Source organism: Macrobrachium nipponense, chromosome 31, assembly GCF_015104395.2.
Source record: "Macrobrachium nipponense isolate FS-2020 chromosome 31, ASM1510439v2, whole genome shotgun sequence".
Classification (NCBI taxonomy): Eukaryota; Metazoa; Arthropoda; class Malacostraca; order Decapoda; family Palaemonidae; genus Macrobrachium; species Macrobrachium nipponense.
The window spans coordinates 42,540,470-42,612,558 of NC_061093.1; the positions used below are offsets into that span (position 1 = coordinate 42,540,470).

At 39.0% G+C, this 72,089-nt stretch overlaps 2 protein-coding genes across 5 annotated transcripts; one reads left to right on the top strand and one right to left on the bottom strand.

The window, feature by feature from the left end:
* Positions 1-8,804: 8,804 nt before the first annotated feature.
* LOC135206915 (GDP-fucose protein O-fucosyltransferase 1-like) lies at positions 8,805-39,343 on the bottom strand. 4 transcript variants are annotated; one of them, XM_064238404.1, is made up of 7 exons: positions 39,325-39,343; positions 28,848-28,963; positions 25,755-25,878; positions 24,328-24,519; positions 21,278-21,447; positions 18,635-18,868; positions 8,805-12,401 (listed from the first exon to the last, which is right to left on the bottom strand). In XM_064238404.1, the coding sequence occupies exons 1-7, from the start codon at positions 39,326-39,328 to the stop codon at positions 12,201-12,203; spliced, it is 1,041 nt and encodes a 346-aa protein (XP_064094474.1). In that variant the 5' UTR covers positions 39,329-39,343; the 3' UTR covers positions 8,805-12,200. The 4 variants fall into 4 exon arrangements, with proteins under 4 accessions (XP_064094474.1, XP_064094473.1, XP_064094475.1 ...); XM_064238403.1 differs by lacking the exon at positions 39,325-39,343 and adding an exon at positions 39,141-39,295; XM_064238405.1 differs by lacking the exons at positions 28,848-28,963; positions 39,325-39,343 and adding an exon at positions 39,141-39,279.
* Positions 39,344-54,285: 14,942 nt separating this feature from the next.
* On the top strand, positions 54,286-71,345 carry LOC135206916 (esterase SG1-like). Its single transcript, XM_064238407.1, has 8 exons — positions 54,286-54,477; positions 59,547-59,699; positions 59,860-59,868; positions 64,903-64,913; positions 68,441-68,568; positions 68,904-69,062; positions 69,404-69,612; positions 71,157-71,345. Exons 1-8 carry the CDS (start codon positions 54,286-54,288, stop codon positions 71,322-71,324), a joined length of 1,029 nt encoding a protein of 342 aa, XP_064094477.1. The 3' UTR covers positions 71,325-71,345.
* Positions 71,346-72,089: the final 744 nt, after the last annotated feature.

Genomic DNA, 72,089 nt, shown 5'->3' on the forward strand with positions numbered 1-72,089 from the left:
GCCTCTTTTTCCAGAAGAGCCCTCTCTTGTTGTCAGCCAACTGTCCACGCAATCTTTGTGGTGGAAAACGTTCCCTGAAGAGTGATCCATCCACTAGTGGTAACCCTCTCTCTCTCTCTCTGTTTTGGCTGGAAGTGTTAAAAGTATGTACTATGCATATATCTTTAAGGGTACTATATATGCCCAGTTATGGGCATATATAGAGGGGTTGTAAGTATTTATAGAGGGGTTCTAAGTATTTGTAGATTTAAGCGTATTTATAGGGGGTTCCGAGTATTCACAGATTTTAACTATTTTCGGGGAAGGGGGGTTTGGCGGGTTCTGTTGCACAGCTCCACAATTACAGGGTCTACACTATACAACGTAGAGCAAAAATCAAGGTCATGCAATATTGCATGGTCACAAATTCTTCCTTCCTTGGAGAGCATATCTTCAGCTGAGCTGAGATGTCCGGAAAACTGTGGAAGGCAAGCAGAGGTCTCTTATGATAATTACTAAACCACCACACTGTAGCAAGAGAACCCTCCTCCATCTCGATCTCTCTCAATCTCTATATTATCTGAAAGACTAAAACATAACAATTTGTCAAAAATTGTATTTTTCCTAACTATACAAACCTGAGGTCCTTTAACAATAGGAAGGCAACTTAGCAGCAGCTGAACCAGTTGTAAGCTTCGAACAAGGGGGTTCGGTAGTTAACTACTTGTCCGGCAGTTGGTGGTCAGCTCGACTGCGAGGAGAGGAGTCACTTTGCTTTAGGCCCAGGAAACGCAGAGTGAGGGGTGGCATGAGGTGGGACTATGTGTAAAGGACCTCAGGTTTGTATAGTTAGGAAAAAAACAATTTTCGACAAATTGTTATTTGTTCCGATACGTATACAAACCCTCGGTCCTTTAACAATAGGAAAACTCACTTATTGGTGGGTGGAATCTGAGTCTTATGAACAGACTGCTGTTCGTCCGACCTTGGTTCTCTCCGTTGTCGTAAGAGCAAAGGGAGGGATCCTAGCCTCTGCCCAGCTGATCGAGGTGTGCACCGCAGGATCAGTGGCCAGACTTCTGGACCAAATTTATAAGAGGGAGGCGAGCGTACTTCTTATAAATAGCAAATACACAAGAACTAGTTCCTACTTCAAGAGCCAATATGAAGTCATGGGTTTGTCTCTTGTTGGCTTCCACTCCCCCCCTTGTTAGGGAGTGGTGGATAAATACTCCTATCCCTACTGAAAGGGATAGGATGGAGCTCAGTCGTGTAGCTTACCTGCATCTGCTTCCTGTTCAGCGTAGTGACGACCGCGGCCCTCTGCCCACAGGTAGAGGAGGAAGAACGAAGGAGTAAGAGAAGCCAGTCACACTATTTCACTCGTCCATTCCCAAGGAAAAGGTGTCCAAGGACCTGTGGGTAACATCCCGAAGGTAGAAGGAAGTGAAGGGGGTTTGGTTGGCCCAAACCCCTGCCTTCAGAACCTGCGCCATGGAGAAGTTCTTGCGGAACGCAAGGGTTGGACCAATACCTCTGACTTTGTGAGCTCTCGGACGAAGGGTACGGGTGTCGTCACTACCATCCGCGTCATACTCCCTCCTTATCACCTCACGCAGCCAGAAAGAAAGTGTGTTCTTGAAAACCTCTTTCTTGGTAACCCCGGTGCTAACGAAAAGGTGTCGACATTCAGGCCTGAGGTGTCGAGTTCTCTTCAGATAGCGCCGTAGCACCCTCACAGGACAAAGCAGCATCTCATCCGCATCATTATCAGTGAAGTCCTTCAGGGAGGGGATCGTGAAAGACTCGAACCGGTCGTCAGGGACTGAAGAATTCTGAGTCTTTGCTACGAAGTTCGAGATGAAACAGAGCGTCACGGATCCCCATCCCCTGGAATGCTTAATGTCGAAGGAAAGACCATAAAGTTCCCCCACTCTTTTCGCCAATGCCAGGGCCAGCAGGAAGAGGGTCTTGAGGGTCAGATCCCTATCTGACGACTCTCGGAGTGGCTCGAAGGGTCTTCGAGTCAAACTCCTAAGGACGAGAGTCACATCCCACCCCGGGGGGCTGAGTTCCCTGGGTGGGCAAGACCTCTCGAAGCTCTTCATAAGGAGGGAAATCTCAAAGGAGGAGATATCCACTCCTTGCAGTTTAAGGACTAGGGCCAGGGCAGCTCTGTATCCTTTAACCACGGAGACGGAGAGGAGCTTCTCTCGGTGAAGGAAAACGAGGAAATCCACTACCTGCTGAATAGTGGCTCTGAGAGGAGAGAGACCCCGTCCACGACACCAACCACAGAAGACGGACCACTTTCCCTGGTATACAGCTGCAGAGGACTGTCTGAGGTACCCAGCCATCTCTGTTGCTGCGCTGTGAGAAAAGCCTCCCGCTCACAAGAGATGGTGGATAACAGCCAGCTGTGAAGACACGGGGACCCGACCGACCGGTGGTACCATTCTACGTGTGGCTGGCACAGGAGGTTGTGCCAGGGGGAAATCTCTCTTGGTGATTCGGCGAGCAGAGCCAGCAGGTCTGGGTACCAAACGGCCTGAGGCCATTTGGGCGCCACCAGGATCGTCCAAAGATTTGAGGTGACCAGCGCCCTGCTGATCACCTTGCGAATCAGACAGAACGGGGGAAAGGGCGTACACGAAGAGGCTGTCCCATGGATGTTGAAGAGCATCCTCTGCAGCTGCCCATGGGTCCGGCACAACAGTGTAGAAAACCTGGAGTTTTCTGTTGTGCCGGGTGGCGAACAGATCCACGACTGGACGCCCCCACAGGTTGAAGAGCCTTTCCGCCACGTCTGGGTGAAGGGACCACTCGGTTCCTATCATCTGATGCCGACGGCTGAGCTTGTCCGCTACCACATTCCTCTTGCCTGGAATGTAGTGGGCTGACAGCTCTACCAAGTGTGCCACGGCCCACTTGTGCACCCGCAACATCAACTGATGCAACGGGAGGGACACTAGGCCCCCCTGTTTGTTGACGTACGCCACTACCATGGTGTTGTCGCTCATCAACACCACTGAGTGTCCCACCAGACAATCTTGAAACTCTTGGAGAGCGAGAAACGCTGCCTTGAGCTCCAGGACATTGATGTGAAGGTGCTTGTCGTGATGGTTCCACACACCCGCAGCCAGCAACTCCTCCAGGTGTGCGCCCCATCCCTCAGTCAATGCGTCTGAAAACAGCAACCTCTTTGGGGGAGGAGTGCGAAGAGGCACTCCTCTTACGAGGTTCCCGTCGTCCAGCCACCAGGCTAGGTCCTGCCTCACCTCCTCCGTGAGGGACACAGGAAAGAAAGGTGGGTCTCTTGCCTGTGACCAACACTCCTTTAGTCTCCATTGAAGAGACTGCAGGTGAAAACGGCCGTGAGGGACTAACTGCTCAAGAGACAACAGGTGACCGATCACGACCTACCACTGCTGAGCTGGCTGCTCCTGTAGGGACAGGAACCGTCCTGCTGCCTCCCTGAACCTGCTGATCCACGAATCTGCGGGGAAGACTCGCCCTGCTACCGTATCGATCAGCATGCCTAGGTACTTCATCCTCTGCTTGGGCTCGAGATATGACTTCTAGTAATTCACTATGATCCCCAGTTTGCGGCAGAATTCGAGGAGTCGATCTCTGTCCTCTAGCAACTGTGAGCGGGAGCTCGCAAGGACTAACCAATCGTCGAGATACCTCAGAAGACGTATCCCTACCGAGTGGGCCCAAGCCGACACCAGCGTGAACACTTGCGTGAACACCTGTGGGGCGGTTGAGAGACTGAAACAAAGTGCCCTCAACAGGTCCAACGTCCCATTGAGGATGAAGCGGAGGTACTTCCTAGAGGATTGATGGATGGGTATCTGGAAATACACGTCCTTCAGATACACAGAAAGCATGAAGTTGTTCTCCTGATGGAATCGAGCACTGATCATGCTGTTTCCATCGTGAACCGAGTCGGGCGAACGAATCAATTCAAGGGAGAGAGATCTATCACCGGGCGCCAGCCCCCCCGAGGACTTTTCCACCAGGAAAAGTAGACTGTAGAAGCCCGGCAACTGATCCCATACGATCTCCACAGCTCGTTTGCTCAGCATGGCTTCTACTTCCTGCCGAAGCGCCACGTCCTTGGCCGAACCAAGAACGTATGTCTGATGATGGACCGGGTTGGAGGTGAGGGATGGCCGAGACTCGAAGGGTAGTAAATATCCCTCCCGAAGGACATTCACTATCCAGGTCTCCGCTCCGTAGCACTGCCATGTTTCCCAATGGATCGCCAGGCACCGCCCCCACTTCCAGCAGGAGATGAGGGGGAACGCCGTCCCTTGCGTTTCCCTCCTCTCTTTGACGTCTTCTTCCCGGTTCCTCCTCGAGAGAAGGAGGACTGGGAGGAGGGCTGGTTACGGTCGCTCCTTACAGTCGAAGTCGAAGGCAGAGTCTTTCCTCTCGGCTTCGACAAAGCGATCGTCTTAGCTGCGGAGGAAGCGCTAGCTAAACTCTTGGGCTTAGCTGCAGTCGTTCGTGGTTGCCCAGCCACCTTCGAGACTGCCTGGTGGACTAAACGGTCACTTTCATCAGTGCACCGTTGTTCCACCGTCTCTCTGGGGATGAGAGAGGAGGAACTCCGCACCGGTCCGTTGCAAAGACCCAAGGCCGCCTCTCGCCCAGCCGCCCTGGTTACTCAAGTGAGGACAGCGTCCCTACGTCAAAGACCCAGGTTGGCCCACAGGTTAGCCATCTGGTGGGCCAGGTAGGAGATAGCCCTACCTCCAGACTGGCAGTCTCACGAAAGCCCGGTCCCCTTCAACGTGATGTTTCCCGAGGAGGCCGCGGCCTTAGACACTGTGAAGGACCACAGGTCTATCCAGGAGACTGCTTGGAATGCTGCCATGGCGGTAGATTCCAAGGCAAGTGCCTCTTGCTGCGAGAACGAGAGGTTCTCCAACAGGAGCTGCTGCAGAGACACCCCCGGAGTTAGCCTAGCTAGCTCCGGGTTAACCTGTTTGGGTGGCAGAGGGTCCTCTGATGGCATGTAAAAGCGCCTCTGTCGCAGTAGAGATGGGGGAAGGAGCTTGGACGACCTGCCAGACCAAAGCGAACCCTCCTGTCCGGAGATGAGAGCGTCCACCTGGCTCAGCACACTGTCGGCCAAGGCTGATCGCGGCTGACCCACCATTGCCTTGGGTTCCTTTTTGGGTCCCCAGAACGACTCCAAACCTGATGTAGGCTCGGAAGGTGGGAGCGGCAATCCTTCCCCGAGGTCGTTGTGCTGACGAATCAGCGCAATAACCTCAGCGAATGACCTCTGGATCTCAGGAGTGACTGCGTCCTGCGGAGACGGACCGTCAAGCCCGTCCAGCGAGAACACCTCCTGAGACCCTCCTCCTTCCATAGGAACCACAACAGACCCCTCATGGTCTCCTCCTGCCACTTGCGCATACGATCTAGTCGGTCCTAGGACCATGCCAGGTTCGTAGGGGGCCGTGGCGGGATCGCGCCCCTCACGATCACTCCTGATCGCCTCGCTCTTCCTGGTGTAGCCCAAGGAAGTTGAAGGGATAGGAGAAGTAGACCTGACGCTCCCCCCCTCGCCCACCGGCAGAACAGGTGTAACTGGGGGGGGGGGGGGGGGGGGGGGGGGGGGGGGGGGGGGGGGGGGGGGGTGCAGGCGATCGAGCTGCAGGCCTGGTCGAGCGGCTGGACCGAGAACAGCGGCGACGGTCCCAAGCGTCAGAAGAGCTTCTACTGGTCCCCCTCTCCGCCCGGTCCCGGTAGGAGCGGCGGTCCGCTGTCACAGTGGGAGCGAGGCCTGTCCTCAGGGCGCGTCACACCACTCGGCTGGTCCAGGCGACCAAGGGGACCGCTTCCTCGCCTCAGCCCGCGGCCAGTCTAGGACCGTTGCGTCAACCCTGGGTACCAGCGGATTGCCACAAGAGCGATCGCTGGCCTATTGGGAGTCACCTGGGCAACTCCCGCCAGTCTTCCGCTCCATGCCTGGATCCTGGCGCCGAGCGGACTCGGTTGCCTGGGTCTTGGCTGCACGGTCACCCGCGGGCGACCGTACACTCGGTACCTCTCGCGAACGAGAGGCTGAGACGGTACCTGGCGTCGAGGCAGAACCTCTGGCGCCAGGCGAGGAAGTACCGGTGTTAGCCGGCGCTCTTCCAGTCCCCGTATTCTTCCTTGCGGGAGGAGAGACGGGCCCCGTTCCCGAAGGAACAGGAGGACCAGCGGAAGTCCCAACAGTCCCACCAGAGTGGGACGGACCCTTAGAAGTCTCAGAGCGAGCCTTCTTAGTGGGGGGGAGGAGGCTACTTTCTTCTTCTTCGGCTGTGGGGCCTTAGAAGTCGAAGGGGAAGCGGCGGCAGACGACGATGAAGACAACGATGACACCTTCCTCCTCTTCTCCTTCTTCGTCAGATTCCTCAGGACCACTGTCAGGTCTTCCATCCAGGATGGAGCTGGGGCAGTTGCCGAAGCAACAGGGCCCGACTGCACCTGTCCAGAAGGACCTGGGGTGGGGGCAGCAACACCACGGGCAGGAACAACAGTGGCAGGAACTGGTAATGAAGCGGCAGTAATCTCTGGAACAGGAGGCAGGGCAGGAACCAGCGGCATCCTCTGTACTGGAGGCAGGTCCAAAGGAGAGCTGCTGGAGCAAGAGCGGCAAAACCAGGCGGCGGTGTCAAAGTACATATACCTCTTCACCTCCGGCAGCGTCGCCTGAACAGCAGCTGTCGGGGTAACCATGGCAACGTGCTGGGTGTATACCAGGTGTGGCGGAGCAGCGTAGCCAGGCGTGGATACCGTCGTGGTTGTGGTGGTGGTTGGGCCATGAGTTACCGGCCTGGCCCCTCTCACCAGATGACTAAGCAGCCCCTGAACACTCAGTGTCCCCTTGAGCCCCAGCGAGTACCAGGCCCGCCCAGATTGTCCCCCATGGCAAGCAGATCTGAGGAAGGAAGCATATCGGGTTAGTAGGTGGGGGGTTTCCCCTCACCTGGGGGGGAACAGTTCCCACCCCAAGCGAACAGACGACCCCAAATACAACTGAACATCGGGGTACTTAGCCCCCTCCTCCAAGCGCGACTGATCGAGAGAGGAGAAGGAGCAAGATACCTCCCCCTCCCCCCGAAGGGGAAGGAGTCATATGAGGGAGCTGAGATGGAGGGAAGAAAGAAGGAGACATGTCCGTGACCAAGGGAGTAACCAGAGATCCCTCGGATGACTCCCTGGCCGGCTTACGCGGTTTCTTCCTCCCTCCATAGCGCTCCCCCTGCTCTTCCAACCAAAACAATGCAAACATCACGTGGCTTGGTGCGAGAGCATTCTCGCCCTCGGCACCAAGTGCAAAATTCATGAGGATCTACCTCTACAGAGGACCGAAAGGCCCCACACTTACATCCCTCCACACCAGGGCACAATCTGCGGCTGATGGGGGGGCGAGGGGGTCTCTCCGGCTCTTGGAATCGGGAATCCATAATAATTCACCAATCACTTCAGTATGAATACACAAAAACAGACACATACTTACGTAAGCTTTGCACATGCACACTAAGTAAGAGAAAAAGAGAAAAGCCTTCACGATGTGAAGAAAACCAAGCATACGACTTGAAAGCAGGCAGAGAGGCGAGCAGCACCTCTATCCACCAGCGCGGCCGAAAGCAGTGACTCCTCTCCTCAAATCGAGCTGACCGCCAACTGCCAGACAAGTAGTTAACTACTGAACCCCCTTGTTCGAAGCTTACGACCGGTTCAGCTGCCGCTAAGTTCCCTTCCTATTGTTAAAGGACCGAGGGTTTGTATAAGTATCAGAACAAATCCCATTCCAAGGGACTGTATAGTTGAAAGAAAAACTCAAGCTTGTTCAGAGTGAAAACTCTTCAGAACAAACAGAAGAAAGATGTAGAATATGGATGTTCGATTAAACGAGGTTTAGAAAATGCCTAAAAATAGAATGGTTGGTTGGCAAGAGATAGGCCTCGCTACTTTCGTGCATAATAGAAAAAAAAAAGATATAACAATAAAAGAACAAACACCATGGCTAAGATCAAGCTGGGTTTACATTCTATCAAAAAGGCAAAATCAAATTAGAAAGGGAAATAAAGAGAAAGATCACATGCTAAAATGTGTTGAAAACAGCTACATGGCATAACTGTGTAGGAATAACTACACAGCAAGAAAGAACGAAAATAAAATACGTATAACAGAATAAATGTTGCATTATTTCAAAATATAGGGAAAATATCTCAAAACAAAAATTATATTAAAAAAGGAAATGAATAATAAAGAATTAAGTTGAACATCAGGCAGCAGTGGAGACAGGTCAGTCTTAGGTGCGACTAAAAATTTAAAAGTGGTTGCGTAACATCTTGATGGGAGGGATCTCCCCCCTTCCATTAGTAGCCAACTACCTATAACCACCTTAAACAGCCGGCTCCCGCCTGTGCTGGAAGTTTATCCCCTATGTAAAGACCGACTTTGTACAGTATATGTGTAGGAACAATTCAGAAGTTAACATTTTTTACAAACACTTATTTGTTGGATAGGCTGACATGTTTTACTTCATAGTTAATTCATAATTTATCTGGGTTATTTTTCATTGTCATTTATTAATTTTGTTTTTCTTTACTTCTATAATTTATTCCATGCTTTTCAGTTTGTTTCCCTGTACTGAAAGAATTGAAAACTATCTCAAATATAGATATTTAATTTACTTTAAAACATAGGACAGCCAAGATTATAGTCCAGAGACCTGGACTGTGACATATGTCTCAATATGAAGTATGATTAAAAGAATCCCATTCAGTAAGATAGGACATTAAAAACTATAAGCCAAATAGTGGAAAATATTTCTAGTTTCTCATCCAAAACTTTATATCATTCATTGTAAAAGTGACAAATCATCATAAAAATTATAAAATGCTTTAACTTTTACGAAATATACATTTGGTACAATACAGAAAAGTATTTATCTACACTCGTGCAAAATTATGAAAGGACTTCTTAATGACTAAATACAATACTGAAAAGACAGACACAGTAGTTCTTGAAAAATATTACTTTAGCCAGGCTGTTTAATAACATGTGGTGGTTTGAGGAACCCTTTTTGGATATTTACGCCCCATGACCAAAGCAGAATGTGACAATTTGAAGAACATCATATGCATTGCTAAAAAAAAATTGCAAAACCTTTCCTTGTTGAACTATGCATCTCTGAATAGTTTTTTCATAAAAATTTCTTATTAAAAAGTTAAAATTATACAGAAATGTTTTACAGTTCTCTGAATAGATTTTTCATAGAAACTTCTTATTAAATAGTTTTAAAATTATATAGAAATGGTTTACAGGTATCTTACTTAAACAGCCAACATTATATACAGCATGAGATTAATTAAACAATAAACTGAATCATACTTGAAAATTAAATGCCCCTCATAAAATTTTACTTATGTATCCTCAATAAAATATAGGAATATAAGGCAGTGCGTTTGGTTGCAGAATCAAGACATGAATAGAGGTAAAGTTGCTAAAATTAAAAAAACAGACGAAAAAGTGGGAAATTCATTGCAGAAAACAAATGCTTATCATAGTACTCATTTGTGTCTAATTTAAAATAACTTAATACCATTAGTCACATAAATTACAAAAAGCTAGAGTTAACATGTTAAAAGGTATAACAGTAATGTACCTCATTATCATCTTTGTTTTTTGTATTTATTACCGACTTCATTGATGCCTGGACTTTTTCTCCTTTTCCTCTATTGATCACCAATATTTTTAATATACATACTATTATAATTTTCTCCACTTCACCATTCAGTAGACTAAATTTATGATAAAGGAGTAGCCACAAGACATGCCTTCTCTCTCTCTCTGTTAGTTTCTGATTCACATTCTCCTACGTTTTCTTTTCTGCCGCTTTTCCCTTTTTACAGAAAATTGCCAAGGACTGCCCCCAAATCCGAAATTTACCCGAAATCTGCCAGAGAGAAGAACCGAGGCAATAAAAGCAGGCAACGGAAGGAAATCTCTCACTGGCTCGTTCCCTGACTCAGTCACCAGCACACAGCCCTGACATGTGCCCTTACTCTCCATGCGCTGCCCCTGGACCATTGCTGCCCAAATTTGGACGAAGTTCCCGCCTCCATTGGCACACTAGAGAAGTGGAATTCAGCGATCAACTTACGGTAGTGTGGGTTAGCAGCAGTCACCTTGCATTTTTTTCTGTATTTCTTTATTTCCTTGTCTCTGTGCTTGTGCAATTGTTCATCGTTACTCGTCAATTCCCCCCACAGCTGTGCTCCCTTGTTCTATAAGCTACTCTGATCTAAGAGCTTTGGTACCCTTGAATGTGGTGTAATAGTGCTCATTGCTCGACTTTCCGGCAATAGCAAATGCTATGAAATTTACTAAGGGAAATAACAAAAATTGGGGTCTTTGTTTCACACCCTCCCATTCAATGCAATAATGTTCTAAGTAGTAATTCATTTGTTTCCTTACCCGCTGGGGAAATTCTGAGAATGTAAGATTTATATTAAGCATCTTAAATATTGGCAGCATCACTGCACGTCCAACCCTTTGCGTGTTGGGCACGTTTTTAGAACATCCTGTGTTACAGACATCCTACCACACCCATCATTGCAGTGTGATGTGGACCTCTCATTCCTTGTAAGAAGCTTTGGCTTATATTCGCACTGCAATCCCCAAACATGTCAGCCCCTTCTAACACGTGTTCCAGTGCTACAAGCAACTGTTTCCAGTACTAAGTCATACCTTGAGGGTCATTAGTGCCCTTGCTGGTGTCTTGCATACATAAGTTAACTAGAGTGTAAATATATCCTCTGTAAATCTGATCTTTAGAGCTTTCCTTACACTTTACCCTTAAATTTTCATCTTGGCCCTCAGTCGCGTGACTTCTATTTACAAATAGAGCTCGAAAGGGGTCTTTTGAGCAGCCGGACGAATTCTTATCCCTTGTGCAAGGCCCCCCAAGTCGCAAATTTGTAAAAATACACACCAGTAGAAACAATACATAAAGATTTTTATTTTAATATTTACTGAATTTAACCATGGTTTGTTTCATTCTTGTTAGAAAACATTTTTGAGAGAGAGAGGCGAAGGGACCTTTTTGACAATCAAGAGAAAGAAAGAGCACCCAAAGACAATTGTTCCCCAGATTTGCACAGATATTGTCAAGTTTATGCTACATACTTTTCTTTACTTTTCAAAATGTAATTTTTTCAGTCATATGCACAGCCAGTAGTAAGTAGGGGAGAGACTGGGGATAAGTTATGCTTTCTGATATGGTGAAAAGCACTTCATATTGCACTTTAGTACACTTGAAAAAATTTCATTAGCATTTCTAAAATACAACCACCTTCACTATCCACAGATTGATATCATCAATTTTCCCAGTTGTCAGACTTTTTATTTTTATTTCTATTTGTTATTTGAAGTTGAAGGATGTTTTCAGTTATAGGTTAGTTCTAACTCTATTTGTTTTCTTCACACATTTCCTTATGTTTGAATTTACACATAAGCAGAAATTATGTTCCCTATCTAAACTTAGGAGCAACTTTAATATCATAAATAACCACCATACACAATATCACTTAATATAAATTACAAAAAAGTGCTTTGTGAAACTTCTCGGTAATGCATCATTAAAAAGTAAGATTGTAAATGCACCTTTAATTGCATAAGTATATTTTGTACCCTCCACCCCTTTAATGAATACTAGAATGATTCATATCAAGTTTGCAAAGAAAACTTCTTAATGCATAAATTATACATTTCACAGCCGTTATAATGGTATTAAAAGTACTTACTTCATTACCCTGAAGACCTACTATACAGTTAGAAAAAATCTTGCACTACCAAACTACACAAATGTTTTATGACTTAATTAAACTTGAAACCATAACAGACATTCTTCAAGAAAATTTTGGTTTCATCATATAAAGCATTAAAAGATAAGATAGTCTAGCTAAACAAACCTTAATTTTTACTAAAATTCATATCCTCAAGACATTCCTTACAACTAACAAACATCCTGTTAAAGTTTGTGACTACATTGGAAGAACAATTCACCTGAATTTAATTTCATAACTCAAAATGCAAAAATAATATCTTATAAACAATGCACTTACACTACTGGCATATAAACTTGAGAGATTTGTGATACAGCAGAATACATGAGCACCAGATAAAATCTTAGACAAATGATTTCAAAGTTCATCTTTTTCTAATTTCTTCTTTTCTTTTTCTAAAGGAAATCCCCAAAATGATGAAGGAAACCCTAATGCATCTCTTTCTCTTTTAGCAAATGCAGAGAAAGAAGAAATACAGTTACAAATATAATGATTGGAGCGACCAAGTATTGCCAAGTCAACATGTGGATCAGAGGGTTCACGACGATGCACACTGACCTGAAAGTTACAGATTTTGAATTATATATGGTTCCACAGGAAAGTTCTGTAAGTGAAAAATGTTAGCTTGATCCTCTGATTAAAATACCACATTCAAAATAATTTGTATTTTTTATAGGATACAAACCCGTACTTTCAAAAATATAGTACTACTCAGTGCAAAGCATGCTGTAGGCTGTCTGGTGACTTAAATAAAAAAAAAATAAATGCCTAATGGGTAGGTGTATGAGGTTCACGCCCTGTGCTTATGACGATCCTTCTGCTGGTTGGTCTGTGATGAGCCATATGCTTCAAGTATTACCTCAGGGTTCTGACTGGGCAAAGAACAATCTCATCCTTATTTCCCCCTCATAGTCTTTTAATGATGGGATAGATAAGTGTTTGCATTCAGTCTGGCACTGCGGGATTCTGGGTCTTGGCCACAAAGTCTGGGACGAATTCTAGAGAGATGTAAGACTACCCCACAACATGCGTGATGTTGTATTACCAGACGTAGCTCTCCCACTCTCTTGGCCAATGCAAGGGGGAGGAGGAATATAGTCTTTAACATCAGATCCCTATCAAATGCTTTCTTGAGAGATTTGAATGGAGACCTACTTAGGAAGGAGAGGACTTGGGTAACATCCCACTCAGGAGACCTTAACTCTTTGTGGGGGGGGGGGCCACTTCACATAAGTGTTTGATGATGGCGGACAATTCCCAGGCATTCAAAGGGTCTCTCTCCCATGGCCTGAAGATATGGGCCAAGGCAGCTCTGCAGCCTTTCACTGCAGTGATGTAGTCTTCTGCAGATACACCAAGAAATCCACTACCTCCCTCACTGTGGTCTTTAGTGGATTGTAGTCCTTCTCAAGGCACCAATTGCAGAAGACTGGTACTCTGGCAGATAACCCTCTCACATGAGCTGCTGGATAGCCTCCAACCATGAAGCCAGAGGGAGCCTACTGCTTTTTGGTACCTCCTGTTGCACTCCTGAACCAGGTCTGGGGCTTCAAGAAGTTTTCTTGGGACGTATACTACGAGGTGGAGTAGGTCTACGTACATTTTGGCTGCAGTCACGGGTGCTCTCAATGTAATCAAGAGTCCCTGGAAGATGAAGAACTTACTGATGACCTTCCTCAGCTGACTGAACGGTGGGAAGGTGTTCACAACCATGTTCCCTCATGGGAACATGCTGCTTCCTGCAGCACTGTCCTTTGGTTGGGGACTAAGGAGCAGTACAGGAGGAGCTTATGTGGTGAACAGATTGGTTCTTGGTCCCTGCCATAGTTCCAACAAGGGGTTGGGGTCCCTGCTATAGTTCCAACAGGGAGTTGGCCACTCTTTTGATGTAGGGGCCACTCAAATCCTACAACTTGACCTGCCTTGTATAACTGGTTAGTAATGACCTCACCTCGGACATACCTGATGGTCAGATCCAGACTCTGGAACTTTAACCATTTGTGTCTCCAGTACCAGGTAGTTCAACTCTGGGAAGATGGTGTCCCCTCCTTGTTTACGTAGGCAACCACCGTGGTGTTGTCACCCATGGCAACTCTAAGTTAGCACATGAAATTTAATATAAAAAACATTATATAATTTATGACTTCCTTAAATTAATATAAATACATTTTGCTTGACCGAAGGGTGGTGAAATGATATTTGAACTGTGCGGCTCAGTTAGCACGCTTGAAACACCGAATTTTGAGGAGACTGGTATTGATGCACAATAACTTATAAATCTTAAATGTGCCAATTTTCTTTTTAATATCTTAAAAAATGTCAAAACTGACAAAATGGCATTGTATTGATTGCTTTGAAGCTATGAAAAACACTGTGTATTTTTAATTCTGTTATGTGAGTTTATTTTTTATTGCATTTATTTTGTTTTTTTGTGGTATTGTGCAACACCACCTTCCAATTGTATTGGAATAATTTTAGAGAGGTTCACCTCTTTCAAAGGTACACTTGGATTAAGGCTTGACTAATACATTCAGCTTATGTACTCTGATTTAGTTTTCAGCAAGGAAATGTAATGCTGAGACAGAAGAAACAGAGAATGATTCCCGAAAATGCTGGAGCTCAAATAAAGTGTGTGAATAGAAGCTAATTTGTACTTATACCCATAAACTACAATTACAGCCAATTGAATGAATGAATGCGTATGAAGATCTCATGCCTGTGATCTCAATGTTTTGTGTACTTAACAATGTGGGAAATTATTTTTGTATACATGTAAAAACAGACAGATTGGAAATAGATACCCCTGCAAAGATATAAAAGATTTTTTTTTTTTCAAATGTTGTTTGTGGGCTTAATCCTCCTTGTAATTGATGTTATTGGAAGTCAAATCTTCCAGTGCAATATCAGCTCTCAGGGAACAAAAGAACTTGCTTTGGTGTTAACAACAATTCAACAGACACTTACAATTGTGGAACTAATGCATTTCGTATTAATATGAGGAGAGATTGTTTACCTTCTGTATTGTGCATGAAAGTGTTATGAAGAAAAAACTGTCTACATCTCTTAAAAGCTTGCACTTTTGTGTATTACCTGTGTAGTGAACCTGTGTTTCTCTTGGGAGGGAAAAGCAAAATTTCAGGCCCATCAGTTATTAAGAATTAGTGTACAGCTTCATACTGTTTTTTGTACATAAAGTAGCTGTATAAGGCTTGTGTTTTAGTTGTCACCTTGCACAGCGTGTTGTCCGCATTCAATGAACCTGTTCCTTGTAAGCTTCATTGGCAGCAGTGTGCACCTTCAAACAACTCCATACCTCTACAAAAACAAGAGAGAGGAGGGTGTCATTCCTTGAGAGGTAGTCTGTAGTCTATAACCATCTTGAAGGACACAGACTACCCAGAGCTCTGCTCCTGTCTTTGCATCATTGCCAAACAGTATGAAAGGAATCCCCTTACATCCCTTCTTCCCCTTGAATCCCCTTTCTAAGCACAGCCAGAAGGGATGAGAAGGCTCCTAACCCTTTCTCAAGGAAGAGGAAACCTAGAATTCTTGTTATGATTTCATGGATGGGTTGACCTATTATGACATCAATGGCATGGCTACCCCTAACACTTGGCTTCTGTGTTCTTCAAAGCCCCAGAGGACTCTTGACATGTCAACAGCAGGAAGAGGAGCTTGCTTGATCTACTGAACAACAAGTTTGATCTGCTGGACAACAAGGAACCTTCTGATCTGAAAATCAGACCATTCACCTTATCTAGAGCACCACAGGCAATCTAAGACCATGGCAATCTGAATGAGTCTTGCTTTATTACACCTAAGAATGAATTGTATTACATTCTTGCCCTTTACAACTTCACTATTCTTTCTCAGATGCATCCATGCTCATGAAAACAATCAAACTATCAAACATAAAATAAATCCATAGATAAATTTTAAGACATACAGCAGAATGAAACTAGATAATCATACTCTAAACCAGTCAAAGGAAAATTGGTAATTGTCCCCTTACCTACCTACTTCCATTCACCTATATACCTTGTTACCAAGTTTCAATCACTGAGTATATTTTGTGCAGAGCAATACTCAACATTAAAGGTTCTGGTTTGTATTCCCTTAGGAACAAACACAAATAACTTATCATAAATCGAAGAATTGTTAAGAAGGAATGAAAACTCACACCTGAAAATTATTCTAATTTTTTTATAGAATTGTTAAGGGATGAAAAGCCATACCTGAACATTATCCTATTTTTTTTCTATATAACAATGACATTATTATAAATAACAATATTTAAAAAATAATTAAATATTCACAGAACCTGATAACTGCTATCACAATGTTTATATCTACAGGCACTCAGGTTATGACAGAGAAACATTTCTAACAACGCATTGTAACCTGATTTTTTATGTATGCCAGAACACACCTAAATAAGACCTACATCACCCACCTCGCTAATGCAATAGCAAAGTCATAATCTAGGACATCAAAAAGCAACATTTCTATGACATATATGGACTAATAAAAACACATGAAGGACAGTTATTTAAGAGTTTATGGAGACCGCACCATAACCCAAAAATCACCTGCATTCATTAAACCAACTTTTTTATTCCTATGCTAAATTATAAACCCATCATATCCATTTGGTAAAGAGAATGATAGTAAATACCTATAAAATATATACACCATATATAATTGTATGTGACCAATATTTACGTAGTTCTTTATGTTGAATAAGTTCATAATAGAACTATAAATTAAAATCAAATGTAAATATAGCCCAAATTTAAATCTGGGAACCTTGGGACCAGGCCACTGCTGGACCACAGAAAATTCTGAAATAACAGAATAAACCCCTAAAAAATTAAGACCCTATGTAAGCATACTCTTGCAAGCTAATTCCAAATACATATAGCCAAGTTGCCAACTTAGCCTAATACATGGCAAAGTTCTGACACCATTTTTATCATTTACAGCTTCATACTGTATAATTTTCTTTAAATTAGTTAACACATCCAGCCTACATCCCTGAGTTAGCCTAACCATAAGTGAACTATGTACTGAACTTCTTATTCATTTATTCTGATTGTAGAAGGTAATGCCATGACAAAAATGAAGAATGAATTTCGGCGATCACTCAGTGCATTCACCGTCAAAAAGTAAACAAAGCACACTGACATCTATGATCTATTGAGGAAAATTAACACAACATTTGCTAACAGACGGGAAGGACAGAAACATTTTCTAGTATAGATAAAGACATGCTTTCACTTCTTACCTCTATCATCACCTGATCTCGTGGGTGGCATATCAAATGGGTAAGTATATAGCTATATTATAAAAGGTCTTTCAAGCAATCTAATAGTAAGGAATTCATGCATTGCCAAATGTCTCATTGTTTTGATTAAAAGTTTTGACTTGGCAGACCTTTCTCAAGTGGAATCTTTAAAAAAAAATATATTAGGCATTTAAATTTAATATCGAAAACATATCTGACTTCACACATTTTCATAACTAACAATTATTTTCCTTAAAACAGAAGACATATGGCATAATCTTTACTGTCAGGAAGTTGAAAACAATATGTGGCGCTGCCCTTGTGGCCGCTCAAAGAACTAATGGCGGCTGATTCAAAATCAAGCTGACCCACTGGAGATCCCGGACCACAGAATGTTAGTTTTAAGAGGTTCAACTGTATTTTGTATTTTAATCATATAGTAGTTAAATACCAGCAGTAAATAAAAAAATAATATTGAAATAATTAATGGAAATTACTACTAGGAAACTTAACCAGACCACCAAATTAAAATATATAACTCTTCAAGGGCCATAGGGATTGTCTAGATTCCTAGAATAATTAAATTTTTATCTGAAGCAATTTGATAAGATGATAAATTGAAAACAATGAAATTCTCAAAATTTCCTTAATTATACAGCTGAATTTTCAGCAAAAGCTTAAGTAAGGAAGCACTGCCCTCTCAACCTAAATCAGCAGCAAAAACACTGTAGCTAGTAAGGAAGTTATCTACTGGCAAAGAGACCAGTGAAGAAGTTATCTAAAGGCAAAGAATCTTCACCGAGTTACTTATCACCCTGACAGAAAAAAAATTATGATGAAATAAGTGAGCTAACAGTATTGAATGTTTCAAATCTTTTAAATGTTTGCAAGATATTCTTAAATGTTTGCAAGATATTCTGAAAACAGTCAAGATCTGGGGAATTCTGTTGAGGTGTATACACATTCAAAGTGAGACAGTTAACTGCTGTGTACAAGACCATCCGAAGGAGCATGTGCAGGCCTACCAATGCTACTCTTTTGACTGTTAAACAAAAGACTTGACTGTCTGCAATATTTGAAACCCATGAAAATGGGCTAACTATAATGGACTTGTGATGAAACAAACATTTATGCCATAGTATTGTGTTCACAATCAGTAAAAAAATTTCTGTCAATTTGGTCCTCTACAGGTATGACTCAAGTTAAAAGACAGGTACCTCCAACAGAATATGGTCTGCAGTTATTTCCCATCCAAACCAGTTTTCTAAAACATTAGAGACGGATAATGACTTTACTGCAGTAATTGCTCTATACTTAAAAATGCTCAAAACAACATGAAATTATTTTAAATATTCCAGCATAAAACATGGAATTCTGAATTAATTTTTTGGGTACAGAAGGGGAAGTATTTTTTATTCACAAATATATTTGTTAACAGAATTCAAAATCATTGAACATCAAAAGCAGCAGAAATAGTTTTCAATACAGAAAATTACACAGAACTTACCTTCATCTTATTTAAGGCTTTAGATAATGGTTCTATCATAAAATCATTGTCAGAAGCAACAAACACACTCTTGGCTCCAACAGACTTTATAACACGTTTCAGTTTTTTCACAATGGTGCTCTCAGACGGTAGGCAAAGTTCCTGTGTAGCCACACCATGTTCATTACGGTAACCTAAGCACTGGGGAGCAGCAAAAAAGTTTGGACTATGTTCTACATGCTCACAAGCTCTTTCCTGAAAAAGAAAATATTTATTGCAACACCACATAAAACCAGCAGTGTTGGTAGAGTTCTGTGCATTTGCTCACCATACTTTCTTTCTCTCTCATCAAAATCAATGTCAATATAAACACTGCACCACAGAGAGAGTTCATAATTTACCCTCATATGATTTATCATGTGTATGCATACTCATGCAGGCTACCTTATGGGATAGGCTTACTCATCAATTTGACATAATAAAAGCACAATCCAGTCTGTAACTTGAATTAAACTTATTTAAAATCTTATGCTAGTATATAAACTTTAAAACAATTTCTTATATTTACCCTACAATTTATTTTTGGCTGATCTTTTGCAAACTTGAGTATAAATATATTCATTGTCACTGTCCGAGTTATAAATCAGTGGCAGATGAGATGGAGGGATGTTATGAATCTGAATGGGTATTATGAATTGTTTTCAGTTATACTTGAGCTGCAATTCTTTTCCCTAGTAGAGCTGATATTACAATGAAAATATTTTTACTGCTGTTCTAACTATGTTTTTTTCACATTTTTTTTTCAAACTGTAGCTGTATATTTTGATACCATTAAATAATTGTAACCACTAATTTTATATTCTTTTTATTCCCTTCTGAAATTGGAGGAGGTTGGAGCTTATATGCCTGGGGTCTTACATGCAATCAAATACAGTAATTTCAAGATACATACTATATACAGCCTGTGAATATTATAAATACAAGCAGTTCCCAGTTATTGGCGGGGGTTCCATTCTGATGGCTTAATGATAAGAGAAAATTTCTGATAACCGAAAATTGAGATTTTCGGGGATTATCTGTCCAAATAACTGGACTGGCAGCTTTGTTAGGTATGTATGGTACCAATACTCTATTATCAGCACCGATACCTGGAAACCAGCGCATTTCGGCGCCAACAATCAGCAATTTTCAGTGTAAGACAAGCCCCATAAAACCGGATCTCCAATAACCAGGGACTGCCTGTTGTTTAATGATGATCTATAAATAATTTTAAAATTAAATTCATACTACATAATGAAAGGAACCATCTAGCCGAAGAAAAAAAATCAAAACATATTGGAACTTTGTGTATGAGAGAAAATAGAGCACACTATATTGTAATAAACTCTTTATCAGTTTGATTCATAACTTACAGATTTCAAATATTTTTTTGTGCTTTGAAGTGACAAAATTGTTCTTAGTGTTATGTTTAACATAATCAACAGCAAAAATAAGGTATTACATTAATTGTCTGACAGAGTAATCTTTACTTCAATATTTATTATTATATACATTATAATTAAGCAGTTTAACCTGAACACTGAGGTATTTAGCTATCATAAGGCTGGCTTGGGGAATTTGTCGTCATTAATGATAGAGTTAGACTGGTTAAGTAAAATCTACCTAAATATACCCACTAGGGACCTTTTCTAAAATCAACTGATTCATCTTCATAATTTTATCTATTCCTTTCTCCACCCTACAGAGGATGAGCATACTGAATATTTTCATCATGATATGATTAAATAACCAAATGTTTTCTTTTTCATGTAACTGATAAGAGATATCAATGTTGACAAGTGAGATCCTATAACAATGGTAAACAGTTGTTTATTTTTTTACACCTGCATAACATATAGAGGCATATGACTGATACACTATCAAAGACATCCAAAATTAAATAAAAAATCAGTAAGTCAAAATTCTAAGGCCTCAAATTAGCCTCTGCTTGAGTCACACAGGTCAGAAGGTACATGACAAAGTCCAAATCCAAGTCACCATATTTAAAGTCCAAAGATAATCCATTAAAGCTATATAACAAGCTTTAATTATCAAAGATTTTGACAATATTTCCTTAAACTTGTCTCCAGAATGTTGCATTTAGTGTTGCTTGAAATTATGACAGTCACATACAAAATGCGTAACAGTTAAATGTTGAATTATACATTGCACAGAAGTTATGTAAACAAGTCTGATAGCTAACATAAAGCAATGGCAGATGACTGAAATTCACAAATAATATAGTATGTATACTGCTGTATACAGAAAGAAACTTGTCTCGATGAATTCATATTGGTGCTACCTGAACCACAAGTTACAAGGTACTTCACAGATGTAAACACTCACTCTAGAACCTTCCACACAATAACCATATATTTCATTACTTTCCTGCATACACATTAACACAACTGTCTTCAATGCTGACAATTCAAAGGTTTTGACTTTGAGTTATATGTATATTACTATACTACATAACAATTTTCATATGTTTACCTAAGCCAGATCTCTTCCTTATCTCTCATATGCCATACTCGATTTACTTCAATGAATGGAAAATTTAAAAAAAAAAAACTTACCAAACAGAAGATGTTTCTTAACATTATATTTTTTATATAAAAAACTTACCCAATCTATTCCATTTCTTAAGTGTATCCCAACAAAAGGACCTCTTGGCAATGTTTTAATGAACTCCAATGCTTTATTTGTTATATCCTCATTCCACAACAAATACTTGTGCAAGTGACGATTACTCAACTGTACAGGAAAGCTAGCAGGAGCACCAGTAAAGGCCAACACTGTAATGGGATAACAAATTTAATATTAAATAATATATGTCACTTAAATATCTGGGAATATATATATATAAATATATATATATATTTAAAGTATAAAAGGCCCATTAAAACACTCTGATTTAAAGCTAAGGACTATATTTTGGTGGGCTGACTTCCACCCTCATCAAGTAATGAATGACAGAAGTTACATTGGTGAAATATATAGTGGGAGATATGCCCATAGGTGATGTCTGGGGTCACCGCTAAGCAGACGTTGGTTCTGTTAATTGTCTTAATCCACTTCATCGTTGCCTTAAGGAAGATATTGTCCACATATATGGTCAGAGTCCCAGGCTCCATTGAAAAGGTTGACCCTATTATCTTGTTGTTTTATCAGTGAAGATTCTATCACCTGACATTTGTATCGACAGCTGCTCTTGTATAAAATTTGGCATGAGTTTCAATCTATGGTGTGGTTTGTGTTATTCATATGATGGAAAATTGCCGAACTATGTTGTCCAAATCTAAATGAGCGCTTTTGTTGAGTTAATCTTTCCGAGAGAGATTTTCTAGTGAATCCATAGTATGACTTATCACAATCCCTCAAGGGGATTTCATAAACTCCGACGTCTTTAGAAACTGGTTTCTGTTGAACGTTAATTAAGGGTTTCCCCAATGTATTCGGGTAAGTGAAGATGAAAGGGTTGGGTTGGCCTAAGGTTTGTGTGATCTCTCATAAATTATCCACACAAGGATTATGATTTTGTTTGTGTATTTTTCCTGTTCTTTGTTTTCTGTGGGTTTGTAAAAATTGCTCTGCTTTATGTATGGCTTTTTTCTATTATGTGCTTGGGGTATTTTAATAAGATAAGTTGATTTCTGATTGTTTCAAGTTCTTTGTTAAGAAAATCTGGGGAGCAAATTCTGAGGGCTCTAAGAAATAAGTTACTTGCTATGCAGAGTTTTACTGAAATATCATTACAGCTGTAAAAATATATGTATGAAAGTGAGAATGTCACTTTCCTGTAGACAGTGAATTTGTAGTTGATATTGGTTCTGATGATTAAGACATCTAAAATGGGAATTTGGTTATTGGTTTCCCATTCTACTTTAAATTTTATGCTCAGGACCAAGGAATTTAATTTTTGTTAAGACATCACAATCGGTCCACTCTCTTTTCCAGTATGTTAAGATGTCATCTACATGACGAAACCAAATCATATTGACAGGTTTGATAGGGTTTATAATTATGTTTCAAAATACTCCATACATATATAAGTTTGCTGACAAAGGACTGAGCGGATTCCTCGTACTGCAACCGAATTTTGGATGGTAAAAGCTACCACCAGAGGAAAAAAGTTATCACCAAAGGAAAAGACATTATTAGTGATGCAGAGCTCTACAAGCTGTATTATTTTATTCAATTCTATGGGGAAGTGGTCAGCAAAAGGCTCAAGTTTATTTCTGAGGAATGTTAATACATCTTTTATGGGTACTTTTGTAACAAGGGAGTCAATGTCTAGGCTGAGAAGTTTTACATTATGTATGGGGCTATTTGCCTAGAAATATTTTATATTGTTTAAAGAGATCACAGCTATAACTCCTGTGTTTTGGAGAAGGAAAACCATTATTAGGTTCATTTAGTTTGTGTTTGTTTGGTTATTCTTACTTCCCAACTAAACCTACTACGTATTTGCTTAAGTTCTGACACCAATTTTTATCATTTTCACTTTACCATTTTATAACTTCATACTGTGTCATTTTCTTTAATATAAAGTGTACTTTAACACATTTAGCCTACATTCCTGAGTTAGCCTAACCATAAGTCAACTAACTTTTCTCAGAATCTGCAAAATATTATCAGTTACATACTTTCATCTCTAAAATTTACTATCTTCATAATTATCACTACCAGTTTTTTCATCAATAATTTGATTGTAGAGTTATGAAAAGATAGAAATACAGAATGAACTTCAGCGATTGCTTAGTGCATTCGCCATCAAAAAGTAATAAGGCACACCACCATCTATTGAGGAAAATTGACACTAAACATTCACTGAGGAGGAAGGAAAGAAATATTTATACTAGCATGGATAAAGATTTATGCTAACACTTCGTACCTCTATCATCATCTGGTCTCTTGGGTGGCATATCAAATGGGTAAATACGTATATAGTTATATAAAAGAAATTAGGTCTTTCAAGCATTTTAAGAGTACGGAATTTGTGCGTTGCCAAAATATGTCTCATTGTTTTAATTAAAAGTTTTGACTAGGTAGAGCCTTCTCAAGTGGAATCCTTAAAAAATATATCTAAGCAATTAAATCTAATAGCAAAAACATATTTGACTTCACACATTTTCATTACTTACAATTATTTTCATAAAAACAAAAGCTACATGGCATAATTATTGCTGTCAGGAAGTTATAAACAATATGTAGAGCAGCCCTCGTGGCCACTCAATGAACTAATGGTGCCTGATTCAAAATCGAACTGAACCAAGGGAGTTCCCGGACCACAGAATGCTGGTTTAAAAGGTTCAACTGTATATGTTTAATGGTTTTGTCTGAATAACTTGCTCTGTGTTACAAAATGGAACAGTAATTTACAAACATTTAAAGCATACTGCAGTAATGTACCATTTTACAAACAAATATATATTCAGACACTCCAAACCTTACTTGTAAGACTGCTAATTTTCATGCATCTAAATGCTTATATAATTTAGATGATCTAAAGATGAGAAAAATGACACATAAGCTCATAACCAATGAACAATAAATAGTTATCAAAATCTGGGTTCCTGTAAGAAGTTCATGCCAAAATATTTTAAGTACAGTATATTATTGTTATCCATTAAGTATTTTTCATAACTTTTATAACTGGGACCTTTAGCACATACCTGGCCAAACATCAGCAGGATATCTATCAATCCATTTCCTGGCCATATCTTGATGATGTACATCATATGTAAGCGGTCTGTAAATCTCAGATCCTACAAAATCTATGTTGAAAGTATCCCAAAAAGGACCAAATGGATTACCCTCCTTGGCATTACATCCTTCTGAGTTATATCGAGGCATGTAACAAAAAGCTGAAAGAGAAAACAAATGGGTGAATATGCACAAAAAATGGCACACCATACAATGCAAAAATTACTTGGTGTTGCAATAGTGTGATATGTGACCTGCCAAAACTTTTTTAGTACCAAATACTTTGATAAGTATTTGGTGTTTAAGGAAACACGAGAAATTTGTCCTTATGATTCAAAAACATCTCCCCTACAAGCATACAACTCATAATACTAAAAAAATCTGAAGACAAAATGGCAAAATGCAAGATTTGTAGACAAAATGGCAAAATGCACTATCTGAAGAATATAAACAGGTTCTCAAGCATGTAAGACAATTCCATGATCTACCAAATGAGCCAAAATCTTCAAACTGCTTCAAATTGGACCTATTGTGCATTAAACTTTAATAACATTGGCTTGAAAATACAGTTGTATTTTAAGGTCATAAAACTTGTGTGGAAATATAAGCTTCAATAGTTTAAGCAACCTGACCATGGGCATTTGCATCACAATGGCCCACAGAATTGATCACAAAACTATATTTTATATAGCAATGTCTGAATTATGTAGAAATAAAAGGTCTTGGATGTTGATGTTCTGTTCTGACACTTGTGTCTGATTTGCAACATACTTCAGAACTGTTGATTTCACGGTTTCAGAAGCGCATTTTACTCAAGTGTACTGTCATTCCAAGGGCTCATGGACATAGGTTGCTAAATTCTGTGGAAGACTGGTTACCAAAATGGCAATAGTTCAGGAAGCTCACTCCAAAGATTGTTTAATTTTTGTTGGTGATTATAATACTCAGCAGACTTAATGGCTGAGCTCAAATACTGCCACAGATAATCATGGTGTTTTTGCTCAAGATATCGACACTATTATTTCTGATTTTGAGCGGGTAATAAATGAACCAACACACCAATCTGGCAGTTATCTTAGCCTTGTATTCACAAATGTTACTGGGATTGTATCTTGCTGGTGGAGTAGGCTTACTGGTGGGTTCATCGAATCATTATTTGATAATGGATCAAGTTGATGCTACTTGAAATCTCAAGCCAATTGGGATGGTATTCACCCTGATCTTATTGAGCTCAGCTAGAGTGATATTTATAGAAATCTGTATTCATTCATTAATTCCTAAGGTTATCTGTATTTCAATGTACAATACTGTGTTTCTTCCCTCTGCTTTTATTTTACCTACTGAAAGTGTTTGCACTTTACTGTACTACAAACCCTATAAGATTAAAAGCACTTACCTATTCTCTTATCAGGAGGCCATAACATAGGTCCAATAGTTTCCATAAATTCTTCCATCAAAATAACCCTATGAAACTCCTTCAGTGGATCTACCTTGAAGTACGTGTTAAAAGGCACCTGGATCTGAAATATATTAGTATTGTAATTTTCAAAGTTGGAAAGAATGGACTCATTAAAAAATTAACAAAAAACTGACAAGTACGACCTTCCCTCACTAAACAAACATTGTTTACATATACAAAGAAAGCATATTCTACTGTTAATGCAATATCAAAGTAACCCATGGGAGTGATTAATACATAAATACAGTAAGAGACTTGCTGTCTAGGAAATTAATAACAGGGAATATAGGAAACATATGACTGATAAAATGAAGTTTGCACATAGAGGCTGTCTATTTAAGGGTATGCTGCGTTTAATTTTTTCAGTGTTATACATTATTATTCATGGTTAGATTATACTTGGTGACTGACTTTAGATGGTCTTAAATCATATATACATTTACCTCAAATAGTACTGCGTATCTATTACTAACTGGACAAAATAAAACTTACACAATAATTATAAAACTATTTACGACCACAAACCAAGTTTCCTTTAATTTCTTTGCTGCTTCCTACAATTATAATCTTTAACATAGAAATGGCATGCAGCAAAACTATCGAAAAATTTTTGTAAAACTGTAATATTGCAATTCTGAAACTTATGCATTAAATTAACATAGAACTTTGATTAACAACAAATGTTTGGCCATTTATTACAGTTCTCCTAGAAAATTTTTATAAGTCGAGTTGTATATGAGCAAGAAAATTTTTTTGCAATTATGGTAAGTTTTGAGAATAAGCTATTTACGTATTGTGTTCCTTGTCCACACCAAAGTCCATTGAGAGAGACATTTTACATAAACGGAATATACATAAACGGAATAGTTGTATTCCTGTGGGAACACGTAACAGTTGCATCGTGTACTATTGGGAGTGTGGCAACACATCTTAATATGTAGCCTATCTGAGAGAGAGAGAGAGAGAGAGAGAGAGAGAGAGAGAGAGAGAGAGAGAGAGAGAGAGAGAGAGAGAGAGAGAGAGAGAGAGAGAGAGAGAGACTGTCTGTATGTGTGTTTGTCCCTTCTCCCAAATGACTGTACCTAGCCAGTTACAAAATGAACCAAGTTTGGAACTTTCACGAGGCATTGTTTGTGATGAATTTACAGTAAAGTCAAAGGTTAAATATGACTTGACTTTGGGTACTATTTTTTAACTACAATATATACAAGATAGGCACTTGATATTCGGCATGCATAATTCACTAACAAAAGCCAATGAGCAAAGTTAAATCAAGGTAATACTTAAAGACCCAAAGATCAAACTTTAATTTAAACCTGATCATAACTTTTGAACCAAATACAACAGAGGCATACTCAACTCAACTAATGAGGCTAACATGCACCGTACCAACAAGGTCAAGGTCACAGAATTCAAAGTTCGAATAAGAATTTACCCCTAGCCATACCTTTACAATCTGAAGAGACAAACTTCATATTTGGCATCCATCAGACTTCTGAACCTGTGTAATGAGGTCAAGGTAATACTTGAGAAGTCAAAAGTCAAATAAAAATTTAACTCAAACTCTCACTTTTGAGCTACATAAGATAGACACTTTGTATGTGGCAGTCACTTGTGGTAGGCTAATCCCCTATACTCTGTTTTTTTTCATCTGTCCATCCGCCTGTGGTGTTTTCGTATGGTAACACTGCATCCTGGGCTTTAGATAGTTCCGCTATGTGTAAGTTTTAGGTAAATAAAAGGATATCTGGGTGTACATTTGCAACCGAAAAATGTTTCAAGATTTACTGTATGCGAATTTCACCGTTAATATTCGAAATAGGATATTGTTATTAATGTTGAATGTAAGCTGAATGTAACTATCTGAAGCCCAGGATGCAGTGTTACCATACGCAAACACCACAGGCGGATGGACAGATGGAAAAAACGAGTATAGTGAAGCCAATGTTCACTGGGAGATCAAGGTCAAATATGAATTAGAAATCAGCCATAACTTTTGAACTATACACAATAGACTTTCTATCTTGCATGCATAATTCACTGCTCATGCAAACATGCAACAAAGTTACACAATAGACTTTCTATCTTGCATGCATAATTCACTGCTCATGCAAACATGCAACAAAGTGAACACCATACTTAAATTACTTCATTATCTGCATGCATAATCAAGTAATGAAACTGATGTGCAGAATGAGGTAAACATGCAACACCCTAAGGTCAAAGGTCAAATAAGAATTTATCTTCGATACTGTAAGCAGCAGTCCTTTTTGACATGCATAACCCACTGAGCTAATGAATATGCTGTGTACAGTAAGGCCAAGATTAGGATAATACCTACAGTTCAAATACGAGTTTAATCTTGGATATATTTATTGGAATGTACAATCTAGACATTGTAGTTGACACAAAAAATCCATCATCATGGCTGATGTTCAGATGAGGTCAAGGCCATACTATACCAACATATCTCAAATAAGAACTTAATCTTGACCACAATTTAAGAACAATTTGAGATACAGACTTCACATTTGGCTTGCATAATCCACTATTGATGCTGATGTGCAAAGGATTGTATAGGCAAAGGTCAGACAGTACTTAAAAGGTCAAAGGCCAAACAGGAATTTTACCTCATCCATAGCTTTTGAATTAAATAAGATAAAGACTTCATATTAAACATGTGTAATCCACTGACACACTTATGTACAGCACATGGTTAAAGTAATTCCTAACATAAAGGGCCGATGGTTTGTATCTATTGATGATATCAATATACAAACAAAGTATACTCAAGGTAAAATAGAACTTAGCCCTGAGAGGAACTTTTGCACTGGAAAAAAAATATACGTACTTCATACTTGACAAGAATAATCCAAAAATTATGCCAATATGAGAGCTGGGTTACATCTTAGTTAGATGTCAAAAGTTATACAGGAGGACTTTGGCCACAATAATTAAAGGCTATTTTTCAGCCAGGGCAACATCATGCACTTTTCTAGCTGCTAAAAAACACATTCAGTGTTTACTTACTGACTTTGTCAGCCCTGGCTTGTACTCAACCCATGGCGGTAAAACAAGCGTTCGGTTAAGACCATGAGCAAAGCCTAAAGCTCCTAGAAAATGATCAGCCTGGTTTCCAAACCGACCTGAAAGGGAAATAAATTTCATTTTAAGCCTCCTGCAAACATGAATTGAATACCACCCTTTTTTTTGTCCTATGCATTTTCTGCTTCAATTCATAACTGATTTAGGTCACCTATGTCTTATCCCCAAGATGTTCTGAACCTTCCTATTGGTATCCATTCATCTACATAATACTTTACTAATAGCTCCTCTCTTTTCGCCTTCTATAGCAATACCTGCAAAGTCATTACAAGGCTATGAATTTCTTGTTTAGGGCATACAATTTCCCCCTGCATTAAATATAAAATGTTTACTATAAAAATCTTTTATTATGCTTAAAACCAGAAGGGTGAGATAACTACCAAAGTATTCTGCACTAAACATACATAATTACAAAGTTGTTAAATGTGCCAATAGTGACATTTTCAGAATGTCATAACTCATAAGGCTTACCCAAAAGATCTGTTTATAAAGGAAAGCTGAAAATTGGTGTAAGGTAGAATTAAAGATGTTGGACAGCAAAGTATGTAGTTACAGATCAAAGGGAATAAATGAAAAGTAAAGATAAAATGCAATGGAGAATAGGACTGAAGAGATGCTGGAAAGAACAATAAGTGTCTTTTACAGAAAGTTATTAAGGCAAATTTATCAGCAGTACTCTTTGTGGAGTCCTAGAAATAATTCCGAACTCACTTACAGGTACCTGCTTCCATCAACTAAGCAAATATATCCTCATAAGTCATTTGATACCTCAGCTGTAAATGCCTTGCATCCAGTCTGTCAATCAAAGTATACTGGAAAGAGGGTAATCCCAATAAAAGAACTGTCCCCCCAAAAATACAAAATCCTCTAACTACTCAAAGCTTTGTTAAATCCATATTCAAGAGAATGGTAAAACTGTACATCTTTCAGTTTTATGTGACTGTGAACAATAAAGTCTGTGCATTGTTTCAAGGTTTTAAATTTTTGCCATATGATAAATCTTTAAATTCACAATGTTCACAGCACACAAATGGAGGAAATGACATTTTCAACCACAAAACAGCTTTAAGGCTTAAAGTAAAATCTCTAATCCTTAATTTTCCTTGGCTACCTAAGGGAAACAACCGAGTGGACTAGCTGATCCAGTCTTGCCCGCTTGTTGATCCACCCTCCGATAAAGTACTTTTGCTTACTTCGAAAGGAGTAGAGGTCTCAAGGTGTAGCTCCCACCACCGATGACTTATCACTGGTGCCCCTCTCCGGTGTCAGGACGTGTTAAAGTACTTTTTCGGGGGGTGGATCAACAAGCGGGCAAGACTGGATCAGCTAGTCCACTCGGTTGTTTCCCCTATGATAAATAGAAAAAGTTATTGTTAAAACTTTACAATAGGGGGAAACACCACCTTGGATCCATCGTCATTGGGTGGATCAGCCTTATTCACTCGATATTTCTTTGGTGAAACAAGAATACAATTACATCTTTAAGTATACCACTCAAAAGATTGAAGTTTCGTAAACATAATGTGATATATGAAAATAAGCATGTGAGGTCTTCGTAAATATATGTTTTCAAGGCAGTTTTTAAATCCAATATGGCGTCGCCCGACTGAGGTACCTTTTGTAACCGGCATGGATCTCACGTCCTTCCCAGCGCTCATTTGAACAATATTACCGTATAGTATATGTAATGCTTATTGATCTTACTCAAGATTGCAGTTGTAATCAGCACAATAAAAATGATATTGTAATGATACAATTAAGTTTGTTCATACTTACCTGGCAGATATATATATAGCTGTATTTTTCCGAATCCGACAGAAATTTAAACACTTACGACACACGCAGTGGGAGTCAGGTGGTTAGTACCCATTCCCGCCGCTGGGAGGCGGGTATCAGGAATCATTCCCATTTTCTATTCATAATTTTTATTTCCACTGTCTCCTGAGGGGAGGTGGGTGGGTACTTGATTATATATATCTGCCAGGTAAGTATGAACAAACTTAATTGTATCATTACAATATCATTTTGTTCATGAAACTTACCTGTCAGATATATATATAGCTGAATCCCACCTTTGGTGGTGGGAGTAGACAGAATAGAAGATTTTAGGAAACATATATATGCAGATAATTGATATCTTGATTCCTTACCTGTTAGCATAGCTGACTTCGTGGTTACTGCCGCGTAAGTCTGCTTGTGCTACTAGAGTTGCCAGCGAGGTAGAGACCTAGTATATAGCTGGTGCACTCCAGATGATCTGTCAACAGGGGCGAGACCACGACGTGACTAGACCATTGACCATACAAATGAGGGCAACGAAGTAAAAACCAAACCACCTGGCGTAGCCTACCAAAAGTATCCCACATAGACTAAGCTAATGGAATGGGAGATCCGCCGCAGGCGGTCAACCCCACAACCATAACACAAGTTAAAAACTCCCCTAAACCATTAAAGGATAGGATGAGCGCTACCTCCTGCCCCCAAAACGTGTGCAGCGACGTATGGTCCGAGCGAGTAACAATTTTCGTATGTTGCTTTCACCTCCCGCAGGGTAGTGGTGAAGCGAACACCGAATTGCTTCGCCAATAAGTGGTGCCCAAAATATCTTTGATTGCCATATTTTTGTGAAAAGCCACCGAAGTAGCAATAGCCCTCAACTCGTGGGCTTTCACTTTCAGAAGCTCCATGTCACTTTCACTACACTTTTCATGGGCTTCCTTAACCGTACTTCTTAAGAAGAACGCCAGTGCATTCTTCGACATCGGAAGATCTGGTTTTTTCACAGAGCACCACAAGTTCTCCGAAGAACCTCTGCATGCTCTGGTTCTCTGCAAATAAAACTTGAGAGCCCTGACAGGACAGGACTCTCTCAGCTTCAGGTCCCACTAGCTCCGACAACCCCTTGATCTCGAACGTCCTCGGCCAAGGGTTGGAAGGGTTCTCGTTCTTTGCTAGAACAAGTAGGACTTTAAGGAACAAACTGCACTATGATCCTTGAACCCAATATGCTTGCTTATGACTTGAATTTCGCTAACCCTCTTCGCCGTCGCCAGAGCGGTTAGGAAAATGGTCTTCTTAGTAAGATTCCTAAGCGAGGCTAAATGGAGCGGTTCAAATTGACTCGACATGAGAAACTTCAGTACCACGTCTAAGTTCCACGATGGTACTTTAGGTTGGAGAACTTTCACAGTCTCAAATGATCTAATGAGATCATGAATGTCTCTATCATTCGCTAAGTCGAGTCCTCTATGTCTGAAGACCACAGAAAGCACGCTTCTGTAGCCTTTAATCGTGGGAACGGCTAGTTTCGCTTCTTTCCTAAGGTGAAGAAGGAAATCTGCTATCTGGCTCACAGAGGTTGAGGTGGAGGAAATGCCCTTCCTTCTGCACCAACTTCTAAAGACAGCCCACTTTGATTGGTAAACTGCGATTGAGGAGGGCCTCCTTGCGGTGGCAATCGCCGTTGCCACAGGTCTTGAAAAACCCCTCGCTCTGGCCAACTTCTTGATAGTCTGAACGCAGTCAGACTCAGAGCGGGGAGGTTTTTTGTGGTACCTCTCGAAGTGGGGCTGTCTGAGTAGATCTTTCCTTAGGGCAGAGTCCTCGGAAAGTCTACTAGGAAGGACATCACCTCCGTGAACCAGTCGGCCGCTGGCCAGAAGGGGGCGATGAGGGTCATTCTCGCTCCTTCTGATGCAGCGAACTTCCTCATTACTTCCCCCGAGGATTTTGAATGGGGGAAAAGCGTAAATGTCTAGTCCCGACCAATTCCACAGTAGGGCGTCTACTGCCACTGCTCCCGGGTCCAGAACTGGGGAGCAATACAGCGGAAGTCTCTTCGTTCGGGAAGTTGCGAAAACGTCCACATGAGGACGTCCCCACAGCTTCCATAGCGCCTGGCATACTTCCTGATGAAGGGTCCATTCCGTCGGCAGAAGCTGTCCTTGCCGACTGAGAAGGTCCCGCTCGCACGTTTTTCCAGCCTGACACAAACCTTGTCAGAATCGTGACGTTTTGCGACTTCGCCCAAATCAGGATATTCCTCGCGATGACGAACAGAGAAGGAGAGTGAGTTCCCCCCTGTTTCCTGAGGTATGCCAAGGCTGTGGTGTTGTCCGAGTTTATCTGAACCACTTTGCTGGAGACTTCCTCCTCGAAGAACCTTAGAGCAAGGTAAACCGCTGAAAGTTCTTTTAGATTGATGTGCCAGGACACCTGTTCCCCTCTCCAGGTGCCTGACACTTCTCTCCCTCCCAGTGTTGCTCCCCAACCCGTGGTAGGACGCGTCGGAGAACAACACTAGGTCGGGGTTCCGAAGCTTGAGCGAAAGTCCTTCCGCAAGCTTCTTTGGATCCAACCACCATTTGAGGTGCTTTTTCACTTCTTCCGTCAAAAACAAGACCTCTTCTAGATCCTGTTTGCGTGACCAATTGCTTGAGAGGAAGAACTGAAGTGGTCGGAGGTGCAACCTTCCCAGAGAAACAAACTTCTCCAGTGAGGAAATGGTCCCAGCAGACTCATCCATTCCCTCACCGAGCATGTTTCCTTCCCTAGAAAGGCCGACACTTTGTCCAGGCATTGAAGTTGTCGCCCCTGGGACGGAGCCCGAAAAGCCACTGAGTCCATCTGAATCCCCAGATAGACTAAGGATTGAGAAGGAGTCAGATGCGACTTCTCGAGATTCACCAGAAGTCCCAGGGACCTCGCTAACGACAGAGTCGTGTGAAGGTCCTTCAGACACCTGTCTTGCGATGAGGCTCGAATAAGCCAGTCGTCTAGGTAGAGAGAGATCCTTATTTCCGCAAGATGGAGCCACCTCGCAACGTTCTTCATAAGAACGGTGAACACCATCGGCGCCGTGCTGAGACCGAAGCAGCTGCCCTGAATTGGAAAATCTTCCCTTTCAGGACAAACCGCAGGTATTTCCTTGATCGGGGATGGATGGGGACGTGAAAGTATGCGTCCTGAAGGTCTAACGAGACCATCCAATCCCCCGGTCTTAAAGCTGCAAGCACGGATTGAGGTGTCTCCATCTTGAACTTCTGCTTGGTAACGAAGCGATTTAGACTGCTGACATCCAGAACGGGGCGCCACCCCCCTGACTGCTTCGGCACTAGGAACATGACGGTTGTAAAACCCCGGAGAACTCCGGTCGAAGACCTGTTCCACTGCCTGCTTCTCGATCATTTGATCTAGTAGATCGTGAAGCACTTTCTGCTTTTCTCCCTGATACGACGGAGACAAATCCTTTGGTGTCGAAGACAGCGGGGTAACATCAGGAAAGGAATTCTGTACCCCTTCTTGACGATGTCCAGAGACCAAGCGTCGGCACCTCTCTCTTCCCAAGCTTTCGCGAAATGTAGAAGCCTGGCTCCTACCGGTGTCTGAAGGACTTCCCTCTCACTTCTTGCTCTTGGAAGGAGCGGGAGTCTTGCCTCTGAAAAAGCCTCTTCCTCGAGGGGCTGGCTTCGAGGAAGAAGCGGATCGAAAGGGCTTCGATTTCTTCAAAGCAGAGGACCCAGAAGACGAAGAAGTAGTATAGGCTTCCTAGAAGACTGTGCCAGAAGGTCTTGAGTTGCTTTCTCCTGGAGACTGGCAGCTATGTCCTTTACCATAGACTGTGGGGGAAGAGATGTTCTGAGAAAGGAGCGAAAAGAAGATCCGCTTTTTGCGCTGGTGAGACCGACTTTGCAGTAAAATTGCAAAAAAGTGCTCTTTTCTTAAGCAGATCCCGTGCTGAAATGAGCAGCCAATCCTCAGAACCATCCCTGACGGCCTTGTCCATGCAAGACAATACACTGGACAGCTCCCCCAGACTGATGGAATCAGAACTCCTGGACCTGGCATCCAATACTCCCAGGCACCAGTCAAGAAAATTAAAGACCTCTAGTGTCCTGAAGAGGCCTTTAAGGTGAAGTCTAACTCGCTATGTGTCCACGAGACCTTCGAGGAAGACAAAAAAGATCTTCTGGTGGCGTCTACAATACTACCAAAGTCTCCTTGAGCTGAGGCTGGAAGCTTAACTCCGACGTTTTCTCCCGTCTCATACCACATACCAGCTTTGCCACCGAGTCTTGAAGGTGGTAAAGCGAAAGAAGTCTTGCCTGAAGCTTTCCTCTTTTCCATCCAATCATGGACCTTTCTAAAAGCTTGCTTCGTAGAAAGCGACTTCTTCATTCTCACAAAGCCCGAGATCTTAGCAAGCTTTGGAAGACGAAAACTGAGAGGGAGGAGTACGTGGAGCTTCAGGTTGGAAAGTGTCTGCAAAGACTGACTGTAGTAAACGAGTCAAAACCTTGTAGTCCGTCGAAACTGGAGCCAACTGCTGTTCTTCGTCCACTTCGACGAAAGCGTCACTAATTTCCTCTTCAGACACTGGAGAAGTCGGAGGAAGTAAAGAAGAGTCCCGAGCTTTCTCAAAAGAGAAAGAACGGCGAACAGGAAGAGTTCCCGCCTCCGCTTGTGCTTGCGGAAGTGGAAAACTGACGTCCGTAGGCGCGCGTTTGGCGTCCGAAGCCAATCTACTGGCGCCGACTGAAGCGCGCTCAAACGCCGCAGGTGTACACCTGGCGTCCACTTGTGCGCGCTGAGCGTCCACTGGTGCGCGCCGAGCGTCCACTAAAACTCGCTGAGCGTCCACTGGCGCTCGCGAAACTTGCACCGAGTCACGTTCGGCGTCCACTAAAGCGCGTTTGACTTTCACAGAAGCGCGCTCGGCATCTAAAGAAACTCGCTTCTTATCCACAAGTTTCGTAGCAGCGGAAACAACCGCTTCACGAGAGCGAGAAACGAATTTCTCGCCTCCTCTAGAAAGTTGCTGGGGAGCAGAACGAACTCTAGAGGGAGACTCAAACGGAGAGAGAGACGAGCGAGGAGAGAGAGAGGGAGAACGCCTCGACCTCTTCACAGGAAGATTGTCATCCTTCCTTACGGCGACGTGGAACAGTCTCTCTCGAAGGAAAAACCTCTCGAAGTTGCTGCTGAAGAGACTGGAGAATCTTGCTTGTAGGTGAAGCCTCCTTTTCTGGGGAGGGGCTGATCCTGTGAGCAGGAGAGTGGCGAGGGGACGCCTTCTTGCTACTCCCAGGAACCGCCACTTCACGCACCTTAGAGCGACTGCGGCGCTCGAAAGAAACATCTAGGGAAGACTCCGCCTCCGAATAATCCTTACGCTTCTTCTGCGGAGGAAAAGCAGGCAAACGCACTATCAGGCGACGAGCAAAGTTCCGGAGAACAACTTGGACGTGAAGCGTCCCGAACGCGAGCCGTCCTTTTCAGCGGATGTGATGCGGTATGAGAGCTCCACCCCTTGCGCGGGGAGGAAGCTTCAGAAGAAGAAAAGCACTCCTTGAGAAGACGTGCACGCGCACGCTCCTTGGCAGTCTGGGTAGGTTCGTCAGAAGCTGCCGAAGGCACGCCAGATCGGTGGGGGTTCCTCGTAACCCTCCTTCGACTTTCGACATGCTCTCTCCCCGTAATCTGGGAGTCAGCAGAGGTCTAGGTCTAGAGGCAAAAAAAAAAAAAAAAAAAAAAAAAAAAAAAAAGGAATGAGGCCGATCTGACGCACCTCCACTACACAAGGGGCACTTTCACTGCACTTCTCTTCACTTTTGCTCTCCAGAGCTAACACTTTTGATTCTAAGTTACGAATCGATTCAAGAATTAGCGATAATGTATTACCTTCTACCGACACTGTCTCAGGGGCCGGAGGCAACACTACAGGGGTAGGAGCATAATCTACAGAAGGAGGGTTAGCAGGAGAATAATTTAAATCTTGCCTACCTGAAACACTCCTGGAGGAAGACCTCCTTAACCTATCTCGCTCAAGTTTCTTAAGATAGGTTTCATACGCCTTCCATTCCGACTCTGTTAGTCTTTCACACTCCTTACAACGACTTTCAAACGTACATTCATTCCCCCTGCAAACTTTACAAACAGAATGTGGGTCTACTGAAGCTTTCAGTAGCCTACCTCTACATTCAGACATGGAACAAAATCTAGCGCTAGCAGAACTAGACCCTGACATCTTGATCAAAGAAAAATCAATACCAAATTCAAATCAAACCAAAGTCAACGTGTGCCAAGCCACCGATCCAATTCAGATACCAAAGAAAAACCAAAAGGGATACTCAAGTAGCTAGTAAGTTTCCAAAATCTGGACGGAGGTGCTGCAAACAGGTGTTTCCAGCACCGGCGACAGAAAAATTATGAATAGAAAATGGGAATGATTCCTGATACCCGCCTCCCAGCGGCGGGAATGGGTACTAACCACCTGACTCCCACTGCGTGTGTCGTAAGTGTTTAAATTTCTGTCGGATTCGGAAAAATACAGCTATATATATATCTGACAGGTAAGTTTCATGAACAAACAACATTTTGTTACCTACATTAGTGAAAGTATAAAACTTCTTATTCCCGGGGTCATGGTTTGAACTGGAATTCATTTTTACTTTATAATCGGTGGTTTTATCCTTACTGCCATCACAACTGAAACTTCGCAGTGCTTATTTATAATTATACACATTTTGGTCTTAATTCACTCCAAATTGCACTTGAACTACGTTGCGGTTCCTGTTTTGTAAGTGCTCACTCCACAAACACAGCTGCGGGCAGCACATGACTACACTGTTTATGAGGTGCAAAGCTTTAATTGCTTACTTTACTCATTATATAGCTTAACTTTACTTTATGTTACTTCGAAATGTTTATTTTAATTCATGTCTCTTATCCCTTTTTTGCAACCAAATTAACCCCGAAAAATTACAGATATTTCTAAAGTAGAGCAGACAACAGCAAAATTTCATTGTTGCCAATTTAGTGGAGCTTCACACATACGCTGATGCATTTACAAACCGTTTCCATGAATTCTAGTTGTCATAGTAATGCAATGATGAGAAAATTGCTCTAATATGTATATATACTACAAATAGATATGCTAATTTCACTTATTTCCCCAGTTTTGTGTAAGTTTTATACATAGTTTGGAGGGTAAATACATACCAATTGGCAACAGTGATAAACAATAGGAGAGCGCGAACAACGCAGTAGGTACTATTCACAGCAAAACTGTTGATATTTGAGTCAGGAATCTAGTTACTTTTTCAACAACGAATATTTTCAATTTAATAATCACAAATATGTAAAAAATTTATGCAATTCATGACCTTATACTGCTGTTTAACTATTCAAATAATTATCTAGTGCACGCTTCTTTCTACCGAAAAATCGTGAGTTTCCTTGGATCCCAGACGGGCGTCGTCATTGTGCACGATTGTTGTGAAGAAAGCGCCCCAGCATCTATGGGTACAAGTGATGTGCGAATTTAGCACATGGAATGGAAAATTTATTGACACAAGTGACTCTGCAAACATCATGATGGCGTCAATCTTCTACAGTTTTGATGTTTTATGTAAAAGTTTTGAAAGTGACATGGAGGTATGTTTGCACTTCGCATGGTTAGACTTTCATTAACCTCTGTTTAATCTTAAAATATGACCTTAATTTCTAACTTTAGAGAAAACACTGACGACTCGTGAGTGGTGCCCATCTCCAGTGTCAGGACGTGTTAAAGTACTTTTTTGGAGGGTGGATCCACACCCGGTCAAAACTGGATCAGCTAGTCCAGTCGGTTGTTTCCCCTAGATAGTAGTTTTGCGACCTGACTCCTGCCAATCGTCGACTGCAACAGGTTCGTCATACATAAACAGACCTAACCTTTCCTTTCCTATAATGTTGGGTCCTGACGTAACCGGTCTTACCTACCTAACTTACCTTGTGTGCCGTGCCCTGACCTGGCCAGGGGAGCTTCGCCCCCTGGACCCCCACAAAATGGCAGTAACCTTTTCTGGTCGGCAACTGGCGGGAATCAGGACGGACCCGCAACTATTATAAAATTTTACGGAGTAATCTAAAATCTACAGCAAAAGGTAGTTACCATGATGTTTAGTCTTTGTGGTTCAACATCCACGCCCGCGCGGCTGGTACCTAGCCTATTAGCTAAATGCGGCGTTCAAGAGTAAAACTGATAGCGAGGATAACATGCTCGAGTTCTGCGTTCACTTTTAAATGCAATCATGTACCGCCCCAGCCACGATTTGCCCACAAAGCAAAGGACCCGGCGTGGCTAAACTAAGAAGCTTGGCCCGGCCCAGCATTTGCTTATAATGGAAGTGGCCTTTCCCTGGTAGTCTAAGTACGAAGAATTTTTTATTATCTTACCCATACACGGACAATACATAATATATCCATTAGCATCTACATCTTCGATAGCACTACAAGTGTCTCCTATGAAAATAACCACTATAAAAATCAAAACAGAGTTCACACCCGCCATTGTTTTGATTTTGGCTGATGTCTAATGCTGTCACCTTAAGATAAACAAAGAACTTTATTTATCTATTACTCATTCGTTTCTTAAATCTTCATAAATATCCTTGGCTTTTTACATATAATTGCAGTGTTGAATATATGGCTGTCATGAAACACTGATACGTAGTTGACTTTTTTGTTGATACAGACATTAAATTTTGTTAACCTCAGTGCTTGTAATGCTTTCCTAATAAGGAAAGTACAACCTCTATTATTTACGTGTCGTTATCATTTTGTCTTTGTGAGGATTTATGAAGGGTAATAATTAATAAGTTAATGCAGAGCATTCATTCGCCTAGCAATCGTTAATCAACGAAAGGCAATGATGTATTCTTATGCTCTCATGTTAAATACTTAACTTGTTGGTCAATTGTTTGTCAAAGAACTGAATTGTATGGAAACAAATGAGACAGAAAATGGTGCGTAGTATACCTGCAATAATTCTGGTACCTTGGAATGGGCCTATACTCGGCTAGCAGATATATTTGCTCCTTATAGAATGGAATTGCAACAAATTGTCACCAATGATAGGTCACTTCAAGTAGTCATTGACTCAGACTTAGATCAAAACATACTAACAGAGGTTAAACTTTTAGGTTTGAAATGGAATAGAGAGTTGCATGTCCTTTCAACTCTTCCTATAGTTTTGGAAGCTTCTGCAGATACTAAGCGATCCATTCTTAAGTCCATTGCTTCTAACTTTGATTTGCATAATATCAATGGTCCAATATTTAACAGGGCAAGGCTATTTATGCATGGTTTGAAGTGTGATAAATCTTTAGGATGGGATGACCCTTCATCAGCAGAAAGGCTAAAAGAATGGAAATGCATTGCAAGGCAAGCTAATTCAACTCCTGAAATAGTTGTTAAAAGATTTGTTGGTGAGAGAGATGGACAGTACAGACTTCTTGGAGCTGTTCTGTATATAGAGAACATTGTTACCGGTCAAACAAATTTTTTGTTGGCAAAAAAAACAGACTAATAAACAAACGGTCTAATAGTAAATCCATTCCTTCCCTGGAGTTGCAAGCCATTTGTTTGGGTGTAGAATTGTTAATTGATTTGTATAAAGAGTTGGGATGGTCTGATTGTCTCGTCCCAATTATCATAGTTAGTTTGGACTTGTGCTCTTATAGTTTGGTAGCTCTTTCTTGGATCAATTCATATTCCTATAAACTTGATAAGATGCAGAAAATGTCTGTATTTGTCCTTGATAGACTACAACAAATAGATAAGTTATGTGAAACATTTCCAGTTAACTTTACTTTCATTTCTGGAACTGCCAATCCCGGAGACTGCATAACTAGAACTTTGTCCTATAAACAACTAATCAATACAAACTATTTTTCTGGCCCTCAACTTGATGCCAACCAGCCTGTTGTCAGTCAAGATATTTTAAAAGTTACAGTTCCTAACCCTAGGGCAACCTTTGACTTAAAAGAAGGGAAGGCTGTAAATAATTTTTGTGCACAAGACCTTGGGAATGATGAGGTTACTGAGCATCTAGTTTCTCCAGACAGATACTCCAGTTTCTCTCACCTGGTTAAAGTGGATGCTATGCTTGCTCGATATTTTGCCACGTGAAAGGCTGTAGTTACAGCTAGAAAGCTAAATGTTTCCATTGACTCTGATTATACAGGTTTTTATGTGAAAGTTCTCAAGATGATCATGTTGAAGGAACAAAAAATTAAATTTCCAAGTATTTCTGAGTACTTTGCATCCGATTCTAGACTCTTTAAGGATATACCGAATTTGTTAAGACAGTTGAATGTTTTCCCAGATCAAGATGGAATACTCAGTCAAAAGCAAGTTTGATAGGTGGAAAAGTAAACAAAGAGGATGCTTCCTAATCCTGCTGTTTAATAAAAGTACCTTGACAGAGTTGATAATCAGGAGTCTTCATGTAAAACTCAAGCATGCTGGTTATTATTCTGTTCTGAATGAACTTCGTAAGAAGTTCTGGATACCTCACTGTTTTTCAGCTGTTAAAAGATCAATAAAAGATTGTGTCATCTGTAAACGGTACAATGAACATACCATTCGGTTAAACCAGTCTCCTTACCGGGAATTTAGAATGGATCCTTCCCTGATTCCCTTCAGTTATGCATATATTGATTATTTGGACCATATTTTGTAAAGCTGCAGGTGATAAGGTGAAGGTTTGGATTCTGTGTACCATCTGTATGTACACAAGGGCCATTAATTTGAAATTATGCTTGGATTTGTCAGTCAAGGAATTTTTAAGATCATTCACTCTACATACCTTTGAGTATGGTTTACCACAGTTTGTAGTGATCGATTTGGGAACACAACTAGTTGCTAGAGCTAATATTACTGTAGATTTTCTAAAAGATCCTGAAGCACAATCATATTTTGAAGAAAATGGAATTAAGCCTATTAAATTTGAAAATTATTATAAGGGTTGTAGCCAAATGGGTTATTTAGTGGAAATTTGCATAAAAATCCATTACCGAACGTGTTAGACTTGAGAGATCTGGAATTTCTTATATCTCAGGCAACTCGTCTCGTAAATCGTCGTCCCATTGCCTTCAAGGCGGGTTTAAGGGATTACCTGATGAATCTGTACCAAGACCGATAACCCCAGAAACATTAATACATGGCTATGAGTTGACCTCTATTAACATTTGTAACTTATAGTTGTCATTAATTTTTAGTTATTATTTAAGTTTTTAGATTTTTAATGTTAAATATTTAAGTGTTGTATTCTTTCTTTATTAGCTTTTTCTCTCCCCACCGGTAGCATCTTGGTGTTTGATGTTGGCTAACGACTGTTTAATATTTTCAAGTTGTGTTGGTTACGTGGCTGGGCTCTTTCGTGATCCGAGGGATGGAGGTTTACTCTTGAAGGAGTTTGCCTCAGTGTGTTTCTGAGCCTCCAACCTTGAAGGGTGTTACTGTTGCTGTTGGAACGACATTTATTCCTCGCCATATTGCAGAGCTACGTTTTGACGCTGTATATCTTATTGGATATCCTTACTCTGTAGCAAGGATATTATATTCTTCAATTTGTGTACTGTCCTTGGTTCAGTAAAACCCAAGGGGACCTCTCTGCCCCAAGGTAATAACAGTTATACCTGTATTTATTTATTGAGATCACGGCCTTTGATCCTCTGCTGACGTCATTAGTGGAGCTTGTGAAAGCCTACCAACACCATAGTTTGGGATCAATTTTCCCTGCCACCCAGATTAAGCCTCCAGACGTGGAGTTTGTTATTGTCCTCCAAGAGGAGACCTATAAAGTCGTTTGAGGAAGTTGTTAGGGATATTAGATTGTATGTGTTGGGATATTCTTACTTTTCGCTTGCCTCCTCCTTTCTGGACCCTCTCCCCTTTTTGTATGTATGTGTTGATGACCTGTCTTTAATTGTGTAATTGTTTTCTTTTGCAGGAAGATAAGAGTGATTGTTTCTCATTAGTTACTGTATTATTGAGGTTCAGGTGTTATTTCTGTCTGAAACTTATGTATTAAAATTAAGTTTTTTTTTGTGGTATTTTCTTTGTCCCCTTGAATTGACTTTGCACTCTTATTGAAGTTGGATACTATTCCACCTTTTGTGGACTTAGTATGGTGTTTTGGTGAATACTACTTGATAAAAGTTTAGTGTTTTGTGTGGTGGTCAAACCAGCCATCACATATTATACCTGAATTGCAATGTGATCCTGAATCTGATGGAGTGTATGACTTGAAAGGTTCACCCTCAAAAATAATTGGGGACATTTGCAGCAAGCTGAGGAAAGTAAGAGAAAATCTGATTAGAATTGATCATTCTGAATTCTTGACAACCTTGATAAATCAAGCAGTTGATCAGACTGACAGATACAAACAAGCCTGTTATCCACAAAATGATTGAACCAGGAGACATTGTTTTGCTGAAGGATCCTCATACGAAGGCCTTAAATTATCCACTTGGGATTGTCAAGGAGGTTGTAAAAAATGACCTTGGTGAAGTGACCAATGCTAAAATTTTGAAAGGGAAGTCTGGTGAAATTGTGAAGAGGCATGTTACCAGTCTGATACCCTTGCTCAGAGATAAAGTTTTATCTCATGGCGTGGGTCATTTTGAAGGAGACAAGAAAAGAGAGAAGCTGTAATTGCTTCAAGATTAAGGACTAAGGAGATGCTCTTAGAATAAATCCGGAACATTCTCATATTTTCAGTAGGTTTATAAAATATGAGCCCCTTCCCTGGAGTGTTAGGAATTATTTGTTTACCGAGTATTCATGTTATCTTTTTTGTTGTTATTGGTAGTTGGGTAATTATAGAATCTATTGTTCCTCTTCTCCCTTTTGGGTAAAACTATGTTACCCAGTGATAACTTATGTAAATTGTGAATTAGTATTAATGGTTGTTTGCACTGGAGGGTAAACACAGCATATTGTTTATTTTCGTTTTGACGGTAAATCCTTTCAAGTGTAAACTACCTAACGACTCTTTCGGAACTATCTGCTGGTGGTCTTGTTCTTTCGCAGTTTTACGAAGTATTAAAGGAACCATCGCTGGCGGGAAAAAGGCAGTTGAAAGAAGACCTTCTTCCTTGACGCAAGTCTTTTGGAATAAAAATCCGGTAAATGTTAGTTCGTCAAGACCTTATAATGGAGGGGTAACATATACTCGATTTTCTCCGCCATCCTGCACAAGATGAGACGCAGCCATTATGTGTTTTAACATCAACGACCCTATCGTCACCGAATTTCAGAGGAATATATTGATAAGGGACATCACTGCAAAAATCATGCTGGTTTTCAAAGTGATTCCCTGTCTATTTATCGTGGATAAATATCCCCTTGCTCGATTCCCAATAAATAAGCCCTGTGGATGCTGCTTTTTTCAGTACTCATAATTTATCACTAATGTAACTTGGCGTTACCCATAGAGTTGTTAGCATTTTTTAGACACCTTTGCGTTAGATTATTGGCCAGAAGTTATCATTTCTTTAAGTCGAAGTTTCCAGGTCGTTAGGCCTGTTGTGGTTAGCGGTAGTCACATTTAGTATTATCGACGGCAAATAAACAAACAATCTTTAACTTCATTGGCTCAAAATACAAATTCTAAGCCTTGCTGACTATTAGTAAGTTTATTGCTTGAGTTACTAAGTGATTAAAAAAATTTTCGCTTACATTTAGAATAACATTTAATTTATATCCTTAGGGTTTCTTGAATAACGGGGAGGATTAAAGAAGAAAGACAGCATACCTGTAGTTACTTCTGACACAGGTAATAATTCCTTTTTTCAACAACAAGCCAACCAGCAACCAGCTCACAAGTTGTCAAAAGTTGTCTTTTATATGGAAGTATATACTTAAATTAAAGCTAGCGATTTTAATTGCCTTGTTTTATTCCTTCCATCGTACTTTTTTGAAGAACGTCTTATCATCAAAACGATCAAGGATCTTACTGAAGTGAGCAATTTTTGCAACTTTCGGGTACCTATTGTCCCGTGTGCATGAAATGTACCCTAAGTTAATATGTTGGTTTTTATAGTAGACGCCCTGCATTATCTGGAAAATCAGTCTAGACCTTCTGAAACCTGACAGCAAGTGAGAAATTCTGGCTCAATTTCACTACATCGGGTGAAAATGTTGACACGCAAATTCAGCGTACCTGAATGTAAAATGCCAATATCTCCCTTAAAATGTAACTTAGAAGGATCATATACCACTCAAAATGTTCCTATTATTGAGCTCTTTCCAAAAAATATATAAACCTTTACTTTTCAGCTTAATATTAGGTCATAAATCACCAAAATCTTGCCAGAAATAGAGAAAATCTAATAATTTACCTTCCTAAGAAAAATGGTTAGAATCATACACTATTAAAGAATACGTGGATTATATTGCAATAATCAACAGAGCAACACTGTATTAATAAAATGATTGACTATTTATTATGACATTCCATACACATAGGAGCTTACACGCAATAACTTTTGATAAAAACTCTTATTTTCAAAATGCCACTACTATGAAGGTGGGTCTTTATTATTGTATTAACATTAATATTTAACGATTATTCACATTGGAAAAGTTCTCCAGCAAATAAAATATTTACGAAGTATCTGGATTGTACAAACAATTTCATTTAAATAATTATTGACTTTACAAATTCTGGCTAAAGCTAGATGATTTCATTAACCTTTGAAGTAATTTTAGTAATAGAGTTGAAAGAGTATACCATAAAAGGACAAATCAAGATAATTTAATAATTGCATTAAAATAATTCAAAGATCCGTGATAATCATTTTAACCAAATCAATCCATTTAAAATCTCAGTAAGGACATCAGAGAACTTTTTTGATTTTTTATTTATTTTTTATTTTTATTTCTAAGAAAAGATCTGTTGAAAGTAAAGCTATTGAAGGTTACATATGTAATTACTGCATAGGATCCAGTTGCTTGTTGCAGACCCCTCTTTGGAAGCTCAAAATTATGAAAAGAATCCTTTCAGTCTAGTGCTCATCTCTAGTTCGTCTCTGATTGAACGACTGATATCAGTATTTTTCATGAACAGGTTGTCGAGGTAGAAATCTTATCAGACTGCGAGGTACACAACTATACTCTGTTTTTTTTTTCATCTGTCCATCCGCCCGTGGTGTTTTTGTATGGTAACACTGCGTCCCGGACTTTAGTTAGTTACATATTAAGCTTACATTCAACGATTAAAATAATATCATATTTCGAATATTAACGGTGTAATTCGGTCACAGTAAATTATTAACAGTTACAAATTTACACCCAGACATCCTTTTATTTACCTAAAACTTACAAATAGCGTAACTATCTAAAGCCCGGGACGCAGTGTTACCATACAAAAACACCACAGGCGGATGGACAGACGAAAAAACAGAGTATAGATAACAATGCTTTGAGGCACAATCCAATAAGAAATACACAAAATGCAAGGATTAATAAGGAATACACAAAATGCAAGGATTAATAAGGAATACACAAAATACAAGGATTAATAAGGAATAAACAATATGCAAGGATTAATAAGAATACACAAAATGAAAGAATTAATAAGAAATACACAAAATGCAAGGATTAATAAGAATACACAAAATGAAAGGATTAATAAGAAATACACAAAATGCAAGGATTAATAAGGAATACACAAAATGCAAGGATTAATAAGAATACACAAAATGCAAGGATTGCTAGGGAATACACAAAATGCAAGGATTAATAAAGAATACACAAAATGCAAGGATTAATAAGGAATACACAAAATGCAAGGATTAATAAGAAATACCCAAAATGCAAGGATTAATAAGGAATACACAAAATGCAAGGATTAATAAGAATACACAAAAGGCAAGGATTAATAAGGAATACACAAAATGCAAGGATTAATAAGAAATACACAAAATGCAAGGATTAATAAGGAATACACAAAATGCAAGGATTAATAAGGAATACACAAAATGCAAGGATTAATAAGGAATACACAAAATGCAAGGATTAATAAGAATACACAAAATGCAAGGATTAATAAGGAATACACAAAATGTAAGGATTAATAAGGAATACACAAAATGCAAGGATTAATAAGGAATACATAAAATGCAAGGATTAATAAGGAATACACAGAATGCAAGGATTAATAAGGAATACACAAAATAAAAGGATTAATAAGGAATACACAAAATGCAAGGATTAATAAGGAATACACAAAATAAAAGGATTAATAAGAATACACAAAATGCAAGGATTAATAAGAATACACAAAATGCAAGGATTAATAAGGAATACACAAAATGCAAGGATTAATAAGGAATACACAAAATGCAAGGATTAATAAGAATACACAAAATGCAAGGATTAATAAGAATACACAAAATGCAAGGATTAATAAGGAATACACAAGATGCAAGGATTAATTAGGAATACACAAAATGCAAGGATTAATAAGGAATACACAAAATGCAAGGATTAATAAGAAATACACAAAATGCAAGGATTAATAAGAAATACACAAAATGCAAGGATTAATAAGAAATACACAAAATGCAAGGATTAATAAGAAATAAACAAAATGCAAGGATTAATAAGAATACAATAATGCAAGGATTAATAAGCAATACACAAAATGCAAGGATTAATAAGAAATACACAAAATACAAGGATTAATAAGGAATACACAAAATGCAAGGATTAATAAGGAATACACAAAATGCAAGGATTAAGAAGGAATACACAAAATGCAAGGATTAATAAGAATACACAAAATTCAAGGATTAATAAGAATACACAAAATGGAAAGATTGATAAGAAATACACAAAATGCAAGGATTAATAAGGAATACACAAAATGCAAGGATTAATAAGGAATACACAAAATGCAAGGATTAATAAGAAATACACCAAATGCAAGGATTAATAAGAAATACACAAAATGCAAGGATTAATAAGAAATACACAAAATGCAAGGATTAATAAGAAATAAACAAAATGCAAAGATTAATAAGAATACACAAAATGCAAGGATTAATAAGCAATACACAAAATGCAAGGATTAATAAGAAATACACAAAATACAAGGATTAGTAAGGAATACACAAAATGCAAGGATTAATAAGGAATACACAAAATGCAAGGATTAATAAGAAATACACAAAATGCAAGGATTAAGAAGGAATACACAAAATGCAAGGATTAATTAGGAATACACAAAATACAATGATTAATAAGAATACACAAAATGCAAAGATTAATAAGAAATACACAAAATGCAAGGATTAATAAGGAATACACCAAATGCAAGGATTAATAAGGAATACACAAAATACAAAGATTAATAAGAAATACACCAAATGCAAGGATTAATAAGGAATACACAAAATGCAAGGATTAATAAGAATACACAAAATGCAAGGATTAATAAGAAATACACAAAATGCAAGGATTAATAAGAAATACACAAAATGCAAGGATTAATAAGGTATACAGAAAATGCAAGGATCAATAAGGGATACACAAAATGCAAGGATCAATAAGGAATACACAAAATGCAAGGATCAATAAGGAATACACAAAATGCAAGGATCAATAAAGAATACACAAAATGCAAGGATTAATAAGGAATACACAAAATGCAAGGATTAATAAGGAATATACAAAATGCAAGGATTAATAATACAAAAATGCGATGATTAATAGAAAACAAATACAAAACAAAATGCAAGGATTAATAAGGAAATACACAAAAATGCAAGGATAAAATAAGAATACACAATGCAAGATAAAGAAATACACAAAATGCAAGGAAAATGAAGAAGAATACACAAAATGCAAGAAATAAAATAAGGAATACAACAAAAATGCAAGGAATAAAGAAATTCACAAAATGCAAGGATTAATAAGAAATACACAAAATGCAAAACGGATTAATAAGGAATACACAAAATTGCAAGAATAACAAGGAATACAACAAAATCAAGATTAATAAAGAAAACACAAAATGAAGGATTAATAAGGAATACAAAAAAAGCAAGGAATTAATAAGCAATACACAAGATGCAAGGATTAATTAGGATACAAAATGCAAAGGGATTAATAAAGGAATACACAAAATCAAGGATTAATAAGGAAATACAACAAAGCAAGGATTAATAAGGAATCACAAAATGCAAGGATTAATAATGAATAAAACACAAAATGCAAGGATTAATAAGAAATACACAAAATGCAAGGATTAAATAAGGAATACACAAAAATGCAGGATTAATAAGAATACACAAAAATGGCAAAAGTATTAATAACAAATAAACAAAAGCAAGGATTAATAAGCAAATACACAAAATGCAAGGATTAAAATAAGGAATACACAAAAATGCAAGGATAAAGAATAACAAAATGGGCAAAGGAATTAAAAGGAATATACAAAATGCAAGGATTAATAAAGAATACCACAAAATGCAAGGATTAATAAGGAATCACCAAATCAAGGATTAATAAGGAATACAAAATGCCAAGGGATTAATAAGGATACCACAAAAGCAAGGATTTAATAAGGAATAACAAAATGCAAGGATTAATTAAGAATACCCACAAAATTCAAGGATTAATAAGAAATACACAAAATGCAAGATTAATAAAAATACACAAAATGAAGGATTAATAAGATACAAAAAATGCACGATTAAAAGGAATACAAAATGCAAGGATCAATAATGAATACACAAAATGCAAGGATTAATAAGAAAATACACAAAATGCAAGGATCAATAAGGAAAACACAAAAATGCAAGGATTACTAAAGGCAAATACACAAAAGCAAGGATTAATAAGGAATACACAAAATGCAAGGATTAATAATAAAAAAAATGCGAGGATTAATAAGAATACACAAAATGCAAGGATTAAAAAGAAATACACAAAATGCAAGGATTAATAAGAAATACACAAAATGCAAGGATTAATAAGAAATACACAAAATGTAAGGATTAATAAGAAATACACAAAATGCAAGGATTACTAAGAATACACAAAATGCAAGGATTAATAAGGAATACACAAAATGCAAGGATTAATAAGGAATACACAAAATGCAAGGATTAATAAGAAAACACAAAATGCAAGGATTAATAAGGGATACTCAAAATGCAAGGATTAATAAGGAATACACAAAATGCAAGGATTGATAAGGAATACACAAAATGCAAGGATTAATAAGACTACTCAAAATGCAAGGATTAATAAGAAATACACAAAATGCAAGGATTAATAATACACAAAATGCAAGGATTAATAAAGAATACAACAAATGCAAGATTAATAAGGAATCACAAAATGCAAGGGATTAATAATGAATACACAAAAGCAAGGAATTAATAAGAAAACACAAATGCACAGGATTAATTAAGGGATACACAAAATGCAAGGATTAATAAGAATACACAAAAATGCAAGTATTAGAAAGAAAATACACAAAATGCAAGGATTAATAAGCAATACACAAAATGCAAGGATTAATAAGAATACACAAAATGCAAGGATTTATAAGAATACAAAATGGCAAGGATTAATAAGGAATATACAAAATGCAAGGATTAATAAGAATACACAAAATGCAAGGATTAATAAGGAATACACCAAATGCAAGGATTAATAAGGAATACACAAAATGCAAGGATTAATAAGGAATACACAAAATGCAAGGATTAATAAGGAATACACAAAATGCAAGGATTAATAAGAATACACAAAATGCAAGGATTAATAAGAAATACAACAAAATGCCAAGGATTAATAAGAAATACACAAAATGATAAGGCATAATAAAGGAATACACAAAATGAAAGGATTAATAAGGAATACACAAAATGCAGATTAATAAGGAATAACAAAATGCAAGGATTAATAAGAATACACAAAATGCAGATTAATTACAGAAATACACAAAAGTCAAGATTATAAGATATACACAAAATGCAAGATTAATAAGGGAATACACAAAATGCAAGGATTAATAAGAATACACAAAATGCAAGGATTAATAAGCGATACACAAAATGCAAGGATTACTAAGGAATCACAAAATGCAAGGATAATAAGAAATACACAAAATGCAGGATGAAAAGAAATAAACAAAATGCAAGATTAATAAGAATACACAAACTGCAGGATTAATAAGCCAATACACAAAATGCAAGGATTAATAAGAAATACACAAATACAAGGATTAGTAAGGAATACACAAATGCAGATTAATAAGGAATACACAAAATGCAAGGATTAATAAGAAATACACAAAATGCAAGATTAAGAAAGGAATACACAAATGCAAGGATTAATTAGAATACACAAAATACCTGATTAATAAGAATACACAAAATGCAAGGCTTAATAAGGAATACACAAAATGCAAGGATTTAATAAGGAATACAAAATAATGCAAGGATTAATAAGGAATAAACATTAAAACGGAATAAGAATACACAAAAATGCAAGGATTAATAAGAAATACACAAAATGCAAGGAATAAGGAATACACAAAAGAAAGGATTAATAAGGAATACACAAATGCAAGGATTAATAAGGAATAAAACAAAATGCAAGGATATAAGAATACACAAAATGCAAGGATTAAAATAAGAAAATACACAATGAAGGATTAATAAGGATACACAAAATGCAAGGATTAATAAGGAATACAAAATGCAAGGATTTAATAAGAATACACAAATGCAAGGATTACTAAGGAAAATACACAAAAGCAAGGATACAAGGAAATACACAAAAAAAGAAGGATTAATAAGAAATACACAAAATGCAAGGATTAATAAGAAATAAACAAAATGCAAGGATTAATAAGAAATACACAAAATGCAAGAATTAATAAGGAATACACAAAATGCAAGGACAAATTGACTTGAAATCGTTTTAGAAAGAAAATTGGGAGCGAAGCATAAGGAAAACAATAATCGTAGAAATGAAAACGAAAATGTGGAGGGAAATTTTCTGACGTGACAAATCGATAATAGAATAATAGAAATAGGAAAAGTGCAACGCAATGAGTGAAACCCTTTTCTTCTCGAAAGCTAAAAACATTAAAAATCAAAATAAGAAATGATGCCACGTAAAGCTGAAATACAAAGGGAAATGATTTCATGTCCTGGTGTCATTTTCTTTATCCACAATAACCATATTATCCTTTAATTCATAGGTTTAACATAATACATAACTGTCTCTGTTGCAAGAAGCGCGAGCAAAAATAAATAGAATGGCATTTTGGGTCGGTAGCGGTGCCCACAGAAACCACATCTCGCCTTTCTTAGAATCCATCAGTAATCGATTTGCTCCTCAACAACGTATTTTTTTTTCCGATTACTACGAAAGTAAGATCAATGTTGTGATTAATTTTCATTTGTATTGATTGCTAATATCCGATTAGTAAATGAAAATGAATGACCGGCATTTGCTTTGCCTGGGATTAGAGGAAGCTCTCGATAACAACGCTAAAGTTCTCCTTTGATGGTCCATTAATCCATAACGACTAATATATCCTTTCTTCATCTTGCATGGCTTCAGGTGCCTAAGGCCCCGTCCAAACGGCCGAGCTTTGCTCGACGAACTTTGTTCAATGTGACGTCATGCAGAAGCGGAGAAACTGCGGTAAAGTTCTGACTTTTCGCAGTTTCTCCGCTTCTGACGTCACATCAGACAAAGTTCGTCGACCAAAACTCGACCGTGTGGACGGGGCCTAATAATTACCAGCTGCCTATCAGTGAATCTCGCGTTTACGCAGCAGTAGGTACTAAGATAGAGGTAGTAGAGTTGTAAGTGGAAAAAAAAAAATGTAAACCATAGCTCACAAAAAAACAATAATTTTATTGCCTTTTTTTCTATTTTTCATTCTTTTTCTATGATTTCTGGCCCACTATTATACTGTCGAGCTTAAAAACTCAGTTCCTTATATTTGCATCATATAATTCACTAGTTTCGTTGGAGGGCCATATCATGTATCAAATGAAATGGTGTAAAGGAAAGAATGTAATTAACTCAGAATCAAAATATATTCAGTTTTCATACACAGGAAGTCTACGTGTGCTGTACGTGTAATATACACAGCAACTTAAAGATATGTCATAATGACAATGGAAATAAATAAAGTCATTGAACAAATAGGCCTAAATAAAAATTCCTGATCTTTTTTTTCCAAGTTCTACAGACTACAGTAGACTATGAGTGAAGCGTGGACCACATCGAGGTTATTCTCCGTTTTGATCTGGCTCACTAGAAAGCCTGCCTGTTACATCTGCAAGTGCCAAATCTGATTCGTCATCTCAAGGAATTCTTGAAGAGGAGGGAGAGGTAATATGAAGAAACCCCTTACAACCACACTCCCCCCCCAAAAAAAAAAAAAAATTCACAACTCTATAGATAGGAGCATTAAACATTTAAAAAAAATCGCAGACACTTAACACTATCTTACTTGCTAACCTCGACCTTGCTGGAGGTTGTTTAACCTCAAACCACGCCCCCGGCGGGAGGTTGTGATGGGGGGGGGGGGGGGGGGGGGGGCGGGGGGGGGGGGGGGGGGGGGGCGTGGGCGCTTCCATGCCTTTAAATACCTGTGTAGGGCTTAGTCGGTAGTATTGGCTGACAGTTTCCAGGTGCGTTGGATTGCTACTGCTGCTGTTGCTGAAGGTGGGAAATCATTGCCTGATGTTCTCTTTCATCTTAAAATACAGGAAAAAAACGCGACGTTTGTAAAATATCAAAGTAATTCGAAATAATTTTGATCTGCTGGGAATGTTTCATCTCCACAGCTAAAGTGGAGAGACCCTTCCACTCTCAGGCGGCTTCGTCATCGACGTCAATCTGAAACTTTATCACGTTTTCTCTGTCCCCTGAATGCTCGATTCGGCGACTTTTTTTTTCAGTTTTACTGTAAAACCCTGGAATTTTCTTCTTGCGTCTGTTTTTCATTCCTGTTTGTGTTTCCATCAGACCTTCTTCTCAGTAAACTTAGTTCTGAATTGCACCCAATGATGCATCTTGAAACATTTAAACCATCCTGCTGACTTGTAATGTCATTAATGGCGATATTATATCCATTATCATAATTTTCAGCGATTAATGAGCAGATCCTTCGTAAATACTTCGATTACGTTAACCGAGGTCTTTTCCTTTTTTTTTATTATAATAAGCCTTCCTTCTACGTCAAATTTCACCTTTCTCTCAGATGCGCCTTTTCTTTTCTTTTTGCGTGCAAGGTTTTAGTTTGCGCAAATTGAGCGTGCAAACTAGTTTTGGTTTCCTTTCTTGTAAGACTCGATTATAACGATGTTAAAATTCGACCTAGTTATTTGGATATTAATATGGTGTACGTATGTTCACTTTACTTATTCTGTATACAAGTGATCCAAAACATTTATCATTTATATGCACCCGTTTGGCATAGTACATCATCCGTATCAGATAGGTAAATCATTAACACAAAATACTTTTTTCTCTTGGATGAAAGGTCAAAATGGGAGTCTTTGGCTTTTTGCTGGTGATCTCGGCTGCAGTCCTATCGTCAGAAGCAAATAACAATGTGATCGTCTCAACTCGGTTGGGAAATATATCTGGTTTCCGGGAGCGATCCACGAAAGGGAACCCATTCTATTCTTTCCATTCTGTGCCTGACGCAGAACCACCGACTGGAAGTCTCCGCTTTAAGGTGAGTTCGTTTGTTCCATTTCAGAGAATCTGACAGAATTCCGAAAAGCTCCGGAACAGAATCTTAAGCAAGTATTTTTTCCGCATCGTGAGACAAGAGCGACATTTGGCGGAGATACAACGTATACTTGAAACTATTTGCGACCACATCACGAAAGTCTCCATCTTGATCAGTATCTAAGGAACTGAACTTTACCCGAGTTTTGGTTATACGTGACGGGTGAGTTTTACAAGACCGTCTTTTAAGATTACTCTTTGTTATGGTTCAACATTAGTACATGAGACGGTACTAGTGGACAAGTACAAGTACTAAGAAAAAGAGCAAGTACAAGTTGCCATTTGATATATTTTCCATTCTTCATGTGCCTGGAGGCATCTCTGTAATGACCTCTTCAATCCAAATACCAAGTGAAACTTGAGCCTTCGCACACATGGAATTGCTGGGCTAGAGGGCACAGAATTATGTCTTTGGGCACAGTCGGTGTCCTCCTCAAATAGTTCAGAAATTTCTAGCATGTCATTATGAATATTTTGGTCATAAGCGCCAAGCTTTGGTGCACTATCCAAAATGTTCAGCTTTTCTTATGGTGCTCGCAAAATAGATCTGATCATCTAACTGCGAATTCCAACGAGGAGCACAACCTGATTGTAATTTTCTTTCTCCTAAAAAAATCTGTTACAATTGTTGATTTATGCAAAAGGAACCAATTTTGATGCTTTGCTAAGTGTAACATTTAACTGCGCTCCTTTGAAGCCATCTTTCACAACCAGTTGCACTATATGTGCAAAGCAGGAAGTATGCCCAGTTGGTAAAACTTCCAATAGTTCGGAGGAATTATGCCCAGCTGGTAATACTTCCAACAGTCCAGCAAAATCAATACTACCACTTCCATCCAAATCATCGAGATCCTCTTCTTCCTCATCAGTGTCATCATTTGCTTCAAATATAGAATCTGGAAGTCCTAGGCCCATATGCCCGAGTCCTTGGGTGATGCCATAACGACTCAACTACTGTAGTATTACAGAACTGATCTTGTTTCCTGCAGACACAGACAGGGAGTGAGCAGGATGTCGAAGGTTCATTCTTGAACTGATTGCACGAAAATTGACTGATATTCTGTTTATACACAACAGGATGTTAAATCATTTGAATTAAACTGGTTATATCTGAATTACTGACATACATAATTCACATATAGTCAAGTTACTGTCACTACTATTGCAGTTTTTGTTATACGATTATTCATGCAATACAGCCTTCTAAGGATGTAATGTACTTGAAGAGTACTTAAAAGTACTTGATTTTACAGAAACATTTTGGCCAAGTACAAATACATCGAATTTTAAAATCTCAAGTGCAAGTACTCAAAATTTTGCACTTAAGGCCAAGACCAAGTACAAGTACCAAGTACTTGTACTTGGACCCATGCCCTGTAGCCACGTGTGCACTAGTCACTTGCCATAAATACTACAGCGATAAATGTTGGGCATCTTGTGGCTTTATAAGTTAGTTTCGTGTGTGAGCCCATATGCAGCAACTTCCAGAAGAGAAGAGACCGATCTGCTGAAAGTAAAGCCATTGGTGGTTGCACATATATAATCACGGCGTAGGATCCCGTATAATAGTAATTCTTGAAGCCCGACACAGATGGATCACCCAAGAAATCTTTCGATGAGCCTGACTGATCAAAAGCTGTTTTCCGGTGAGTGGACATTTCAATATTTGCAAAACTTTATGCTCTCTGCATAGAAGAGGGTTCATAATCATTTCTGAGAAGAGGAAAAGATCCAGCTGAAAGTAATTTTGCAAAAGTGGTATATATACTACCCCTAGAGCTGAATATTAAAATAGGAAGTATAGAGATTCAGGACTGGAAAACACACACACACACACACACACACACAATAAAAAAAAAGCTTTCCACGCATAAAATCGAATTGAAATTACCTTGCCATGCTGTGCATACTCATGGCATTTATATCTGGAAATAATCTAATTACAAAGAAGTTAATGACAACATTGACAATTTATCGGGTAATAGATAAAAAAAATACTGAGTGCAAGTCATTTTATTGATTTCATCAGTAAAATATCTTATTCTTCATAGCAACCTACAACTACTAAAAAATGAGATCGCCAAAGGAATGCGTTGTTTGTTTTTGTTTGTATGGTGTTTTTACGTTGCATGAAACCAGTGGTTATTCAGCAGCGGGACCTACGGCTTTACGTAACTTCCGTCGAGAGTGAACTTCTATCACCAGAAATACACATCTCTGACGCCTTAGTGGAATGCCCGAGAAACGAACTCGCGGCCGCCGAGTTGATAGTCCAAGACCAAACTAGGAATGCGTTGGCTGCGTCGTATTTGATAAGTCGCGACTGTTGGCTACATATGAGACTACAAAATTTTTTGTTTGGTCATCACTGGGAAAACATACAAAGTAATTTTGGACAATAAATGCCTTTCCCAGAAACGATTTGATCCCAAGAAACACCCTGACAGCTTCACGTTTTATGAAAACGAGCACTTGGTCGTTGATTCATGCAGGAGCATCAAATAATTCCACGCCAAAAAAACTTGAAATCAAGAGAACGGTTCGGACAACATAAATGAAACCCACAACCGTAAGACAAAAAATGACAATCAAGGTGCGTCGCATGAACTTGCGGAATTCAGCTCTGAAATGAATAAAATTACAGATGAATTGATCGAAAGACTCGTGCATGTGATTATATGCTGCTGAAAATGCAATGAAACTATCAGAAGATCTGATGATGATTAGATTAAGAGATCACAATTTTCTCCTATCAGTTTTGTTCACTTGAGTTTTGAGAGATTAAATTCTCTCATGACACCTCCCCACTGCAGTTCAATCCTGCCCCTGGATTTGTATTTAGTAATGCTGTAATATTAATCGAAATGTTGTTTGTGCCCCACAATAATCTACATAATAATCTTACTATAATGGGCGTTATGTCTGTCCGTCCGTCTGTTATTCAATCACGGCCAAACGGCTGGTCCGATGAGCATGAAACTTGACAGGGTTATAGTGGGGACCCCTAAGATGGTTTATAATGGAGTTTCATCCTACCTCCCCCCTCCCTCCGAAGGGGGTGGGAGTGAGAAGGGAGTCCCTGAAACGGAGCTGGTTCTGCCCGTAGATTGCTAGTCTACATAAAAACTTTTTTAGAAAAGATAAAAACTTTCAGAAAAGATAAGCAAGCATCTTGAAGCACAGAGTTGAGTGACACCAGAGTGTCCACTGATTATAATGATAATGGTACCGTTCATGACAAAATATAGAATCACAGCTTTGCTTTAGTTACTCGAGGGAGGGGGGGACAATTAGAGTATCAGTAGATAGAAATTGATTTGTCTAGAATGATTTGACTATAAGCACCGTCATGATGGCCTCAGAGTTGACGAAAGTGACACTCCCGGTGCCTGATGGTGGCATTACTATAATCTATAGTATAGCCTCACACCTCCAGTATATAAGTAGTCAAGAACCGTGAATGGAAGAAATCACAGAAATATTTACACATCAGATCGGAATGCAATTAACGATTATTATCTATTGAAATCAGCGTCAAAATATGCTTAGTTCAAGTGAGATTTCTGTATCTGATAATACACGCTATAACAAACATGAAATTTCATCCTTGCCCAAGTTCCTCAATGGACTAGTGGTTTTTGCGCTCGGCTACCAATCCGGTGATCCGAAGTTCGATTCCCGGCTCGGCCAACGCGGAATCAGAGGAATTTATTTCTGGTCATAGAAATTCATTTCTCGATACAGTGTGGTTCGGATCCCACAATAAGCTGTAGGGCTCGTTGCTAGGTGACCAATTGGTTCCTAGCCACGTAAAAATATCTAATCCTTTAGGCCAGCCCTAGGAGAGCTGTTAATCAGCTCAGTGGTCTGGTTAAACTAGGGTATACTTAACTTCATCCTTGCCCAAAAGTAAGTAGAAACTCACTTTGGACAACATTTTAAGGAATTTGGTTATGGTGGTAAATCAGTTAGAATTTTCTATTGTTATTTTAAGCAGAGATTTCTGATATTTACAGAGAGCTTATTTTAATTTGTTCATCAGGATTAGCAAGTGTTTTTGAAGTCACAGAACTGATGAGTGAAATTCATTCCTATCCTATACTCTGTTTTTTTCCATCTGTCCATCTGCCTATAGTGTTTGCGCATGGCAACACTGCGTCCCGGGCTTTATATAATATCCTATTTCGAATATTAACGGTGTAATTCGCATACAGTAAATTATTAAAATACTTTCCAGTTGCAAATGTACACCCAGATATCCTTTTATTTACCTAAAATTTAGACATAACGTAACGGGACGCAGTGTTGCCATGCGCAACACCACAGGCGGATGGACAGATGGATAAAAACAGAGTATAGTCATGATGTACTTCTCCAAAATATCTCGCTTTTTTTCCTTCATAAACGGGTTTTCAGGCAGGAATTTCTTTCCATTTACAATAAACTCCTGTCGTCATTTCCCTTAATTTGAACACCATATTTGCTGTACGCTACAACTCCGCCAACTTGTATACTTGTATCACAATATTAACAATTCTGCTGAGGCAGGAATATGAGAACTTGGGCCATTATCTCAAAATTTGATTGCAGGCTAACAGTCACTTTCTTTCACGATATCATCAACGTATATCGTGAGATGCTTTTTCGGTCAAATTTCATCTTTCCCTAATAGCAATAATTTATCTATTTGTAATGAAACTGTCACAAACGTTACGCTTTATCAGTGACCTGCGTTCAAATGCTTCGTTTTGAGTACTATTGTATGATGTAATACTGTATATGATTTCATTATTCTCAGAATTATACATTGGATTAATTTCCGTGTTCCTGTCCACTTCAAGATTTAGATAATTCATTACCTAAACTTTTTAGGTCATATGCTTTTACTTGCTTTGAAGGATGGTTAAGCTACAGTCCTATTTCTACTTTTTTCTCTCGCGATGTGAAAATACATATTTTAATTCATCATCCTTAAGTTTTATATCTGTAATAAAACAACACCCGTTGTTTTAGGACCCTGTCCCTGTCAAAAGTTGGAGTGGTGTCAAGAATGGATCGGTGGTTCCTGAAACTTGTTCACAAATAAAATTTTTTGAAGCGACAGTGAGGACGATAGAATACGAAGGAAATGAAGACTGTCTATATTTAAGCGTATTTACCAGCAAGGTCAGTTTTGAAAAGCCGATATATACAAAATAAGATGAACTTACAAAAATAGCATAAATTTTGAAAGAACAACAGCATTTGACTCCCCACAAGGAGAGCTTTGAATTATTGTAAGTTCTGTGTCAATGTTTTCATGAAGATGCTTTTATCATCCTTCCAGCCAAATGAAGTATTATCTTCCCTCCAGCCAAATGAAGTATTATCTTCCCTCCAGCCAATGAAGTATTATCTTCCCTCACGCCAAATGAAGTAAAGGCTTTCTTACCCAGAGTCAAAGTAATAGGGTCTGCTCACGAGGCGGTACTAAAACCTATCACCGCCCCTTGTGAAACGTCATTAGTTACAAAAGGACCATATCTTTATGAAACTATATTTACGATAACATTTTCATATAACTATTTTTGCGATGGCGTTTTTTTATATGAATTTTCCTTTTATTGCATGTTGCCGTATACCACGTTAAAGTACAAAGAATGCTTTTTCAAATGATATATAGCACATTACAATTACGATTAATTTCAAACCCACAAGCGCGCACAGAAAAAATGATCTACGCACACAAAAATGTGCAATTACTTCATCCGTCAACCTACATACATTCATGTTTCGTAGCGTAACTGACTAAGGGATGGTGATAGAAAGAAACTGAAAAATGGATTAGAAAGCTGATAAAATTTACTATATAATGCATAAATAAAATTGATAGGTAATCTCTGAAATTTTCGAGGAATTCTAGGTCAAAGACGGACCAAAATTTTTAAATTTTATGTAAATATTTACCACATTTTTCTTACATATTTTTTCATCTTATTACATTTTGCCATATACCATGTAAAAGTACAAAGAATGCCCTTTCAATTGGTATATGACACATTATAATTACAATTACTTTCAAATCCATAATCGCGCACAGAAAATATTATCTACGCACGGAAAAATTATAAAAAATTAAGCGTTCGTGGGAGATCTGAAATATAGCCCCGCCCCTTGTGAAACGTCATCAGATACATCCAGCCAGACTGACGAATAACTCTTTGTATTTTTTTTCGAAAATATTATAATTGTTTGAGGTATGCATAATTAATACTTTTATGTATACAGTTTGTGTTATATGTAAACTTATGTGTTCGAATGGATGTATGAGTTTTAGGGCAAAAGCCCAGGCACTGGGGCCAAAGAAGCCATTCAGCGCCGTAATGGAGATTAAATAAATTACATTATGAATGAGTTAATAAGTGTATGAAGAAAATGGTTCATATATAAATTACCATATGAGAAATGAATGAATTAATGAAGAAATAAATGAAGAAAAGGCTTAATAAATAAATATATATATATCTATGATGTGATAGCTAAAAAATAATTAAATGTTATTAAAAATATTTATAGACTTTAAAAAGGAGATGAGAGCAGAAATATCTGCTTCATCTCCCAAAATATCACAAAGGGATTTACCCCTAAGATATCTCTCTCTCTGGTTAAAATATCTGGGGCAAGCAACCAGAATGTGCTCCACTGTTAGCATCTCGCCACCGCAAGCACACTCTGGGAGGCTGCCCCCTTCTAAAATAAACTGATGGGTCAAATAAGTGTGCCCAATCCTCAGTCTGCTTAAAACTATTTCTGTTCGCCTATCAGACTGGAAAGACGAAGGCCACGGCAATATATTATTTCTAATATTTCTGTACTTTCTATTATTGGCAAGATGAGAAGTCCATCTTTCTTGCCATTTGCTTAAAATATAAGACCTAAAAGGACCTTTTAGATCTGTATGAGGCACTTTACTAAAGGCTGTTTCTGAGGAGACACTAGCAGCTTTCGCTTCCCTATCTGCCATCTCGTTTCCGCAAATCCCCACATGTGAAGGGACCCAACAGAAAGAGACAGATTTACGCAAATAATACAAATGGAGGAGCGATTCCTGAACTTTTTGAACTAACGGATGGAAGCTATTGAATTTTTTAATAGCTTCTAAAGTGCTTTTTGAATCAGAGTAAATGACAAAATTAGTGTCGCTACTTTGAACAACTATATCCAAGGCAGAGACTATGGCTGTTAGTTCTGCTGTGAATATGGATGCAAAGTCAGGTAGTTTAGCAGTATATGCTGTATCACCAAGGATAACTGCACAGCCAACACCACTACCCGACTTTGATCCATCCGTATATATCTTTGTCACATTAGTATGGACAGTTTCGTGCTCCAAGAATTTTCCCCTAATCTCTTCCTCAGGACAGTCTTTTTTGTTAAAAGCTTTTTTGCACACGGATGCTTCTGGAATAAGCCATGGAGGATACACAGGATGTTTTACTTCCATGACTTTCTGGGATTTAAGATTATTACCCCTAACATCTTCATTTAGTCTAACTTGGAATGGTCTAGAGGCTCTTATACCAGAAAAGACCCGTGAGTCTGCTTCCCTCAGCACCTGGAAAGAGGGGTTTTTGGGAGCACTTTTAATTCTAGCCATGTACCTTAATCCTAGTTCTTGCCTTCTCAAATCAAGGGGAAGTTGGTTAGTATCAACATATATGCTTTCAACAGGCGAAGTTCTAAAAGCCCCTGAGCATATTCTCAGCCCCATATTGTGTACAACATCTAGTTCCTTCAGCCTGGTTTGACAAGCTGAGGAATAAATCTGACAGCCATAGTCTAGCTTGGACCTACACAACGAGTCATATAGTCTCAGCAGGGATTTTTTATCAGCTCCCCAACTAAATCCAGAAACAACCTTTAAAATATTCAGGGATTGTTTAACCTTAATCTTTAAGGAGTTTATGTGGCTGGCCCATGTCAATTTCTGGTCAATGGTCATTCCCAAAAATTTCACTTCATTTTCATAAGGAATGATAGATCCTTTTAAACTGAGTGTGGGAACCTCTTCCACACGCTGGCACCTAGTAAATCTTGCAGAAACTGTTTTAGAGGAGGAGAATTTAAAGCCATTCTCATCAGCCCACTTTGTAATGGCATTAACAGACCTTTGCAGATGTTTACATACTGACAAGGCATCATATCCTGTGCAGTATATTGCAAGGTCATCAACAAAAAGTGAGCATTTAACAGGTGATGATATTTGTTGGACTATACTGTTTATTGCCACTGAAAAAAGTGTTACGCTTAAAACGCTTCCTTGTGGAACACCCTCCTCCTGCACAAAAGGTTGGGAGAGAGTGTTGCCCACTCTAACCTTAAAGAATCTCTCTGTTAAAAAGGAATATACAAATTTAATCATTCTTCCACATATGCCCATCTTGTGCAATTGTTTTATGATGCCAATTCTCCAAGTAGTGTCATATGCTTTCTCAAGGTCGAAAAATACGCCGATAGTCTGACATCGTTTGGCAAATCCTTGCTGGATTTGATTGGTCAGCCTCAGCAAGGGATCAAGGGTGGAACGATTTTTCCTGAAACCAAATTGAAATGGAGATATTAGTCCTTTTGCTTCCAAGTGCCAAACTAATCTGGTGTTTATCATTTTTTCCATCAGCTTACACACACAGCTGGTAAGAGCTATTGGTCTATAGCTGGTGGCTTGGGAAGCATCTTTATTAGGCTTTTTTATGGGAACAATTATGGATATTTTCCAGTCCTTGGGTAAAATTCCAGTTTCCCATATTTGGTTTATAATCTTGAGTAGATACTTTTTGGCATCATCTGGGAGGTGTTTAAGCATTTCATATAAAACTGAATCACCCCCTGGAGCTGTTGATTCAGTTGAAGAGAGTGCCTCCCGAAGTTCTCTTAAGGAAAATTTGTGATTGTATGGTTCAGATTTACCAGATTCAAATTTCAGAGTCATTTCGGCATTCCGAATTCTTTGAAATTCTAGAGAATAATTGTCAGGGCTAGAAACTTGAGAAAAGTGTTTTCCCAGCTCATTGGCAACTTCAGTGGGCTCTGTGATCAGAGTGTTATTGACCTTTAATGAGGGTAATGTGACGCAACAAATTTTCCACTTAGTTTCCTGATTTTGCGCCACACCACTCTCAATGGAGTTTTGGAATTTATTCCATTGATATAGTAAAGCCAACTTTCTCTTTTGGCTTTCTTGTAAAAGCGCCGCTGCTTGGCTAACGCACGATTATAGATTAATTTAGACTGAGGGGAGCCACTAGTTTTGTATCGTCGGTAACACATCCTAGTGACTTTCCTCAGAATACCACATGTCTTATTCCACCAGGGAACTGCAGGTCTACGAGGTTTACCTTTTGTCTTGGGAATCGAGCCCTCAGCACTCTTCAGAGTGGATTCAATGAAGTAGTCATAGGCATCCAGGTGAGAATGAAATGACTCAAACTTCCTATCTAGATTGACTCCTTTACTGAACTTGTCCCAGTCAGCATCTTCTACCTTCCACTTAGGTAATGTTTCAGATGGAGCATTTACAACATATTTCAGATGGATCGGGTAATGATCACTTCCATTCAAATCTTCATTAACAGACCAGTTAAAGTCAAGGTGGATATTTGTTGAGGAAATACTAAGGTCCAGTGCAGAGAGATGATTATTATGAATGCTGTGGAAGGTCATTGACCCATTATTATATAGGGCGACATCATTCGTGTCGATAAGGTCCTCGATTATTTTCCCTTTGCTGTCTAAACACCGACTTCCCCAAAGGGGGTTGTGGGCATTAAAATCTCCTAATAAGAGAAAAGGAGTGGGAAGTTGGTTAATCAAGGACTGAATATCTCCAATGTTAAAAGAAAGATCTGGTGGGAGGTATAATGAACAAACCGTTATCCTTTTGTCTAATATGACTGAGACAGCAACAGCTTGTAGAGTTGTATTTAATTGTATTGTGGAGTGCTGCAGAGATTTATTAACAATAATTGCAGCACCTCCATGGGCACGATCACCAATTGGGGGAAAAGAGTTAAAAATAGCATAATCAAGTCCAGGATTATAAGGAGAGTTACCTAACATAGTCTCCTGCAGGCATACAATCCCTGGATTGAATTCATGCATTAAAACTTTAAAGTCTTCTGTCCGGGCTCTGAGACCCTTACAGTTCCACTGAAGGACATCGAACATGAATGTTTAAAGGTGGTAATGTACTACTTCCCACTCTTTGGAGGGGAAGTACTGATCCTAGGTTGGAGAGGAAAATTCTCCTTAATAAGAGATTGTTTTCTTGATCCCTTTTCATCTTTATCAGAGATTAGGGTTCTTTGCCGACAAACAGCTTTCTGAATTCGAGGCTGATGCTCAGGATTTTTACTATGATTAGGTGCATCACTACTGCTATTAGTCTTGGGGCGGCAAGACTGATGAGAACTCGCATGTCTTTGAACTGGATCTGCTTTCGGAACTATCTTCCTTGGCGGAGAGATCTCTTCCAGAACACTGTACCCATTTGAAGTTTTTATGATAAAACTTTCATTATTCGGGGATGTGTTTCTTATACGCTTCCTGGTGGGCGCAGCTTTAGTTTTATCATGTTTCTTAGTAACTGTGATAATTGATGGATCAGAGCTAGATCTCTCTAGTTTGGACCACTCCTTTGGTTGCTTCTTGGTGATGATATTATTTGTGGACGTTTGCAAACTTTGCTTAGGGGCTGAATTTGCAACCGTTACATTTGTATCAACGTGAGAGGATAAATTGTCCATGCTTTTGGAAGAACAATTTTTAGTATTGGGCTTCAAAGCACTTGCTGACATAAGTTTCCGATTATTATTTCCTGTGCAAGGAGAAACAGGTTTCCGATGCTTACTGTTAGATTCTATTACTGGTGGCCTCTCATTGCTAGAACTCTTCATCAACTTTATTACAGAAGCATAGGTAGAGTTGGCACTCTTGTTAGCCCCCATTACCACACGCTTTGCTGCACTGATGCTGAGATGTTCATTATCAGCCACTGCCAACACATCTTGCTCAAACTTGTATCTGAGGCAAGTCCTACTGTTTGGAGAATGATCACCCTTGCACTGGAAACAATAACGGGCGGGCTGCTTCGCACTTGTCCAAATTGTCATGCTCAGCAGAGCACACAGAACATCTCTTATTGTTTCCACATGAGTCTTGAATGTGGCCATATTCGAAACATTTGCGACATTGTTTAGGGTTTCTTTTATATTTTTTGACTTGCATCCTCTCATGGCCAACATTGATGGTATCAGGCAAGTAATTGGAGGAGAAAGTTAAAAGCATAGCTGCATCTCCTCCCAATTTTTTACATGAGATACACAAGGAGGGCACCTTAGGAGAATCTCCTCCTCATTAAAGACATGCAAGTCTCTTGAATAAACTACCCCTTTCAGCGTGTTGAAGAATCTGTGCGATGTTATAGCCTCAATATTTCCACTTTCTGGGGGTTTAAACTTTGATAATAAAATAGCTTGCGTCTCATTGCCTGCTTTTATGAGTAAGTGCTTTCCATATCGTTTCAGATTACCAATAGGAATAGAACCCACTTTGTTCTCAATACATTCTGCAGCTTTAATGAAATTTTTCCTTCCCTCTTTATAACTGGCAACATGCCATATAGGGGGAGGAAGCGTCCTGGTATATGTTGCTGGTCCACATTTTTCATTCTTAGGAACAAAATCGAATGGCTCATCATTCAAATTCCTCACCGAAAACACCTTGGTGCTTAAAACAGAGTCATTTAGAATGTGGCCATTTAAATTCGTTTGTGCCTCGCTAGCTTCTTGGGGAGAGGAAAATCTAATGTATGCAGAAAAAGACTGCTTGTCTTTTTCTAGAAGCATCTTAATCCTCTCCACCTTACCAAACTGTTTTGCGACACTATGCAAGCACTCGTAGTCTAACGAAAGGCTTGCATTAGTGCAATAAAGCACTCTATTGTTCATATCAAATCCACCAGTTTTAATAGCACCCTGGTGTCTCGGTGCATGGTTCTTTGTGATAGCCGAGCTCATATCCGTGTCCATGCCTGAAGTTGTCGCCAGTGCCGTTAAGTCGTCAGATCCAGGGGAGGGCAAACATTGGTCGATATCCATAGATTCAAATATATTTGTAGACTGCTTGGTTATATCAAGAAGGTATCGTGGGTCAGTCAGGTATTCAAATTCTCTACCAATGGCACAAGTGAGAGTCGACTCCCAATGGTCCACCCCATACCCTACCCTTACGGGATAGCACCAATACGCTTGCAGTGGCCCAGGTATAAGCCTATCCGCCTGCTGGGAGTTCTGCCCCCACTAATGGGGACCGACTCCCCACTCCAAACGTATTGGTGGGCTTCCGGACAAAAGCCAGGAGTCCCATCCCAAACACCAGCCCCCCCTGGATTCCGATGGGCTGATGTTTGGAGATGGTTCCACCCTCAAGGTAGCAATGGGAGGGTCCCATCACTACCTCTTGGGTCCAAACCATATCAGGTGGCGACTCAACCACCACAACTCCCACAATTAGCTTCGAATGCAAACCCCTTCCAAAACACGATCCCTTCTCAGACTCACCTAAGCAGTAAAATTTAACAAAAGTGGAAAATTCCACATAATTAATCCGAAATGCTAATAAAAAATATTACATGAAGGAGAAGGATGTAGTAAGAATGAAAAATTGCAGAAAGAAGGAAAAGTTCTGACTAATTTAGTTGGATCAGCAGCTGGGCCCCAAGGACCACTGAGAAAACAACCCCACCAGGCATCAGAGCCCAGCTGCTGGTCCCTAAGCCCCCTACCCACGCCAAGGGGTCAGCAACTAGGGGGCTTATGTGTTCGGAAGTATATTTCTGTGATATGAAGTGCTAATGAGAAATTTGCTGGATATGTGTTTCCTGTATCATTTTCTTCATCATTTATTCCTTTGATACCTTGTATCGTATATGATGTAATTCTTATACTTTTGATATTATTTTCTTTTTTGAGGTCAAGTCGTGCAAATGCAACTGCCATTTTTTACACTGTCTGTATCCACATTTTCTTTGTATTTATTGCATAACAATAAGTATTCTTAAGAAGATTTGGAAAATATAATTAATCTATCATTCTAACCCTTAGCCTAAAAAAAAGTTGCTTTTCAAAGTGAGGTATGAACACAGTGACAGAACTAAATACATTTCTTAAAAATTATTTAAAATCTTGATAATATTACTACCTGAAAGAGAGAGAGAGAGAGAGAGAGAGAGAGAGAGAGAGAGAGAGAGAGAGAGAGAGATTGTCATGTTATAAAAAATGGACTTGAAGAGACTACAGCAAACCAGTATATAGGTAAGTAAATAAATAAGTAAAGAATAAATATATGAAGAAAGCTGGAGTAGCTATGTGTGTTCAAACTGGTATATTTTATGTGCAATAAAACAAGGCTTGGTGACTAAATGAGAGAAAGGGTATTAAAAAAACATCAAGCATGTGACCTCTTTACAGATGTTATCAAGATTTTATCAAAATCACCATGCGAAATGGATTAAATGTATAAAAACTAAAGGTTCTTTAAGTAATTCAATTTAGAAGCACTGGAGTGTTACTCTTGTGACGTCACAGTATTAGCTCCGCCCCCACTGCCGAGTTGAGCAGACCCTATATACTTTGAATGGGTATTAAAAAACATCAAACATGTGACTTCTTTACAGATTCTGTCAAAATTTTATAAAAAAAAAAAAAAAAAAAAAACCATGCGATATGGATTGAATGTAGAAAAACTAAAGGTTCTTTAAGTAATTCAATGGAGACGCACGGGCAGTGTTACTCTTCTGACGTCACAGTATTAGCTCCGCCCCCACTGCCGAGTTGAGCAGACCCTATTACTTTGACTCTGGCCTTACCACTGTTACCAGTGATGGTCTTCATTCACGGCGGCGCCTTCTTCGCCGGAGGCATCAACTGGTATACGCCGTACGTATTCATGAATAAGGACGTCGTGTTTGTCATGATCCAGTACAGACTTGGAATTCTTAGTGGGTATCTGTTTTTCTGCTGTAGAAACCATTTTTTCCATATAATGAATATGTGATTATAACGACCTAAGGAATTTGTAGGGAAATCAGGCCCGTACCCAGAGTTTGTTTAGTTTTTTTCCCTAAAAAACTGGACATTTTCTTCTATAAATGTCATTGCATATATAGCTATATACAAGATGATATACTTGAAAATATGGACTTCCAGAAATTTGGCAGGGGTTGGGGGTGGTGGTCGTCCGACCCACCCTCGGTACAGGCCTGGAAATATTATCGATCTGCTTTCATTAAAAAAAAAAAACGCTAATCAGAGTATTACAAATGCGTCCACACAGGTTTCCTGTCCACCGAAGATGACGTCATCCCAGGTAACTTCGGTCTGAAGGACCAAGTGTTAGCTCTGCAGTGGAAACAAGCGAATATCCATAACTTTGGTGGTGAAAGCGCCGGCAGGGCCTCTGTTCATTTCCATGTTCTTTCGCCTCATTCCAAAGGTACGATAAAACTAAAGAGAAACTGTGGTTCTATGGCATGTTCATAATTAAGAACGTTATCTAGCATCAAGTCTGACTCTATAGATAAATAATGTCTTTAACTCATCAAGGAATGACTCAGTTCACAGTTGTATTTCTCCTCTCATGTTATAGATGAGGAATAGGATTCCCACTGTTCCTGACAGACCTTCCCTTTGAGAGGAAAAAGGAAGTTGGAAAGTAGTCAGAGGGAAGGTCTGTCAGGAACAGTGGGAATCCTATTCCTCATCTATAACATGAGAGGAGAAATACAACTGTGAACTGAATCTGACTACTTTCCAACTTCCTTTTTCCTCTCACAGGGCTCTTTTCTGGGGCAATTATGCAGTCCGGATCGTTGCTTAACCCCTGGGCAATGGGCGGCGAGTTCAAGTATGTGGCAAGGTACACGGGAAAACGCTTCGATTGTCAAGGTTTGAACGCGCCCAGTGAGCGTTCCAGCAAAGCTCTTCTTTCTTGTCTTCAAAGGACTGATGTTGTTAATCTCACAATTAGCATTCAAGATCATATAGTACGTATTAATGGCAGCAAGGCTTGTTGTTATTATATATATATATATATATATATATATATATATATATATATATATATATATATATATCTTATATATATAATCCACACATCAAAGGGTACTACAGTAGGGAGGAGAAGGGCGCAGGAACATATACACATCCATTAGATACATTTATTGCCAACGCGTTTCTTGACCCAGGTCACATCATCAGGACATCTATATAAAAAGGAGCATCCGAGCACATAATTAAAAGAAACATACATAATGCATAAGAAAACTTAAAATGGAAATTAAGTTAAACTTGAATACTGAATCACACTTAAATACATTTACACATTAAAAACCAAGAAATCTTAAAATGATCCTTAAAAAAAACTAAACTCGGAAAAAATAAAGGTAGAAACGAACTTAAAATGAATTACAAGGCGCACCTCTCAAAATGACAGAGACAAACACACTAAAAGAATACACAGTATTACACACAAGAACAGAAAAAGAAGGCGGACAAATAAAAACAGACAAGCCAGTTATGCTATGAACAGGGGAACAGCCGATGGTTGGCAATTTAACGTAGGTTCAATTCTTTTTATTAATAGACTTTCCAAGAGAAGCAGTTGGCAATAAATGTATCTAAAGGATGTGTATATGTTCCTGCGCCCTTCTCCTGCCTACATATATATATATATATATATATATATATATATATATATATATATATATATATATATATATATATTTAAATTACACAAAGAAACTTCTAAGGCACACAGCTGTTTCTGCTAAGCAACAGACATATAGTACTCGGCATTTCTATCTTTTTTTGTGGGCTTTTCCCCCTTAGGATGTTAATCCTGGCAAGAATCTTTAATTTTTGACCAAAAGAACAGCAGACATATAGAAAAATCCGCGCGTCTGTACTTTTGTGTAAAAACTGCGACATAATTTATCTCAAACATGAAATTTTTTTTTTTCATTTTCTTTGAGAATGAAAATTTTTGTTTAAGTTCTTTGATTCTCCCTTCATCCAATTCTCTTTCATTCAATCCCTTTTATTGAAAGGATCCAGTATTCAACTAGTATCTCATGACATAAAAAAAAGTGAAAAGCAACTCAGCCATAACATTGAAGGGGATCAATACCTTTGAAATGCAGAATTTACGTCAGACATCAAGTGGTACATGTAGATATTTGATCTTAGTGAAATGTTTCTTCCTTAAGATCTTGATGTCGTCAGAAAATTTGGAAAATCTGGAGGTGCTAAATTCTAAAAGTACCTTCCTTTCACCATAATATAACTTTCGAATTAAGGATAGAATATGAGACGCAATTACTTCACTTGAATTTAGTTTGCCCTCTCTGGGTAGCTTTACAAACAAGTATTTCAACTATGCTTGTTTTGTCTCCCCTTTGGGTATTTACGACATACATTTATTGTAATATGATTGAACTGATATAATTAGCTCTTCAGTTCCACTGGAGAGAAGATCTAATGTATTAAATTTCATTATTTCAATTACTGTGCGCTATCTTTTTCCGTTCAGCACTGGAACTTCAACCCTGTCCTACTAGGTCCAAGAGTGGATGGGGACTATTTACCAGATGCACCAGAAGTCCTGACAAAAGAAGGTCGTTACAACAAAGTAAACCTTATGTCAGGTGTCACTTCCCACGAAGGAGGACTCTTTACCTTTCGTGAGTACACAAATTAAAACTGAGACAATCAATGACATTTGTTGTTTTCACAGATTTTTCATATTGTTTATGACCTTTCACATTGTCCTGTGTTTGTTTGCTTTATTGTTTGTATGGTGTTTTTACGTTGCACGGAACCAGTGGTTATTCAGCAACGGGACGGCTTTACGTGACTTCCGAACCACGTCGAACGTCGAGAGTGAACTTCTACCACCAGAAATACACATCCCTCACTCCTCAATGGAATGGCCGAGAATCGAACCCGCGACCACCGAGGTGGGACGCAAACACCATACCAACCATGTCACTGAGGCGCTTTCAGATTCTTGAGACCGCATATAAAATCAATACCAGAAGCTAAGAATTGCAAACCTAATGTTATCTGGTAGCAAGATTACTGGCTAGGAAAAGTGATTACAATAGATAGATGAATAATTATGTTTGGAAACTAACCTATCTTTTAGGCTTTGACATCTACTGTAATCTCAAGATAAATATTTATAATAACCGTAATTATTGAACGTTTCACAAAATAAGCTGAATACAAAAGATCAGAATATAGAATTTAGGCCAAAGGCCAAGCGCTGGGATCTATGAGGTCATTTAACGCTGAAACGGAAATTGACAGGGGAGAGAGAGAGAGAGAGAGAGAGAGAGAGAGAGAGAGTTTGAAAGGTATAACCAGAGGAAAACCTCGTAGCTGCACTATGAGACAATTTGTTAGGAGAGGTTGGAAAGTACGATGGAAGAAAGAGAATATGAACGGAGGTACAGGAAAAGGA

What these genes read in the sequence shown, in the direction of transcription:
- LOC135206915 (XM_064238403.1), bottom strand. Translation starts at nt 39,255, where the DNA reads ATGGCGGGTGTGAACTCTGTTTTGATTTTTATAGTGGTTATTTTCATA. An exon ending in GCCTCCTGATAAGAGAATAG is followed by an intron (nt 24,520 to 25,754) that starts GTAAGTGCTTTT and finishes TTTCTCTTTCAG; the next exon opens with CTTTTTGTTACATGCCTCGA. An exon ending in TAAGAAATGGAATAGATTGG is followed by an intron (nt 18,869 to 21,277) that starts GTAAGTTTTTTA and finishes TTTCTTTTTCAG; the next exon opens with GAAAGAGCTTGTGAGCATGT.
- LOC135206916 (XM_064238407.1), top strand. Translation starts at nt 54,286, where the DNA reads ATGGGAGTCTTTGGCTTTTTGCTGGTGATCTCGGCTGCAGTCCTATCG. An exon ending in CTGGAAGTCTCCGCTTTAAG is followed by an intron (nt 54,478 to 59,546) that starts GTGAGTTCGTTT and finishes CCGTTGTTTTAG; the next exon opens with GACCCTGTCCCTGTCAAAAG. An exon ending in TCTTTCGCCTCATTCCAAAG is followed by an intron (nt 69,063 to 69,403) that starts GTACGATAAAAC and finishes TTCCTCTCACAG; the next exon opens with GGCTCTTTTCTGGGGCAATT.